Source organism: Trachemys scripta, chromosome 19 (genome assembly GCF_013100865.1).
Source record: "Trachemys scripta elegans isolate TJP31775 chromosome 19, CAS_Tse_1.0, whole genome shotgun sequence".
Classification (NCBI taxonomy): Eukaryota; Metazoa; Chordata; order Testudines; family Emydidae; genus Trachemys; species Trachemys scripta.
In genome coordinates, this window is record NC_048316.1 from 16,600,731 (window position 1) to 16,663,258 (window position 62,528).

Here is a 62,528-nt window from a genome sequence, read left to right on the forward strand (position 1 = left end):
TCCCCACCCGCAGAATGCATTAACCAGACTTCTCCCTGGGTCTGGCAGCCTGTCAGAGTTGATCCTCCTGGGGACAGTACCCATGCCATTTCCCAGCTATGCAGACATAGGGTCAGTCTGGGCCCTGGCCCCAAAAGGCGGAATTCACGGATGCTGAAATACCTGGAACACAATCACAGAGTGCACAGGTAGCAGCAGGTCCCAAGAGCTGAGGCCAGTGCCTATTAACACAGACCCTCTTTATTATTGGCAGCTAAAAAGGGATGTGTGGCCAGCATTGCATCTGTCAGGAACTCTGGGCCTACACTCCTTCACCTGAGGCTACCCAGCTCAGCCCTCGGGCCAGTTAATGAGCCCAGCTGGGCTGCCATAGCATCACCTGATTGGCCATCCCATCCTATAGGCTGCAAGGACCTATAGGGCTGCATTTAAGCTCAGCAGCAGTAGAAGGTACTGGCTACTTATTCCTGACCTTGTGATTGCTCCGGTGCCTGGGTCCTAGCCTTGCTTCCCGACTCTGGTTCTGATCCTCAGTGCTGTTTTTGGTTGCTGACTTCAGCTCTGACCGATATGCATGACTGCTCCATGACAGCACCAGCTGTCCCCCCTTCTCCTGCCCACCACCAAGTGTACTTGGAGCACCTCTATAATACAGCAAGTGCTATAGCCTCCAGCAGGCGCCCACGTCTCTCGACCGGGAACATGGAGATGTTTTCACTGATCTGAATGAACAGACATTGACTTCCCCAGGAACAAACCCTGACAGAAGGGCCAGGGGTCTAGAAGCCATGGCTGCAGCATGGGCTCTCGGGGCCTAGGCTTCCCAGCTTGGCAACCAGAAGCCCGGAGAGCCCCCCAGTTCCAGTGTGTGAGGAAAAAGGCTGAACAAACTGTTCTGTAACAGGCTTACCCTGAATTGCAAAGAAACCTGATTGACTTGGCCCACACCCAGGTGCTCTTTCCACATTATTTAAAACAAACAATGAAAGGGGGTAAAGATAATTTGCTCATAGCGCTCCTCCTGCAGCCGGAGCTTTCGAGGCTTCCAGGCCCCATGGTGGGGTGGACCTCGTTAGTCATCAGATCACCTGACCTGACGGACCCATAAGGCAGATCAGTTGGAACAATGCAAGTAAACTGGCATCCACAGAGAAATTTAATATCATCCAAGCGATGCATCAAAGAGCTTTAAATACGAGCGACACATTTAAAGCAGTGAACATAAACATCTGCCCATACTGGACATGGGCCTGGTAACAGTAACAGCTGGAACGTTGCCTGGTAAGCCTTGATCTACAGAGTAAGGCCCAGATCCTAACAGGGGAATTAGGAACCTAAATATCTTCAAGGGTCTGGGCCAACAATCTCCAGGCCCATCTAAACACTTAAGGCCCAATCCTGTAAAACCTTTTCCCACCAGGTATTCCTATTAACTTTAGTGGTGGCTGCTTGCTCGAGTCAAGATTTGCAGGGTCAAACCCTTCATTTCTCTAGGATGATCTCGCTGTTTAATGGGCAGCAGGTTTAAAACAAATAAAAGGAAGTTCTACACACAGCGCACAGTCAACCTGTGGAACTCCTTGCCTGAGGAGGTTGTGAAGGCTAGGACTATAACAGCCTTTAAAAGAGAACTGGATAAATTCATGGAGGTTAAGTCCATTAATGGCAATTAGCCAGGATGGGTAAGGAATGGTGTCCCTAGCCTCTGTTTGTCAGAGGGTGGAGATGGATGGCAGGAGAGAGATCACTTGATCATTACCTGTTAGGTTCACTCCCTCTGGGGCACCTGGCATTGGCCACTGTCGGTAGACAGGATACTGGGCTAGATGCACCTTTGGTCTGACCCAGTATAGCCATTCTTATGTTCTCGTGTTATGTTCTTATGTCTGGCCAAATCCCCATCTTTGGCTTTCAGTATTTCCTGAACCAGACACCCTCTACACAGAAATGATTCAGCCCCACAGTGCACAGACTGTGACCGCCTGAGAGCGGCAATCAGCACAGATCTCTAATCCAGTGCCAGGGCAGGAGTGCAATTGCCTTCGAGGGTTAAGGATTTCCTTCAGACTTCCTCTTTGGAAGTCATTTGGGGCTCTGCTTGCTGCTTAAGCCCCTGGAGACATGAAAAAAAGCCCATTTTGCCAAGAAAGTTCATACGTTTTGGCGCAAGCGAGAGCGATTTTGTTTTGATTTGGTTGGACTCCCTCCCCCCCTTTATGGTACATTCTTTAGCAGCATTAAGCAAGTGCTGATTCAGTCCTCAAAGAATGAAGTGTTATAACCCAGCTGGCACCGCTCCACTAGTCTCTACCTTCCCATGTGGTCCCTGTCCGCACATGTGTTGAGAGGAGGGGGAGGAGGGAAAGCTGCAGGGAGATCTGATGCTATGACAGTGAGGAGAAATCACCTGGATTTTCACCTGCATCCCTTGACTTGCCTTGACTTAGGCTAGGTCTACACTACCCACTTGAATCGGCGGATAGAAATCGATCTCTCGGGGATCGAATTATCGCATCTCGTCGGGACGCGACAATCGGTCCCCGAATCGACGCTCTTACTCCACCAGCGGAGGTGGGAGTAAGCGCCGTCGACGGGGAGCCGCGGAGGTCGATTTTGCCGCCGTCCTCACAGCGGGATAAGTCGGCTCCGATAGGTCGAATTCAGCTACGCTATTCGCGTAGCTGAATTTGCGTATCTTAAATTGACACCCCCCCCCCCCCGTAGTGAAGACCTGCCCTTAGCCAATGGTGGTTAACCCCTTCCCTGCCAGGAGATGGTGCACACAATGCGATTCGATAAACAAGGGATACTGGGAGTTGCTAACCAAAGGACAATCAAAGGTCTGCCCCAGGGCTTCACACAGAGAAGGGGTGTGTGTGTGTGTGTGTGTGTGTGTGTGTGTGTGAACACAGAAGGGGTGGGTGGGTGTGAACACAGAAGGGGTGTGTGTGTGTTTGGGCTTCACACAGAGAAGGGGTGCGACAGAGAGAGATAGAGAGAGGGTGGTTGTAATGTCTCTCTCACTTCAAAATGGATGTAGGTATAGAACTGAAAATACAATAAACATATCGCCAAAAACACGGGGCTGGCCCGCTTAGGGGACATCTGCCCAGCCACCAGCAATGAGTCTCAGATCCCAAACTGACACACTCGGGCTCATGCTACCGCACCAAAAACAGCTGTGTAGGGGGTGCAACTCTGGCTCTGAAGCCCACCCCAGTCCCTACACAGCAATTTTTAGCTCAGAGGTTTGCTATGCTGAGTTGGGTGGAATCTCAACAACTGGTCCGTGGACCAGCACCAGTCCCTGAGATCTCCCTGGTACAGTTTCGGAAGGCAGCAAACTTGTCTCTGGTATCAAAAAGGTTGAGAAACATTGGTGTAGATGTACTCCTAAAGGTTAAAAGTCTACTGCTGCTACTGGTTAATGAAGTTACTCTTTTAGCTCAGGGGTTCTCAACCTGGGGGTCGGGACCCCTCAGGGGGTCATGAGGTTATTACATGGGGGGTCGCGAGCTGTCAGCCTCCACCCCAACCCTGCTTCACCTCCAGCATTTATAATGGTATTAAATATATTTAAAAGTGTTTTTCATTTATAAGGGGGGGTCACACTCAGAGGCTTGCTGTGTGAAAGGGGTCACCAGGTCAAAACTTTGAGAACCACTGTTTTAGCTCAAGGCTGAGTTTGAGGAGCTGATGGGCCCCGTTCAGCCCCTCCTGATGACTCACGGTGCAGGCCATTACGTTTGGTTTTCCAACCATAGCAGCAGATAGTGCTATTGTAATGGTGCTCACAGGGCTTGTCGGACATGGACACCCATGAAAGGGTTAAGCTGTCGGAAGCAGCATCCTGCTCATCCCATCTGATCAGCCAATGAGAGTTTGTTTTGATGACGTAATGCAGAGGGTCTCAAACTACGGCCCATGGAACTCTGGGACAGCTGGCGGGCCACATGGTGCTGGTTTCCCGCTGCTTTTACGTGTGCTCAACCTGGAGGCCTGTAAGAGAAGCTGCGAACAAGGCAGAAGAACCAGCAAAGCTGCTTGTGTTAGGGATTGCTGCTAGGTACACTGGGAAACGGGAGCTGCCCGTAGGCGCTAGCAAGCTCAGTTAAGCCCCGTCGAGTTCATCTCTTAATTCTTAATAAACTCAGTTGTTGTTTTTCCAGCTCACCAAGTCTCGACTCTTTAATAACTCTTGTTCCAAAAGCAGCGAGGCAATGCTCCCCTTTCTGGCTAGCCAGAGGGCAAGAGGGGGGTTGGGACGGCGTCCCGTTAACGCAAGCCAGGATGGAACGTTGGGGATCAGTGGTGTCTGGCACTAGCATATGGAGCTAGGGAGTTGGCGAGATCGGAGGCAAGGGCAGTGACAAAGCGGGCATAGGAAGGGAGGGGATGTTAATAGGAAGCGGGGCCATGTATGTGAAGGGAACGGGGCCAGGGACGTGGCAGTGCAGCCAGAGAAGAAAAAGGGAATGAAGAAAATGCCACTGCAGAACCAGCTAGAAAAGGCCTAGGGGAGAGAAGACCTGAGCCGCTGCAACGTCCTCGGTTGCAGGAACTCTGCTTCTATCAGGATCCGGCCCCCCCAAATAATGAAAGCAGTAGAGGAAAAGGAGAATGGGAAATGCACCTGGGGCGGTGAGTTCAGCTTCGAGGAGTGTCTCTCACTGCACCGAGCGGACGAAGGGCTAAATGACTGCGGTCTGACCAATCATTTAGTTCAGTGTAAAATCTCTGGGCAAGATCCTGTTACAGTTACCCCTGTGTGAATCCAGGGAACCTCTAGGCAAGCCAGTGGAGTCATTCTGGATTTACACCTGCGTAACTGAGAGCAGAATCTGGCCCTTCCCCTGGAGTAAATTCTTGCCTCAAAGACAATGAGCCAGACCCCTGCTCCCTCTAGCCCCCTCCTCTCTGCCACCACTGCATGCTTGAGAGGAAGGTGCAAAACAATTGGTCATTGTCAAAAGGATTCAGGTTTTCGTCGAAAAACTGAACATGCAAAAAAGAGGGTTTTCAGTAATAGAAACTTCTTGTTTTTCACATTTCTGAGAAAAATTGGGATGCAAATGTTCATTTTTGGTTTTTTTTTTACAGGTGAAAAAATTCATTCCCCAACCAGACCTATGTATCTGTCTGCATTTCCAGCTGTCCACCATGGTGGTATCTCGCTATCAGTGTCTTGGTAACATGATGAATGGAGAGAGACAGAGAAAGCATTTGATCAGAAAAATGATTTGGGATAAAATTCTCTTTCTTTTACTATTTGTGATCCAGTATGGGAACATGCCTGACACCAGCATATTGACATGGGACTGGTACCCTGTTAAAGTGCATTCTGTCATATTCCATGGAGATGATCCTGGTGCCAGGGTACCCTCTGCTGGCACTGATGAGCTAAAGCACCTAGCACTGCGAGGATTCTTTTTATGCCCAGCAAAAGCAATGTTAGTGCTTTGCACTGCCGCAGAGCCTTTGTTTTGCAAGCAGTTCATTAATTGGTAAGCCCCACAACACTCCTGCAAGGTAGGTAAGCGTTATCATCCTATTTCACAGATGAATCAGCTAAGGCAGAGAGTATGTCAACACCGCATTGTAAACCTGGTGAGACCCGGGCTTGTGGACTCATTTCCAAGCCCACACTTGAGTGTCCACACTTCATTGTAAATCTCTGTTTACAATTGCTGGACCTGGGACTCACAGCTGTGCTTACATGTCCCTACTGCACTGCGCAGACCTTCTGAAGTGCTAGGAGCATATTCAATCTTGCATTCGGTCAGCCCCATAAACGGCTCCCTGGGGCATTAAACCCCACGAGAAAGGAGAATAATCATACAAATAAACATTTAAAAACGTAGGATCCTGGAGCACCAAGGAAAACACCTCCCTGGCAGCCTTCCCCTGTGAGAGGTACCTCTCTCCCTCCTGTTTTCAGGAAGCCTGTCACCTTTGTATCGACTTCACTTTGGAATGACAATTGGGATCCTTTGTCCCTTGTCCGGCCTTCTACATATGCTTTGTGATACGAGCTTCCTTGTCTCAATTTGCTGATTAAATATCCTGGATAGTGAGGGGGTTACTTGCCTGATTTATCATATTTATTACACCAGATTACACCCATTGTGAACCTCTCTAGCAGCTGCCCTTTCCTTTATGCTACCCAGTAACAGTCAAAGCTTCATTTAATGCCGACTCCCTCCCAGTAATAATGCTCGACTCAGGATTGTTTAAGGCAACACAATGCAAATGTAACAGCCATCTTCTTGGTCACTGAACTGGGGACCTCCAGAGCATGAGCTAAACAACTCGTCTAGTAGCAGACGCCATATTGTCTACGGACAAGACATGAGGTATTGAGCTGAGCTGAACTCTTCTGTTGTGTTAAACGAAGCAGGACCCCAAGAAGGGGATGTGATTGGACCATGTGAGTCTCCGTGCATTCTTCGGGGAGCTTCCCTACCTGACCCCATCACAGGGATGGGTAAACTGGCAACTCCAATCCGTACACCCCCATTTCCTGGAACTTGGGGGCGGGCTGTGTTATGTTCTTCCACCTACTTTCAGCCTGCATGATTTCGATTTTTGTTTAACAAAATGAGAAAGAATCAGGTCTACCGGAGACAGCCCAGTGTTTGCGCCTGGTCTGTAACATACTGCCTCACACAGTGACAACGCCCTCTGTCGACACACTCATAAAGGCACAGCACACCGAACACGAAAGCATAGCAGTTACGGGACTACATAACCAGGTGGGGATGGAAGCTGTCCAGATCTGAACCCCCCCAAAGCCAATCCTGACACTAAGGTTTGGGAGGTGGGTCAAACCCCAAACTGGAAGCAGGAGGCCTGTTTTCAGGGTCCAGTTCAGACATGGATGGAGCTGAATGACATCTCATGAGAAGAATTTGTGAGTGTTCCCCAAATTTAGCCTTCATTCGGCCCCCTAGGTTGATCTGTCTTAGCCTTAACTTGATTGGAGAACCGACTCCCCCAGCATGGAATAGAATAGCAACCACTGATCTCAGCAGAAGTTATTTGTGCCCTGTGGCTGGAGAATAGAGCCGTGGAATCCCAACTCTATGCCCTCTTCCCATCTCTAATCCATAGGCAAGAAGTAAGTATTGGTACGTTACAGAGTCACAGGGCCATAGAGTTTAAGGCCAGAAGGAACTATCAGATCATCTAGTCTGTCCGCCTGTATATCACAGGCCACCAACACCATCCCAGCACCCACGCACTGGACCCAACAACCAAAATCAAAACAAAGTATCACAGCCCACAGGAGACTAGACTGTTCTGTGCCACAGGCAGAGAACAAGAGGGACCCAAGTGCAGCAGTGCCCAAGGCCCCCAGAATGGCAGAAAATCGATCAAGTGAGATGTACCCAGATAATCCTGGCAAGAGACCTGCACCCACATGCTGTGGAGGAAGGTGAACCCTCCCCCCCAAGCTCCCTGCCAGTCTGACTTGGGGGGAAATTCCTACCTGACCCCACCTATGACAATCAGTTAGGTCGTGAGCGTATGAGCGAGAACCAGCCAGCCAAGCACCTGAGAGAGAGAACGCTCGGTGCCACCACAGAGCCCTGCCCCTCCCCGTCCAATGTCCCATCTCCAGCCATGGCCAATCCTGATGCTGCAGAGAAAGTAGATCAGAAAAAAAGAAACTCGGGATACATTGGGGAAGGGGGAAGGGAATCCCTTCCTGGCCCTTGCAGGTGGCCGGCTGCAACCTTGAAGTATGAGCTTTTAGGAACAAAAGACATAAGACAGTCCACTGTTTTCTCCTTTGTATACACAGCACTTACCAGACCAAATATCAGAACCTACCCTTACAATTTTGACCTGGAAGTGCTGAATTACTCCTACGCGAAAGAGAAAACCAGAGGTTAATAACAGAGAGAGCTTGGCGCTGGCATATTTTCGTTAACAGGATTAGTTTTAGGACCGAACATAATTATTACATGTCACATCATGCTTTTGTACGAAGAGTCTCTGAACTGTAACTGAGCGCTGGCTAATATGGAGCAGCAGGAGTGACTAGCGAGCTGATTATTTATCGTGTCTACCACGGTATCAGGATCTGAAGACATCTCACTGAAGTCAATGGGACTCTCCACACGCAAAGGGATCCGCGCTAGCAGAGCCCAACGCAGGACAGGGGATAAAGTCTGTGCTATTCGCTTTCCAGTAGTCACGCCATTTTGACCACCTCTCCCTAACTGGGTCAAAATAAAACGGTTCAGTCTGAAATTCCTCCTGTCTGATATTCGGGCAGAGGAGCCGGAGTGTAAAGAAAAGTCTTTGCGGGGAGGTTATTAATGGTGTTAGCTCGCTCTGCTCCTTCCCCACACGCACCTTCCTTTCCATCTCCTGCCCTTGGCAGGCTCTGCACAGAGACAAGTGAGCCATCTCTGAACACTTCTAATAAAAAAAGCTAAATTAAGAGAATGAGCTTTGCCCTTCTGTGGTTCCTGGTTAGCCTCAGAATGTGACATCCAGGCATTTCCAGGCAGCAAAAAATAAAGTTTCACAGTGAAGAGAAATTAAAATAGTCCGAGGCCGATAAACAAGTCCCTTGTTTCACTAACGTCCTCGGGGGATTCCATTATAGGTGTTCTTCCATGCAGCCACAGACAGAATTACAGCCCTTTTGGCTACTATCTCATAAGACAGATTCTAACAATGGATAGCAACGGGTGCTGACTTTTCTTTTCCCCGGTGGGTGCTCCGCCCCGAGGCTCCGCCCCCTTTCTGCCCTTTTCCCCAAGGCCTCGCCCTCGCTCTGCTTCTTCCCGCCCATGCTCCGTCTCCTCCCCTGAGGCCCCGCACCCACCCGCCCACTCACTAGGCTCCGCCCTCCCACCAGCCGCCGAACAGCTGATCCGTAGCCCCGCCAAACAGCTGTGGCTGATGAGTGGTGAGCACCCCCTATTTTTTTCCCCGGAGCGCCCATGGAGTCCGAGCCGGTGATGGATCGCACCAACCTCAGATACTTTGTTTGGTGTCTAGTCAGGGAAAGATTGGCTATATCAGACCGGGCCAGCGCCTTATGGAATGCGCCATGAATTTGCGTGTCATCTTGACGCAGAGGCCATGCTAATCTTCTCTGTATCATTCCATTTTTAGTCTATGTGGTGCTGAAGGTTGAGCAGGAAGTTCCTCCAGGCCAGATCGTGGTCTTCCTAACGTGACCATGCAGAAGACACCCCCTCGCTCCTTTGCACCGACTAGTCATATTGTGTGCAGTGGGGAGAGGCAGTCTGAAAGACCGCTACTCCCATGGGGTGGAGAGTGGGTGAGCAGCGGCAAGGTGTGGGCAGCACGGCGGTGGTTTCACCAGTGCATGAGGGGAAGCCATCTGTGTCAAGTGTAGGGCTAGTGCAGATTATTTCCAGACCAGAGCAAGGCCAGCATCAGGTTGTGATTGTCTGGGTTAGGATCTGCTTCCCAGTTTGCTCCTAGGGCAGCACACCTATGCCCTGACTCTTGCTCAGGGTTTACGGCCAAATCCTCTTTGAGCAGTGTCTTGTTGAAATCACCAAAACCACTCAGCATGAGGATGGCAAAACTGAGCCCTGAGGGACAAATCTGAGGCCCGTGGATGCTTTGAATCCTTATCAGGAATGACAATATACAAAAATAGGAGAAAACACTTCAATCTCCCTGGCCACACAATAGCAGATGTAAAGGTGGCCATCCTGCCGCAACAAAAACTTCAGGATCAGACTTCAAAGAGAAACTGCTGAGCTTCAGTTCATTTGCAAATTTGACACCATCAGCTCAGGATTAAACAAAGACGGTGAATGGCTAGCCAACTACAGAAGGAGTTTCTCCTCCCTTGGTGTTCACACCTCAACTGCTAGAAGAGGGCCTCATCCTCCTTGATTGAACTAACCTCGTGATCTCTAGACTGGTTCTTGCCTGCATATTTATACCTGCCTCTGGAAATTTCCACTACATGCATCTGACGAAGTGGGTATTCACCCACGAAAGCTGTGCTCCAACATGTCTGTTAGTCTATAAGGTGCCACAGGATTCTTTGTCGCTTTTTACAGATCCAGACTAACACGGCTACCCCTCTGATACTTGAATCTCCAGGACATTTAAAGAAATTCCAAGAACAGAACATTTGACAGTTAATAGGACAAGGCCCTTAAGAAATTTATGAGTTTGAAAACTTGGAGGAATGTAGGGTTGCTAAGGTTGCTATAAGCTCGGTGTAGTGCTGTACAACCAGGGCCCTATAGTGCCACCTGCTGGCTAAGCATGGTGCTGCAGGCACTCTCTGCCTCAATTTCCTCCTCCCAGGTGGGTCCCACACAGTGGCTGGAGTTGGTGCTGTAGCGTAGCCCTCCAGCCAAGTCAATCATTAAAACTTAACCCCTTCCAGGATAACAAAAGTCCAAACAAACAACAAATTCTTTCACCCCACTTGGCTCCTCTTCAGCCCACCTTCCGGGCTCTCTTTACAATTCTCCATGCTGGGAGGAAACCCTGACTCCCAGGCAAATTCCTTGGTGTCCTTCCAGGGACACCTACTTCAGGGCCTTCCGTTACAGCCCACCCAGCGTGATCCCTGGTGTTCTTCCTCCCCTACACTGACTTCTCTGCACTCAGGGCCGGCTCCAGGCACCAGGCAACCAAGCACATGCTTGGGGCGGCACCTGGTAAGGGGCGGCCAATCTTGGGGTGGCGGGGGGCAGCGTGGCGCAACGCGGCATTCCGCGGGGGGTGCTCCGGCGGCGCGGCGCTCGGCGGGGGGGCAGCGCGGGGCGTGGCGCTCGGGGGGGGTGTTCCGGCGGCGCGGCCGCGCTTTTTTTTGCTGCTTGGGGCAGCAAAAAAGTTACAGCCGGCCCTGTCTGCCCTTCTATGAGGCCCAGGTGTTTATCAGGCTGTCACCTGACCCCAATTAGTTCAGCCCCCTTAGGCTGGAAGGCAGTTAATTAGGGCACAGGTGGGGCTGATTGAACCCAAGCCTCCTGGCCCTTAAAGGAGCAGGCCACCCCGTAACACCAGGATTTTAAATACCTTGTACTGAACATCTAATACAGGATTATTTGTATTTATTGTATTTTATTGTATTTAACAATAAAATCCATGATGCCATCGCTGGGAAATTCAAAGCATAAAAGCAGGGACCACTGTTTGCATAGTGTCTACAGGGAAGGAACATGTGTGCTCCAGTTGCCGGCTCTGCGCCAGCTAACCAGTACTCTGTTGGCCTAGGTTTCGATAAGGACGTCCATCACCATGGTATCTGTGCCTGTGCTGACCCTTATCGAGGATGGCGTTCTATAAATCAATCAGCTCTGTTAGAACAGAAAAAAACAAAATAAACGTTTTCGGGTTAAAAAGACCAGATCTGCAGCGTTTTATTTTCCAGCTTCCAGGAAAGGGTTTAAAAACCAATGGAAAGTAAGAAGAGGTATTTCCAAACCTGGCTGACAGTTGTTTCAGGTGAAATGGTGCTGAAATGTGAGTTGCAATTGTGCATCTGCTTTTTAGCTTTGCCAGTCTGCCTGCAGAAGAGCTCTGTGGAGCTCGGAAGCTTGTCTCTTTTCCCAACAGAAACTGGTTCAGTAAAAGATATATTGCCTTCCCCACCTTGTCTCTCTACATTGATGCTGCAGTTTCCCCTCTCTTAGCCAATCAGAGCTCAGGTCTGCTGTTCGGTTACTGAACCATAACTTTATCCTTATTTCTCCGTTATGCGGTTCTCTGCATTATGATTGGCCGAGGAGTTGGGCATTTCACAAAAATTGTACTTTTCTTTCACAATAACCATCCAACATGCAAATCCCAGTATGCTGGCTGGCTGAGGGCCATTATTACCCACTTGGAGAGCGGTGATTTGCATAAACTGGCATGCTTATTTGCATGGGTTGCAGAAGGCGCTGATTCTGTAAGGCACTTACGCATCTGCTTCGCTTTAATTTGTGAGTAGTCCCGTTGACCTCAATAAGACGATTCTTGAGAAATTCAGAACATAAAAGCAGTGACCACCGTTTGTGTAGGGCCTACAAAAACAAGCAAAAAACCAAAGCCAGATGAGTGCCAGTGGCTGGGGTTGCATCAGCCGCAGCAATGAACTGAAAAACTGTCTACCTAGGATTCTATAAGGTCATCCATGTCCACTGGATAAGGGCCAAAAGAAGTTCCTAAGTAATACAGCCAAGTGAGTTTTATAAGGGCTTGATCCGGTATCCAATAAAGGCATTGACAAACCGCCCACAGATAGATAGATTAGAGCTTCAGAATAGTTCTTTCTCAATAACCACAAAGAGGTTATGCAAATTCCTTCTCCCCGATTGGCTACTACCCTCATAACTCCCCCCCCCCCGCCATCCCACCACATCCCTGCTATAATGTAGAATGTTATTGTTTAAAATGTATTTATTCGTGGAGGGAGGAAAGGGAACTAACTCTCCTCAAAAGTCCAGGAGCAACGTGGCAGAGACACTGCAAAGCATGGGGATAGGTGGGAAGCGACAAGGGGGGGAGGAGTGGGAGGATGAGGGGCCTGTTTCTATGGGTCTGCTGCAGGCGTCTGCATCACCCCCCGTGTAGCCAGGTTAGCATGGGCAGTGGTTCAGGCTAGCTGCCCAGGTATATACGTAGGAGGCCTGGAAAGGGGTTGTATGCAGTGATTAGCCTGAGCCGCCTCCCATGCTAACCTGGCTACATGGCTATTTTTAGCTCATTGGCTTGAGCAGAGCTAGTGTGTACCCACACTGGAATGCACACTCCCGGCTACAGTGTAGACATACCCACTGTGACAGATACGGCAATTTCCTCCAGTATAGATGGAGGACCTTTTTGTATTAAGGTCAGTGGTTTTCAATCAACCTTTTTCCATTTGCAGACCCCTACAAACTTTTGAATGGCGGTGCAGACCCCTTTGGAAATCTTAGACATAGTCTGTGGCCCCCTGATTGAAAACCACTGATGTAAGGTGATGTATTATTGTGGGCAGGGATTGTATATTACCTTTCTAGGGGGAGAAATGTGACAGATTTAAGACCTCAGAGTTCAAAAGACTATACTGAAAATGTGCCAGACAAATATGGACTTTGGGGAGAAAACGTGCTAATGGATTTCCTGGGGAATTCCTAGGGAGAAGTTAATGCAAATTCCCCAACGCCAGTTATGCAAAAAAACCAAACCCACAGCCCTTTGAAGCTATGCCCTGAGGAGAGGATCATTGCCTGCTGATTACCTCTTACACAAGGCTGAGATCAAAGGCCAGAAATGACTGATCTGCCCAGTCCTTGTTCTGATTCTGAATCTAACATGGATGAACTTATAACCATGAGGAAAACCCAATGGTGAGTTTTGAAGAATTAAAACCTACCAGAGCCTTAGGCTGGAGTTGCAGGGTGACTCTGGTAAGCTTTTTAGCATACATGTAGGTTCTTTAATTGTTTTAATATGTTTTCTCTGTAATGCTTTTACTTTAAGAATGAATGTGCTTGCTTAGAAGGAGGTGGAGGGTAACTTATAACTGCGGGCGATCCACTGGTCACAGCCCTTGAAGAGAAATCAAAGTATAGGCGCTGGCCTTTTAGGCAGTCTGGCTTGCTGGGGATATCACAGTGTAGGCAGAGTTCTGTGCAGCCTTCAAATCCACAGTCAGGAGCGTGTGAGACGTGGGTTTCCCCCCAAGAGAAGCGACGGCTGAAGAGATGGAGCCTAAAGTGGGTGCCCTCGGTGGAACCGTGGAGCGGGACTACAGCTGCAGCTGCTCTGAACTCTGACGCCCGTCAGGAGTAAGAATAGTTTAGTGGTTAGGGTGCCCTGCTCTACCACATATTTGTTGTGTGAGGTTGTGCAAGGCACCTGGTCACTCTGGGCCCCAGTTCCCTATCTGAGCAATGGGGATAATAGCACTGCCCTGCCTCACAGGGAAATGTGAGGAGAAATCCACTGATGATTGAGAGGTTCTCGGGTAATCTAGTGAGGACGGCTGTATGAGCACCTAGAATAGTGAAAAGAAGAACAGGAGTACTTGTGGCACCTTAGAGACTAACAAATTTATTAGAGCATAAGCTTTCGTGGACTACAGCCCACTTCTTCGGAAGGTGATTTGGGTACCGATATCTCCTTAGGCTGCTTTGCAAATCCCATCCTACAAGCAGCGCCACTGGCAAGTCTCAAGTTACTTTTATTATTTGTAACCTGGTAGTTATTAAGCTCTATGGGCCAGGCCCCCGTTGTGTTCGGTGCTGTACAAACCGATCATAAAGATGGTCCCTTCTCCAAAGAGCTTGTCACCTTCTCCCCATCCCTTTCCTTTTCCAAATTATAAGCACAACGAAAAATAGGTTCTAATGAAAACCCTGAGCTATCCTTCGCCATGACAGAAGCCGGGAACACAGAACTTTGGGCGTCCTGTTTCAGGTGAAACCCTGATTTTACTGGTAAACGGTCCTTTGAATATGGGCAACGATCCACCTGTTTCTTACTGAGCGGCAAAAGGATCAAGACCAGGCAGAGAAAAAACACAAAACCCAAAGCAATGTATTACCGGCACTCCAAAGAAATCCAGAAAAAAGGGCAGATATAAACCAACTCCATTGAAATCAATGGAGCTACAGCGAGCAGCTGAGGATCTGGTCCCAAATTCCTACTGATTTATGTGTTTAGTTCCTGGGGGAAAGGATTATTGTTTGTTCTTTGTATTGTGGTAGCACCTCAGAGCCCCAGTCATGAACCGAGGCCCCATGGTGGTAGGTGTTGTACAAACCCAGAACATAAAGATGGTCCCTGCCAAGGATAGCGGTGATTTAATCATGACAATAAAACAGCATCCCAGGAGGCCTTTCTGAGAGAGCCACAGAATGACAAGTGAAAAATGAATTGGCCTCCACCACTATTATGGAGCAATCCTACCTGTGTAGATTCTGACCCGTCCATCTGATTGGAGTTGCATATTAGGAACAAAGCAGCTGCCTCATGGATAAAAGGCGTAATTCCCTGCATGTTTCTGTTAGGGAACTCATATTTCTTCTGTCCTTCTTCTCCTCCTCCTTCTTCTTCTTTTCATAATTATCCTCATCCTCATTGTATTGCCTACAAGCCCTAATCATGCACCTGGATTAAACAAACACAGACAGTCTGTGCCCCAGAGAGGTTGTGGTCTAGCAGCATAATGCAGTATTGTGGCACACCTAACTGATGACTGTCCACACCCACTTCTATCGGAGAAGTCTCTGTAAGCACAGCCACAGGCCTTCTGAGATTAAATGACAATGCATATGATGGAGGCATGCAATAGCATAACTACTGCGGGGAGTTAACAGGCAGGGCAAGTTCTTCACTCTCCAAATTACTTTCCCAGGGCAGCCCAACCGCAGGAAAAACCAGTTTCTGGAAATCCACACCTTAGCATCATATGATTCTGGCGTCTAGTTGCATCAGCGCTCGCGACACACAAGGGGAAAAAGCCTTCATTTTCCAGCCCACAGCCCAGACACCACCAGGTTTGCCACATGGCCACATTGTAAAGGGGGAAACACTTCTCTAGTAGAGACCAATTGCAGTGTGCCATTTTCCTAAGGAAACCTAATGGCAATTATGTGGTAGAATGAATTCCTTGATAGCAATCTTGCTTGTGCTTGGCATCGAAGCATGAGATATCATACGGATGTTCACAATAAATTATCATAATAAATGAAACTACAGTGCTGGGTGCCATTACATATCTGATAGTTAGATAGATAGATAGATCTTCGCACTTCTCTAGCTCCTGTCATTCAAGGATTTCAAAGCACTTTACAAACATTAATGAATGAACTTCATAAGTCCCCACTGAGCATTGTACAGCATTATACAGTTGCGAAAACTGAGGGCAGAGAGGTGAAATATACTTGACCGAGGTCCCCATTGGGCGTGTAGCAGAGACAGACATGCAACCAGTTCTGATTGCTACCCCTGGGCTTTAACCACAAGATCATGCTCTTCTGTATAAGCGAGACAAACGCAAAAGGACTCCAGGTGAGTCCCAAATGATCCATATTCTTATCTAAACCTTAGCACAACCTTCAGATCTGGCTTGTCAGTCCCTAATTTGAACCCCTTTCTGTGCCTTTTCTGCCACCTTATACATGTTGCTGACATTTTTAGATTAAAATAAAAAAGGGTCTCAAGAGACAGTTGGTGACCCTTAGTCCGTGACTGGCGTCCTTATAGACTGTAGCCATCTGCCTAATTGTCTTGGGTTCCTATCGCTGGTCTATTGGGGGAACCAAACAAAAGTAAAACCCTCGCACTTCCCCAACCAAATCTAACAATAATACTCAGAGGGATGCAGCATGATATGGTGGACAGAGTACGGAATTGGGACTCAGGAGACCCGGTAGGTATGTATTATTCTGCCCATTTTACAGAGTGGGAAACTAAGTCAGATTAATAGTCAAATTCTGCTTTACACTAGTGTAAATCAACAGCAACTCATCTGAAGTCAACAGACTTACCCCAGGCTTGCACTAGTGAATCTGGTCCTAAGTGATTTGCTCAAGGTCATAGAGTGAATCAGTGGCAGAGCCAGAAATGGGAGTCAGGGATTCCTAGCCCATTAAAGATGAGCTGTAGCCACTTCCATTAAGCTAATTGGGATTTTTTTTTACATCAAATCTTTTAGTGCAGTTCCTGAGTGAACATCCCCTGTACCAGCTCCAAAGGAATGGGATTAAACTGGTGAATTATAGTTCTGTATTCTGCCTTCTGACCATTAAACCTCCAGAACTGGGAAGAATAAAATGTAAAGAGGGAGTGTTTTTCCAGTATTTAGAGCAAAGGCTTGGGAGATGAAATAGTCCTGTGTTCTCTTCCCTAATGTGACCCTGTTTGATCATAGATAGGGCCCTACCAAATTCACAGCCATGAAAAAGGTGTCACAGACTTTGAAATCTGGTCTGCCCCCATGAAATCTGGTCTTTTGTGTGCTTTTACCCTATACTACACTGATTTCATGGGGAGACCAGAGTTTCTCAAATTGGGGATCCTGCCCCAAAAGAGAGTTGCAGGGGGGGGTCACAAGGTTATTGTAGGGGGGATCGTGGTATTGCCACTCTTACTTCTGCACTGCCTTGAGAGCTGGGCGGCCGGAAAGTGGCAGCTGTTGGCCAGGTGCCCAGCTCTGAAGGCAGCGCCCCGCCAGCAGCCGTGCAGAAGTAAGGGTGGCAATATCATACGATACCACTCTTACTTCTGCGCTGCTGCCTTCAGAGCTGGGCGGCTAGAGAGTGGCAGCTGCTGACTGATGGCCCAGCTCTGCAGGTACCACAATCCCCCCTACAATAACCTTGCGATCCCCCCAGAACTCCTTTTTGGGTCAGGACCCCTCCAATTACAACACGGTGAAATTTCCGATTTAAATAGCTGAGATCATGAAATTTCCTATTTTTTAAATCCTATGACCATGAACTTGACCAAAATGGACCACGAATTTGGTAGGGCCCTAATCATAGACAACGCATCTAGATACTGAGTCCGAGAGAAGCGAGCTTGAGAAATTTTTCTTGGAAATAAGACACGAAACCAATTTGATGAGCTATTATTTTTTCAGTCATCCCTAAATGTGCTTCAGAGAAAACACTATCGGGATCTGACTTTTTAATTTAGTTTTAATTTCTTATTTACATGGTGATACAATGCAATGTGTCCTAGGCATTAACTCTAGAGGCTTAATTTTGCTGTCAGGTTTCACCAGTGGAAATCTAGAGTAAATCCAGTGATTTAAGCACAGTTTGTCCAGTGAGGTAAAGGAGACTGCAAAATGGCCCTCTGTGTTATGCACTTACCATAAGTCTCCAGTCACACTGGGCCAGAACAAAGCCTTTAAGTAATTAAACAAGCCAAGACAGCTCTAGCAATAAAAAGGGCAGCTACTAATTATTTGGAGCATAAGGGTGGGATCAGAAGGGCCTCAGAGACATTCTTATGGGATAGGATTGCATTTTATTCCTGCCCTGCCACACTACAAAGGCACCCTCCAATCCACTACAGCGTCCTCTCTGCTCTTCACTCTTAATTGGCAACTCTGGGCACGGTACATAAAGGAAATGGTAAAGCCAACAAAGGGAGGATAACAATCACTGAAGTTATTATTTCTTCGCAAAGGCTCTGACCTTTTAAAATCAGGACACAGCACTGTTCCTCCGCTCAAATTTCTTCTTCTCCTCATTTTAAACTAACCCACTGGAAGAGCAAATACAAAGAAGATGCCCTTATCATATACATTGGAAAGCATTTGTTATGTTTCCAGCCATTTCATCTTCTCAGGTGTCCTAAAATAAGTAGGGAATATGGTTTTGATGGGAGGCCTCCCTGAAAATTCCATGTGCCTCAGGAAGTGATAGCGGAGTGGGGATTCAGTGATTCTTTCTTTCCTCTAAACCAGTAATGTGCCACTTTACGATCCATACTGGGACCAGTAGAGGCAGCCTTCTGGGTGATATGTAAAATCAGATCCTGACCATTGACGATTCAATGGCACTTTTTTACAGGGTAAAGGTGTTAACACTAATGCCCTAATGTATTCCAGTTTGGATAATTATATTTTCTCTAGCTGAATTCCATGCTGTGCCAGTCAGGGTCCAGACACCCCAAGGGAAAGACAGGGGGAGTCTAGACCCGAAAGAGTAAGTAAGTGAATCAGCTGGTTGTATACAAAGTTATTGTGTATAAAATATGTAGAGTGAGGTCTTTTATGAAAGCTTGTAATGTTCTGAACTTGATGGTCATTATGAGATATGTATAAAGACTGTGGTTATGAATGTATTTATGTATATAAAATACCATGCTCATGACTGGTACTACAATTTCAAATACACCTCACAGCAGAGAGGAGCTTCTTCCAAAACGCGATACAAGTAACGATCCACGGTTCAATGCAGGAAAAGACAAATAATGGACCATTACAGCTAATATTGACCAGGTGAATGGTCTTGTATTTAAGGCCCTGGACTGAGACTCAAGAGACCTGGGTTCAGCTCCTGGATCCACCAGAGCCTTCCTGTCTGACTCTGGGCAACTCATTTAATCTCTCTCTGCCTCAGTCCCCAATCTGTAGAATGGGGATATTATTTCCTTTAGATCTATCCCATACAGGGGGTGATCCTGCAAACGGCTGAGCATTCTGGCCCCAATCCAGCAAAGCACTTAAGCATGTGCTTAACTTTATGCACAGCAATAGTCTCGGGGAAAGAGATTGCAGGATTGAAAACTCTTCAGGTGAGGGACTCTCTCTCACTGTATGTCTGCAAGCTTGAAAACTTGTCTCTCTCTCCAACAGAAGCTGGTCCAATAAAAGATATCACCTCACCCACCTTGTCTCTCTAATACCCTGGGACCAACATGGCTACAACAACACTGAACATAAGAACAGCCAGACTGGGTCAGACCAAGGGTCCATCTAGCCCAGTATCCTGTCTCCCAACAGTGACCAATCCCAGGTGCTTCAGAGGGAATGAACAGAACAGAGGGCAATCCTCAAGTAATCAATCCCCTGTCGTCCACTCCCAGATTATGGCAGTCAAAGGTTAGGGACATCCAGAGCATGGGGTTGCGTCCCTGACCATTTTGGCTAATAGCCGTTGATGGACCTATTCTCCATGAATATATCTAGTTCTTTTTTTAACCCAGTTATAGTTTTGTCCTTCACAACATCCCCTGGCAACAAGTTCCACAGGTTGACTGTGTGTTGTGTGAAATACTTCCTTTTGTTTGTTTTAAACCAGCTGCCTAGTCATTTCATTGGGTGACCCCTGGTTCTTGTGTTATGTGAAGAAGTAAATAACACTGCCTTATTCACTTCCTCCACATCATTCATGATTTTACAGCCCTCTATCATATCCCCCCTTAATCGTCTCTTTTCCAAGCTGAACAGTCCCAGTCTTTCAAATCTCTCCTCTAATAAGAAAGCTGTTCCATACCCTTAATCATTTTTGTTGCCCTTCTCAGCCACCTTTGCCAATTCGAATATATCTTTGTTTGAGATGGGGCGACCAGAACTGCCCGCAATATTCAAGGTGTGAGTGTCCCATGGATTTATATAGTGGCATTAGGATATTTTTCTGTTTCATTATCTACCCTTTTCCTAATGGTTCCTAACATGCCGCTGGCTTTTTTGATTGTGGCTTCACATTGAGCAGATGTTTTCAGAGAATTATCCACGATGCATATATGTATCTATAGCCCCTATTAGCAGAACAGGGCTCTAATTTCAGTTTGGGTCCATTGACAGGACTGGAATACAAATAAATAATAATAAACGAATACCAAGACGTAACAAATAGGCAGTTTTGCCATTAGCCTTAATTCATGCAGGAGGATTTCAGTGTAGCATTGTAGCCAGGGGAAGAACTGCTCCCCCCCCCATATTAATTGCATTAACCCCCCCCCCAGTCATCCTGTCCTAAAGATGGAGCTGTTCTCAAAGCTGGACTTTGCCTGCCTCCTTCTTTCACAGCTCTTTCCTTTTTCTTGTGCATACATGTGTTTCTGTTTTGTATTGTAGCCTGGCGGCTCATATTTACATTTTAAGTGCATCTGGTGGGTGGGCGCTAGGGGGAAAAAACCCTTTTCTTTAACAGGAAACAAAACAAAATTAATTAAGGCCTTTGAATTCTTTCTTTCTTTTTGTTGCACTCTTCATCCAAACCAGGTAGAGTTTTCAAATTCGATTCTGATCTCTTTGGGAGGAGAAGAAAGTTGGTTTTTTTAAAGGTAGTGTGTGTGTGGGGGGGAGCGGATAAAAAAAAAAAACTAAGAGGAGGGGGGTTGGGGTTGAATGAATAAAAAAAGGGAAGGAAGGCGGATCCACGTGGTTTAATCGGAGACAGACAGAGATCCCATTGTTCAAATTTTTTTTTTTTAAAGGCAGAGCAAAAGAAAAAGGGACGCTGGAGGAAAATCTAGAAGAGGAGAGCTGGAAAAAATTCCTAACCTGAATCCGAAATAAACCGGCAGAGCTACACGGGCAAAAAATCAAAATCAAAAACTGCTGGAAAGAGTTGGAGAACATTAAAGTTTTTTTCTTCTTGATTTGGAACAACAACAACAAATCCAACTCCCCGAACAGGTGTTTATGGATTTTATTTTTTGGGGGGGGGGCGCATCTTTTTGATTCTTTTCTTGAAAAGGCCTGGGAACGGATCCGGCTACTAGAAGATCAAGCTCTGAAACCTCTAGGATGGAGACATGAATTAGATTTTTGTGTCATTTCTGAGCGGGGGGAGGAAGGAGGGAGAGAGATAATTGAGTTTAATTTTTTTTAAATGAGGGGGAGGGGAGTTCAAAGACAAAAGCAGCAGCAGGTGAGAGGAAATTCCCCCCCCCACACACACACTTTGCGGGTGCCTCGAGGGGAGAGACAAAGTGGGGGTAAATTGTACTTTTAATAGACTTTAAAGCGCTTTGTAAGTATCCTAGTGATTCCGGCCGAGGGTCGATAACTCTCACCTATAATTTTTGGAACCGGCTTGGCTATGGGGGGGTTGTTTGCCAAGGTGTAAAACTATCGCTGGAGCTCATCACCCCTTTCTGGGGGTAGATGTAATGCCCTGATCTTTTCTAGATTGTACATTTTAAGTGGGGGAGAGGGGGTATTTTTCTCCCCCATTACATCTTGTCTGTGGGCCAGGTTGAATGCTGTCGGGGGGAGGGGAAGCAGAGACACATTTACCCCCTAAACTTTGGCAGGGGTGAGCCATTTCCATGCACATTTTTGTTTTCAAGGTGGCAAATTTTAATCCATCCGGGGGGGGGGGAAGGATTTTTCGGTGCGATTTTAGTGCATGGGGGGGGCAGTTTCTCTGCACGAGGCGTGGGGGGCTTGTTAGGGGTTTTGCTGTTGCTCGCTGGTGCATTTCAGGGCTGTATGCCCCCGGGGGCTGCCCCCCACTTTCCCGGCAGGCTGGAGCTCCGCCGCCCCGGGGACCCTGCCGCTGGGGTGGGGCCCGGCGGGCCGGATCGGGGCCCATGAGCGCGGTGTGTGTTTGTCCCTCTCTGCCCAGCCGGCGACATGCCCCGGAGGAAGGCGGCGGCGGGGCCCGGGTGGGAGGCCAGCTCCGGCAACGGGACGGCCCGCGCGGCCGGCAGGAAGCGGCCGGGCCCCGGGCCGAGGAAGCGGGGCCGGCCCGAGCGCGGGGCCGGCGGCGGCGAGGGCAGCAGCAGCGGCGGCGGCGGCGGCAGCAGCGATGAGGACGGGCCCCGGGAGCTGCTGCTGGCGGCGGCCGAGCTGGACGGGACCCCCGGCGGCAAGAGGGCGGCCAGGCCCGGGCCGGGCGGCGGCCGAGCGGGAGGCCAGGCCGTGATCATCAGCGAGCCCGAGCACAGCAAGGAGCGGATCGTGAGAGACGGGCCCCGGGGGGTGGGGGGCACCGGCCCCATAGGGCAAAGCCTGGGAGTCCCGGCCCCATAGGTCAAGGCCCCGGGGTGAGGGAGGGGAGCCCCCTCCTCGCCCCATAGGGCAAAGCCTGGGAGCCCCCTCCTCGCCCCATAGGTCAAGGCCCCCGGGGTGAGTGATGGGAGCCCCCACTGCCCCATAGGTCAAGGCCTAGAGGCCCACCCCATATAGGTCAAGGCCCCCGGGGTGAGTGATGGGAGCCCCCACTGCCCCATAGGTCAAGGCCTAGAGGCCCACCCCATATAGGTCAAGGCCCAGGGGTGAGGGATGGGAGCCCCCTCCTCGCCCCATAGGGTAAGGCCTTGGAGCCCCCTCCTCGCCCCATAGGGCAAGGCCCCGGGGTGAGGGATGGGAGCCCCCACTGCCCCATAGGTCAAGGCCTAGAGGCCCACCCCATATAGGTCAAAGCCTAGCGGTGTGGAAGGGGAGCCCCCTGGCCCCATAGGTCAAGGCCTAGAGGCCCACCCCATATAGGTCAAAGCCCGGGGTGAGGGATGGGAGCCACCCCCGCCCCCCCCAGTAACGAGGGGGAAAAGAGATGACAAATAGTCCTCATCTTTCTAACGGGGGGGTATAGTTGGGGCTAGGTGGACCCCTTACCTGTCCCCACCCTAGGGTAACCAGATAGCAAATGTGAAAAACCGGGACCAGGGGCGGGGGGAGGTATAGGCACCCATATAAGAAAAAGCCCCAAATATTGGGGCTCTCCCTATAAAATTGGGACATCTGGTTATTCTACCCCACCCTCAAAACCAAGTGTGGGCAGTATGTCCCCCTTTCCCTGTGAGCTGCTGCGGGATAAACCCCTCTTGTCATTCCCCTCTTAGTTTTTTGTGAAGGGGAAATATTATAAATAGTGGCTTTTCTTAAAATTGACCCAGCTAGGGTTGGGGGGAGGGGGGTATGTGATTATTTAATGCTTTTTAAAAAAAATAACGATCCATAGGTTAAATCCATTTAATCACATCAGCTGAAGATTTCCTCCAACCCAGTCCCTTTAACCCACAACAAAAGCCTTTTTAACTATCTCCTCCTTGCAGTTACTCTTGATATTTATCAAACATGTTCTCTCCCTCTTGGTTTGATTTTCTCCCCCCACCTCCCCCCATGGGGAATTTTAGCCCCTGTGTTGTAAGCACCCACCTTCCCACCTCATGTGGGTCAGTCCAGGGGTTGGCACTCTTGCTGAGAATGTAGGGGTACTTGCATTTTGGATGGGGTAACTTGCAGAGAGAATTTGAATGATGTGGGGAAGCTGTGTATCTCTTGCAAGCACACAAGCAAATTCCTCTCTTTCCCAAAGGTGGAGGAGAGACCAAGCCAACCTGCCTTTGAACATGAGCCCCTCCCTTGTTATGGCTACTTTGGATTTGAGGACAGAAGTTCAAACCTGTCCTGAAAATTAATCCCCCATTAGTGACCTAGATTAGGCCCCTTCTTGACTCAAATGAGCTCACCTTTTTTGGAGGTGTGGGGGCCTTCTCTCTCCTAAAAGAAAAGTGGGGAGAGAGGGGAATTCATGCACTGCGAAAAAAGCTGGCTGGGATCTTTTGAGCACCCAGGTTTTGCTTGGTTCCTTCTTTATTTGGGGAAAGGGAAGTCCTTTTTGGGTGGAAGGGAGGGAAGTCTGGATATTCCCCAGACCAACAGAAGAAAAATGGGTCTCTCAAATGTTCTATAGGAAGGATTTCAATGTCAAACTTACCTTGGTCACTAACAGAACTCTTCCCCCTAAACCCCCAGCCCTTTAGTTTTACTATCATGTGAGTGAATGTGCTTTGCTGGGAAGTGGGGTATGTGATCCGTTTATTACATGTGCAGGCAGACATTGATGTTAGAGAGGAAGAGGCTCTGCTCTTATCACGAAAGAGGAATCATGATCTTTATTTGAAAGACCGTCCCTCTCTGGTTGGGATGCCATTAGAGGAGCCCCGCTTCCTGAAAGAAATGTACTGGCATTGTAAGCGGGGAGCTTCCCCCGAATTCTTCAGCTAGAGAGAAAACATAATGCTACACTTATTTCCAGTGCTGTAGCCTTGTTGGTCCCAGGGTGTGAGACAAGGTGGGGTGAGGTAATATCTGTTATTGGACCACCTTCAGTGGGTGAAAAAGCCAAGCTTTGGAGCCCCATAGACGGATGGAGCTGGAAGGCTTGTCTCTTTTACCCACAAGCTGATCCAGTAACAGATGGGTAATAGGGAAGATCATGCCCATGCTCCCTGTCTGGTATTGGCCTTGCTCTCTGTCTGGGAAGTGTGTGGGGTAAGGTGCTGCATTAGGGGATGTTATTACAGGGCAAGGGGATTATTTGTTTGGAGAGAAACACTGTTAAGCGTTTTGAGGTTCCCGCCTTGTCTCTGGCAGTGGCAAATTAATCGGGGGGGTGGGGGAAGGAGAGGAGGCAGGCAGTGCACATGCCCAGTTGCTCCCAACCCTTTTTTCTTTTCCTCCCATCTCCCCAGGACGTGGGGGAAGCCCTGCTACTGTAGCAGGGGTCGGGCAGGCACTGCGCATGTGTGTGTTCGTGGTGTTTCCCCTCCCCAGGATGCAAGGGAAGCCCAACTCCCTTGTAAAGGCAGAAGCAGGAGAGAGGTTGTTGCGCATGCCCAGTGTGTTCTCTCCCTTCCCCCTCCTGCCTCACCAGCAGGTGGGGAAGCCCTGCTTGTATAATGGGACAGAGGCAGCAGAGAACTTGATTAGCATTGTTGCCAGCCACACTTCTTTTTTTTCTTTTGTCTGGGGCCGACCTGTTTGCAAAGAGAGAGGCAGGGAGCTGGAAAGTGCACAGAGCTGTTGTGGATCCCTAATTAAAATGGTCTGACTAATTAGAAAACTCCTGACTTTTGCAACCCCCCAAGCATCTGGAATAAGCTGAGCTGTTCTGCTGAAGCAAGCACTGATCTTAAGAAACATTTGTAATCGTCGCTCGCAAGAAACAGCATGTGAAAAACCACTGAAGTCATGACTCCTCCATGCTGCGTGGATTAGGCTGAGTGGCCTGTGTTATAGTGATCAGTTTTATAGAGCAGAATAAATAAGATGCAGTCCCTTTCCCCAAGAGTTTACAATCTAAGCTCTGGATTTTACCATCTGAACCATGCGGGTGGACCCTTGTGCCCACGTGCAGCTCCATTGAAGGCTGTGAGCATAAGAATCCACCTGTGCTGACCCAGATGCATGACTGAGACTTAAGGTTAAAAAAAAAAAAAAAAGAGCGAGAAAGACAAGGGGAAAGGGGATTGGCGCAACAAAATGGAGAGTAATTTGAATAATGTTAATGTGGTTACTTAGGCTTGTTATGAAAGCATCTTGGCAGCTAGTGTTTTAGTTACTGTACATTTTTGTTTGCAGTTATGAGCAGAATCTTCCTTACCCCTGGGATCTTGATGAAACAGCATGTCTCCCATGAGGCTGTTCAGTAAGCAAAACCTTAAAACACATGACTGACTTGTTACCATTGCTTCTGCAGCTGTGTTTAGCATCTTCATGATGTTGAATTTTCATTTTTATGGGGGGCGGGGAAGGGCCCCATGTTCTGGACTGACATCTGTGCAGGTGGCTGGTGCCAGCTACAATGTTAAAGACGTTGGTAATAGCAGAAGTGTCGGAGACGCCATGAACAGTCGGTCTGGGTTTTGTTTGCTTCCCTTCGACTGACCAGTTAAGCGTGGAAGTGTTTAAAGTATTTGTTGGTCTAGTAGATTTTCTCCTCGTAGAACAGAAGCCCAGTGCCAGACTGAAAGATTAGTACAGTGCAGACTATTTTAAACCTCCGAAGACCACCCAGGACAAAACTTCAGAAGAATATTCAAAACTGCCTCTAGTCTAAGCCTTTGGGTTGTCGTGAGGCATCTGTTTGAACTTCCAAACATGCAGGAAACCTGGGGCCTTGGACCTGCAGGTGCTCAGCGTCTCTGAAAATTTGGCCTAAAGTCTCCACAGATGCCATGATGCAAAGGCCAAACTTGGCCATTGAGGCTTTGATTTTCCCAGTGGTAATCCTGCTCTAACTTGTGGATAAAGCCAGCTTTCGGTGTTTGACTTGTGGGGAAGGGAGTAAGCAACGGGGAATGGTTTTACTTAAAACCAAGCTATGGAAAATGTTTTGCTCATTCCTTTTGAAGTAGAAGTTGCTTCTGCATTGTCAGGGCTTGGCGACTTCTTGTCTTGTATGTTAGGAGCCTTGGGAAGGGAGGGACCCATGCTACAAACACCTTCAGCCTGCTTTTCCAATGAGGTCTAAGCTTTGCTGTTGCACGCACGTGTAAGTCTGTGATCTTTGCCTGAGTTTATGGAATGTGTTGTAACAGTCCCTTTGCTCTGATCAAGCAAGTGATGTTAGTCATTTAGTGGGGATGCAAGCTCAATGCTGCGGTGAGATCACACAGCGCTGTAGTGTAACTTGTGCATTCAGGGGGTTCGTGAACTCTGGGATGAATCCACAACATAAGCCAGATTTATTTACTTGCCCTGTTTTGTAGCTGATTGCGATAATACACTCGCTAATGGACAAGCACCTTTAACACCCTTTCCTTGTCTAAAAGATGCAGCCTCTCAAGTGAGTCTGTTAAAAGGTTGAACATCAACCTTTCAAACATCTTTTTTTCCCTTAAGATACAATTCCAAAGTAATTTTACCCTGGAAATCCCATTTTGCTGATTTGAAGAAGGCTCCGTATTTCCCCCTCCTCCATCACATCCGTCTTAGCACAAATTACGTGACTAGGATCTAAGTAGGCAGCAAAGATCCAAAGAGTGGGCTTAGGTTAGCGTACAGGGAAGACTTCTTTTATTGCTAAGTAAATCTTTGGTATGGTCTTTTAACCTGGACAATACTGAACGTTCTGGGCTTGGCAGCTTCCCTCCAGGGAAATTTGACTCCACTTCCGATGGATCGAATAGCCTTAGCTTATTTTTGCAGCATTGATGTATTCTTCCCATAGCCATTGTACGGCATCTTGTCATCGTGCCTGTCCTCGCAAAAGAAAAAAAAAAATCCAGACCAAATATTATTAATCCGAACTTTATTAATCAAGATGACAGCAACAAGACGAAAGTCAAGGAAAGTGTGGGCCCCTTACTGAATGAGAGAGGCAACCTAGTGACAGAGGATGTGGAAAAAAGCTAATGTACTCAATGCTTTTTTTTGCCTCTGTCTTCACAAACAAGGTCAGCTCCCAGACTGCTGGACTGGGCAGCACAGTATGGGGAGAAGGTGACCAGCTCTCCATGGAGAAAGAAGTGGTTTGGGACTATTTAGAAAAACTGGATGAGCACAAATCCATGGGGCCGGATGCGCTGCATCTGAGGGTGCTAAAGGAGTTGGCGGATGTGATTGCAGAGCCATTGGCCATCCTCTTTAAAAACTCATGGCGATCAGGGGAGGTCCTGGATGACTGGAAAAAGGCTAATGTAGTGTCCATCTTTAAAAAGGGGAAGGAGGAGGATCCGGGGAACTACAGGCCAGTCAGCCTCACCTCAGTCCCTGGAAAAATCATGGAGCAGGTCCTCCAGGAATCAATTATGAAGCACTTAGAGGAGAGGAAAGTGATCAGGAACAGTCAGCATGGATTCAGCAAGAGCAAGTCATGCCTGACTAACCTAATTGCCTTCTCATCAGTTATGATGAGATAACTGGCTCTGTGGATGAGGGGAAAGCAGTGGATGTGTTATTCCTTGACTTCAGCAAAGCTTTTGATACGGTCTCCCACAGTATTCTTGCCAGCAAGTTAAAGAAGTATGGGCTGGATGAATGGACTGTAAGGTGGATAGAAAGCTGGCTAGATCGTCGAGCTCAACAGGTAGTGATCAATGACTCCATGTCTAGTTGGCAGCTGGTTTCAAGCGGAGTGCCCCAAGGGTCGGTCCTGGGGTCAGTTTTGTTTAATATCTTTATTAATGACCTGGAGGATGGTGTCGACTGCATTCTCAGCAAGTTTGCAGATGACACTAAACTGGGAGGCGTGGTAGATACACTGGAGGGTAGGGATCGGATACAGAGGGACCTAGACAAATTAGAGGATTGGGCCAAAAAAAAACCTGATGAGGTTCAACAAGGACAAGTGCAGAGTCCTGCACTTAGGCCGGAAGAATCCCGTGCACTGCTACAGACTAGGGACTGAATGGCTAGATAGCAGTTCTGAAGAAAAGGACCTAGGGGTCACAGTGGATGAGAAGCTGGATATGAGTCACCAGTGTGCACTTGTTGCCAAGAAGGCTAATGGCATTTTGGGCTGTATAAGTAGGGGCATTGCCAGCAGATTGAGGGACGTGATCATTCCCCTTTATTCGACATTGGTGAGGCCTCATCTGGAGTATTGTGTCCAGTTTTGGGCCCCACACTACAAGAAGGATGTGGAAAAATTGGAAAGAGTCCAACGGATGGCAACAAAAATGATTAGGGGTCTGGAGCACATGACTTATGAGGAGAGGCTGAGGGAACTGGGATTGTTTAGTCTCCAGAAGAGAAGAATGAGGGGGGATTTGATAGCTGCTTTCATCTACCTGAAGGGGGGTTCCAAAGAGGATGGAGCTCGGCTGTTCTCAGTGGTGGCAGATGACAGAACAAGGAGCAATGGTCTCAAGTTGCAGTGGGGGAGGTCTAGGTTGGATATTAGGAAACACTATTTCACTAGGAGGGTGGTGAAGCACTGGAATGCGTTCCCTAGGGAGGTGGTGGAGTCTCCTTCCTTGGAGGTTTTGTCAAGCCGGGCCTTAAAAGCCCTGGCTGAGATGATTTCCTTGGGAATTGGTCCTGCTTTGAGCAGGGGGTTGGACTAAGATGACCTCCTGAGGTCCCTTCCAACCCTGATATTCTATGATTCTCTGAAAACGTGTCCAGTTTCCCAAGACAATGTATCGGTCAGCTGTGAGAAGCATCTGTAATTACTGCAGTGTATTACATTTAAAATAACTCTTTTATTAGCATGATTCCCGTTGCCCTACTTCTAAAGTAGCTGCAATCAAGCTGCTGCTTGGTAGCAGTGTCTAGATTCTGATTGTGTGATGGAGCAGAATATCTTGGTATCTGAATAAATAAATAAATGGAGATAGGTATATCTCGTAGAGCTGGAAGGGACCCTGAAAGGTCATCGAGTCCAGCCCCCTGCCTTCACTAGCAGGACCAAGTACTGATTTTGCCCCAGATCCCTAAGTGGCCCCCTCAAGGATTGAACTCACAACCCTGGGTTTAGCAGGCCAATGCTCAAACCACTGAACTATCCCTCCCCTCTGAGTGATGTGCTAGCCACGTCGTTCAGTATCATACCGTATCTCCATCGTTCCCAGATGTGGTAGCGCATCAAATACGCAATTGATTTGAGTAGACGTCCTATGGGAAACAGCTGCTAGAAAACAAGTTTTTCTCCTTTTCTCTATTTCCTGATCCGTTAGGCAGACTAGGAAGTTGTTGGAGCAAAGTCAGTTTAACCTACAGAGGGGTTTGCCTCAGGAAGCAGTTCCTGTTTCTTAAGACAGATGCTTTGATGTAACATGTATCCAGGAAGCTTAGGCTCTCGAGTTCCTGCTGCAGAACTAAAATTCCTGGCCTATCAGTTAAAGGAAAAGGAGACAGAGAAAATGGGGGAGGGATAGCTCAGTGGTTTGAGCATTGGCCTGCTAAACCTAGGATTGTGAGTTCAATCCTTGAGGGGGCCACTTAGGGAACTGGAGTGAAAATCTGTCTGGGGATTGGTCCTGCTTTGAGCAGGGGCTTGGACTAGATGACCTCCTGAGGTCCCTTCCAATCCTGATATTCTATGATTCTGGGCATGATCTGAAATAGTCGGAGCATTTGAAAGGTTTGTGGTTCTAAGCGCTCTGATAAAGATCTTTACATAATTTAAATGGAGTTTAGGTGGCCTTCTTGTCAGATTCTTGTGCTGGTTCTCTTCCCTTTCACGGGTATCTGTATAAACTGAACTCTCCCTCCCCTACCAGCTGTTTGTAACAGAACTTATGCTGTAATGTTGGCTTTTAGCTGTGTACTTGGGAGCAAAACCAAATGGAAACATGATTTCCCCAGCCTTGTAAAAGTCAGAGGCCATCCTTTGAAGCGTTTTCTTGTGTGCCATGCTATTTTAGTTTCTAAGTTGCCAACCAAAGGTCAGAGTGGCTTCTTCTGCGGTTTTATATTATCAGTGATTTCAAACATAATGGCTGGGATGTTCAAAGGAGCCTTAAGGAGTTAAGCCCCCAGCTTCTATTGTATTTCAAGGCTGGTTAGGTGTCTTAAATACCTTAGCTCCTTTGAAAATCCCAACCAATCACTTAAATTTAAGCTCTAGAATCCTTGTTCCCACTCTTATTTTTTTTAAACCCTCTTAACGTGGGTAAGTTCAGCCCTGTGGAGTCGGGGATTCATTCGCCTTTGTGAGCAGCCCATGGACAGCATTGCAGGATGGATGATGCTGGCTTTTGTTTTCTGAGTTGTGTGCATGTTTGGTGCAGAAAGGGCTGGATTTTTCAGAGGTGCTGAGTACCCACCTCTTCCATAGACTGCAGCTGGAGACATGTAGGCCCCGTGCTTGAGAAAATCAGGCCCACAACTTTGAATCTGGCTATGCTATGTCAGCTGTAAAGGGTCAGATTTTTAAGAGTCTGGGAACTGGAGAGTCTCTGTTCCTCAAGGAACGTGAGGCTCTGAAAATACTCAGTTGGTTCTTTAGTTGCCGATTCGTTCAGAATAAGTGATCTGGCTAGAAAGCCTGCTTTCTTGCCTTTTGGGGCTGCCAGGAAGTGCTGTGGAGCGCGAACGGTGTTCCTGAGAGCAGGAGTGCTGTGTGGTGGTGCCTCAGAGTGGGGATGAGATGGCGGTGGGCTCTGAAGGGCGTCCCATCTTGACTAGTAGGATGATGGTCACAGTGGTAGGCCTCGCTTTGGGAGAAGAAGGGCTAAAGTGCAGTGGGCTGCTAGAATAAAGGGGGGGTGAAGGGAAAAGGTCCCTGACGTTAATGAAGGTTTGAACCCTGTGCAAGGTGTATTTGATTCAACTCTTTGAACAATTGAAATCTTCATTCTTAAGGAGATAATACAGAACAGGGTGTTAAATCTGCTGTATCCTAATGTCTCTAGCCATCACCTTTCTAATGGCCTTTCAGTTTTAGTTTTTCCTTTTTTTTTTTAAACTGTAGGCCAGTTTTATTGGCGTTTATCCTCTCTCAGTATTATGAATGTAGCTTGCAAATACCCCTACTGATCGGTAGTTGCTGCAATGCATTTGGTACTAATCTTCACCAGTTTTTGTAAAAGAAAAATCAGTCTAAGACTAAACAATAGGTATAATCGTGGTGCTCCACGCCACGATGATAGTGCGTGCAATAAAACACTCCGCGGTTGCCAGGCGCATCTAAATGAACAGTAGCAATACTAACAGACTGTTCGGTTTCGTGCCGCCTCCTCTCCCTGTATGCCGAAGTAATTGCAGAACACTTGCAGTTCCTGTTTCCCTTTCCTGTGTGCTGTGCTGATTGTTTCTGTTTACACCTGGCAGAAACTCGAAGGATCCAAGAGCAAGGGGCAGCTTCTGATCTTTGGAGCAACCAACTGGGACCTGATTGGCCGTAAAGAAGTGCCGAAGCAGCAAGGTAGGAGAAGCTAAGCGATTGATGCGGCTGAGTGGCCCCTTGTGGATAAAATGACAGTATTAATGATATATCTGCTCTGCAGTCAGGAGGTGTGATTGCGGCTGGTGTAAGCATAGCTGAACTGGCTTTGATCTGCAGCATCGCCTCCTGATTGCAGTGTAGACGTACCCTTTAGGTGACCAGCCTGATGTCTGTTGCTTGTGTCTTTTTCTACCGTCCCCATACCAAAAACAGTCAGTCACGCTCGGAACGGCTTTTCCATTGTCAGGACTAAGCCCTCTGAAAGGAGGAAGCTGCAGTCTTAAAACTGACATTCTTAGGATAGCCAAATGACCTGCAAAGGAATTAAAATGCCAAACCAGTATCCGTGAGAATTGTGGTTTGCAGAAAGGCATTGTCCAAGCTAGAATCTGCCTGTCGCCAAACTGTCGGCGTGCAATGAGATCGTTAATCACCAGCAGTAGACGTCATCACAGTGTTGCCTCATCTGAAAGGGGGCGCCATGAGCGGTATATTCCCCCATTGTACCATGCTGCGGGTATTTGTTCAGTGCTAGCTCAGAGGGAAGCATGCCACCGACATCCGTTCCTTGGAGATCTCCTGGTCCGATTTTCGACAAGCTCAACCATGTGGACTCTTAACAAGTGTCTCTGCCGAAGACACAGTGACCACAGCTTAACATCTGTGGGATCTGTGAGGATGGCGGCCTATGGTGTTCCCTGTAATTTTTCCCATCCATGTGTGGAATGAATTTTGTTATGTGCACCAACGTGGAGGTAATTGTGACGTGGTGGGGGTGGGACCGAGGGGTTCGGCGTGTGGGATGGGGCTCAGGGCTGGGGCAGAGGGTTGGGGTACAGGGATGTTAGGGCTCCAGCTGGAGGTGCAGGCTCTGGGGTGGGGCCAGGGATGAGGGGTTTGGGGTGCAGGAGGGTGCTCCAGGGCTACGGTGGAGAGAGAGGACTCCCCCCAGCTCTCTCCCTGTAGCAGCTCCGGGGCTGGGGCTGCAGGATAGGCGCTCCTCCCCCGGCCCCGCAGGTCCAGGTCGTGCCTGGGGGAGGTGGGCCCCAGCTATGGCAGGTTGGAGGCTTGGCTAGCTTGGGGCTGGGGAGGCGCGTCTCTCCCCTGGCCACGGCAGGTCCCCGAGCAGGTTCCCTGAGCACCTGCATGGCACTAAATAGGCTGCTGCGCCGCCACGCAGCTTACAGGGAACTTAGGCGACCTAGCATATTTCATGGACGCCAAACAGCTTTCACTTTGGCACTTGTTAGAAAGTTAGGATAAAGCTCCTGGAACACAGCTCTGCTTTAATGCACGTTCCCATCTTTTGCTTTCCACAACAGCATGTGGAGCAATGCTGAGTGGAAACTTTTGAAGTCCTAAAAGTTCAAGGGCCGGTCGAGGAGTGAGTGGGGCAGAGGGGGCCTATCTGAGTGGTGTGTCAGTGCCAACTATTCACAGAGAGGTTCGCTTCCCTTTTCTCCGGTCTGTGCAATGTGCCTATTCTCAGCCAGCAGCAAGTGGGCCTGATCCTACTACTGCAGTGGGTCTTAACCTTTACTGCAGCCTGCACCCCTTTGGGTCTCAAAATATGTTCTCGCACCCTTCTCAAAAATCGTTGAAGTAGGTCAGTTCTTTAAACCTAGATCTAGCATAACTGTCGAATGAGAGAGAATTTGTTTGTATATTACAGTAATCGTTAACAAATGTATAAGGTTAATGAATACATAGGTCTGATGAAACAAAGTAGTTGTACTTACATGCCTGTGCTTAATTTGTGGTTTTGATGAGTTGCCTTCTAAAAAAATCTGGCATATCTCGCACCTCCAGAAACCCCAGCAGGTGTGTGCACCCCAGGTTACGAGCCACTGTACTATTGGATACTGGGATCACTGTAGCTTGTAAAACTGTCAGGTGGACAGGCGCTCCTATTGACTCCAAAAATTCATATCCATGATCAGTATCTAGCCCGAGAGCTATTTGAAGCCAAATCTACGCCATCAGTGCTTTGCTGGGCAGCTCTCTGTTATTGTGGTTAGATGACTTAGAGGGCTCCGGTGGGGCTTCTTGCTTCTTTATGTGAAGTTATTGAATTTTAGGTGTCTGTATTTGCAGCATAGAAGATCCATGGCCACTTATTTGTGAAACACCATTTGATTTTTAACAGCCTCTGAATGTTGTCAGTATATAGCTGTGTGTATCGCTTATAGGCATGCCTTAGGAAAGGAGAACAAGTGATGAACAAGAGCTTAAAATATTTCTCGTACTTAGAGTTGTTTTAGGCGTGAAATGATAGGAACGCAACAAGAGCAAGGTGATTAGATGAAGAAACAGTGGCTGAGGACTTACCCTGATTTGACCATCTGGGGGAAAACTTGTTTTCTAAAATGTTACAAAAAATAGCTGGCGGGGGGGGGGGGGGAGAGAAATGTGTGCTTTCCTTAATTATAAAAGGTTTAGACTTAATTATGTAACCTTGTCGATATGTGGAAGAGGCCACACTTTCTATGAAAGACAATGCCAGGGTCCATCTATGTGCTGATGGCCTGATTTCCAAAGTTGTTTAGCACTTCTGAATATCAGACCAGGCATTCGTTGAAATAGTCTCTTCAAATTCTTGTGGAATTGGGTTCTCAGTATCACGTGAGACTGAAGGACAAAGACACCTTCTCCACTGACCTTGAGAACTCGTAGCCTGTCTGTTATCAGAGGCTGCCCCCTTGTCTATACTCAGACAGCTGCTCTTTGTTGGGCCTCTCTCTTAAAGGCAAACTGCACCTATTGTGTTCAGCCCAGGAGTCTCAATGTTCAAAGTAAAAAGCATTTCTTGCTCTGGGAAATGAGGAAATGTGTGGATTTTTTAAAATCTGTAATTAGTTAGCGTTTCTGAACTGAAGACAGCCGCTAGCCTAGGACTTGAGAGACTGGAGTTTGAGTCCCTGCTGCGCCACAGACTACCTATGACACCTTAGACAAGTCACTTAATCTCTCCGGGCCTCAGTTCTGTGTCTGTACAATGGAGATGAAAGCCCTGCCCTTCCTTATGTGGGGGTTGGGTTGTGAGGATAAATGCATTAAACATTAGGATGCACTCAGATGCTGTGATAACAGGGGCCATAAAGTGCCCCAGAATAGCTAGATCAGAGGTGGGCAAACTACGGCCCGTTGGCCACATTGGGCCTGCAGGACCGTCCTGCTGCTCTGAGCAGCATGGTAAGAGGGCGCAGAGGTTGGATAGGAGATTCGGGGGGGCGGTCAGGGGACAGGGAGGATGGGGCGGAGGTTCTGGGCGGGGGCGGTCAGGAGATGGGTAACGGAGGGTTGGATAGGCGTGGGAGTCCCGGGGGGCCTGTCAGGGTGGGGGTGTGGATAGGGGTCAGGGCAGTCAAGGGACAGGGAGCAGGGGGGAGTTGGATAGGGGGTAGGGTCCTGGGGGGTCCCGGGAGGGGGCGGTCAGGGGACAAGGAGCTGAGGTGGGGGGTTGGATGGGTTGGGAGTTCTGAGGGGGGCAGTCAGGGGGTAGGAAGTGGGAGGGGGCAGATATGGGGTGGGGGCCCGGCTGTTTGGGGAGACACAGGCTTCCCTACCCGGCCCTCCATACAGTTTTGGAACCCCAATGTGGCCCTTAGGCCAAAAACTTTGCCCACCCCTGAGGTAGATCCTGGGGATGTTCAGTGATGCTGACGGCGTGGAGAGCTGTCTGTGGGTTAGACTTTCCAACAATGGCTTGCCAAACCATGAGAACTCTGCTATTCAAACAAACGACTGATTTTTCTGACTGCTAAACGAACATGAAAATGGGTTTATAGTCTTTGGAGTATGGGGATCTGCAAAGCAAAGGTCACATGACCGCACCTTTCAGCAAGGTGGCTGCCTCCAGTAGGCTCAAAAATGACAATTGTTGCTAATCATTTATAATATTAATAATACCTCGCTTTTATCTAGCGCGTCTCATCCCTGTACCTCACAGTCCTTTACAAAGGAGGTCGGGATCATTATCCCCATTTTACAGATGGGGAAACCGAGGCATGGAGAGGGGGACGTGACCTGCCCAATGCCACCCAGCAGGTCAATGGAAGAGTCAGGAATAAGATCTGGGTTCTCCTGAGTCCCAGTCCAGTGTGTCCACAGTGTAACTTCTCCCGCCATTGATTCCTGGTAACAAGTGATTCTGACCTTGTGGAGTCAGACTGTTGGACTGAGGAAAATCAGCATCACTTTCTGTTGTTGTTTATATCATGGTAGTGCCTAGTGGATCCAACCAAGATCACAGCCCCATTTTGCTAGGTGCTGTACAGACACCTAGTACGAGACGTCTCTGCCCTGAAGAGCTTACAGTCTAAATGGAGGAGACAGACAAAGGATGGAAAGGGAAATAGGGGCAGAGGGAGATGAAGCAACACTTGTCCAAAGACACACAGCACATCAGCGGCAGAGCTAGCAATGGAACCCAGATCCTCTTCGGTCCTAGCCTAACGCTTCTCCATCTAGACCATGCTGCCTTGGTTATAAATCTTTGGTTATCATTTTGACCACTGTACTGTCTCTAGAGCCTCCAAATTGAGTCTGGTTGAGATGTTCAAAGTCAGTTAGGGCAGGGTTTCTCAATCTGTGTGTCGGGACCCAAAATCGGGTCGCCAAAATGCTTCACAGGGTCGCTTGGCAGCTCCTTTAGCTCCTGTCCCATGAGGGTGGCTGGGCTTGCCTCCTTGCTCCAGGCAGCACAACCCCTGGGGTCCAAGCGCTACTCAAGTTTGGCCCAGCTGTCGTGATGATGGAATCTGGATAGGCCAAATTGGAGTGAGTGGCACTGCAACCCCTGAGCCGGGTCACAAGGGGGCCAAACCTGAGTGGCGCTGCAACTCCAGAGGTTGCAACACCCGGAGCAGAGAGCCAAGTCAAGCCAGCCCCACGGCACAGGAGCCACCACTATGGGGTGAGTGCCAGGCAGTACCCAACTCCCTGTGGGGGCAGGATCTGACAAAAACCACCCCAGGGCCTACACCTCCAGACTATTTACTCAGTTGAGATAGACTATAACCATTTACAAATGGGTCTTGAGCTCAAAAAAGTTGAGAACCCCTAAGTTAGGGGATTTAGGCACACAGCTCCCACCAAATTTAACGGGAGTTGCGTAGTTAAATACACTAGTTGGCTCTGTGAATTTCGAGTGCAGCAATTAACAGACTTCCTCCATCCCAGCTAGTCAGGACAGTTAGTGCAATTCAGTAGACACTGACAGATGTAAGCCATACCAGAGGGAATTAAAAACCACAGTTACACCGCATTCCAGCAGATACACCCTTTTTAAATGGTGTGAAATAGACCAGTCCTGCTTGATTTCTGTCATCCGAGATAAGCACGTACAAACCAGTCCTGTTGTTTCTCCTCTCCACGTTTGTAACACACTGGCCGTTGCTGCATATGTCTAGTTTCACTACCCCTGTGGTAAACGGCATCTTGAAATAGAGATGATTCCTCAAATAATTAAAATGGGGAAAAGTGCTTACCTCAGTAATCTGTCAGTCATTCAACTTCTTCTTTGCGTTAATCCAGTCCGCTCGGAGTCCTCTTCCTCCAAAGTGCTCTGTTCAGTGGCATGTCCTCTATCAAGCCACGTGCTAACCTGTTCCCTTACGGCATCCCACCCCTTTTCCTTGTCGGCCTCTGTCTTTTTTCCTTCAATCTTGATCTGTTGGAGTCTAATAACCACATGTTATTAGGAATGCACTTTACCTGACCAAACCATCTGAGCTTGCATTCCCTCATTTTTTCATTGCTGAGTGTTACTTTGAGCACGTCTCTACCATGCACATTCCTCCCGGGGTCTTTCTTGCTTACACCACGTATCCATCTTAGCTTCTTGTGGAACAGATGGTTTGCTCATGTTTCTTCTGTTGTGTAATACTTTTAAAACTGGATGGACCACCGTTTTTAAGGCTTTCCCTTTAATCTTCCTGTCACATATGACACCACTTCTCTCTCTCCATTTGAGCTGTGGTTTATTATCTACCTCTAATTTTGTCCTCCGTTTTCCCATTTTCCCAGAAGCTGGAACCCAGATACTTGAAACTTTGCATTTTTGAGATTGTCTGCCCATCTGGTTTCAAGGATAATTCTTCAGTGTTCATATTATTGAAATCACATACCATGTATTCTGCTTTTCCTCTCTTAATTTTGAGCCCCTGTCTCTCCAGCACATCTCTGTATTCATCAATATCCTCTTCTGTGCAGTGAAGAGAGAGATCGTTTAGAATATCATCTGCAAACAAGGTGAACCAAGGTGCCTCTTTCTGTGTTCTTTCTGCGGGTATCCAGGACAAGTATAGACAGCAGCAGGAGCATTCAACGTTTATAGCTAAAACAAACAGACATACTAATTGGTAGCTGCCATTATTGCAAACTGCCAGCCTCTAACTAACTCCTCTGTGGTATTCAGTCCCATTTCACACACAGACTGCAGAGTTTGTGACTAGGAAGCCCAACAACAAACTGCAAGTTCTGCCGTGCTTTGCACACTTACAATGCTTTCAGCTAATGAATTAAGCCTCATAATACCCCTGTGATGTGGTGGAAGTGTTTAAAAAAAAAAATACAATGACAAAGCATTTAAAAGTGCATGGAATTGCTTGGAGCCCACTTATTGTAAATCTAAATAATACTGTCGTAACTACAGTGCTCTGTGGTGGTAGATCATTGGCAAAGAAGGCTAAAGGCATAAAGGAAGATGGATCGAACAAAGAAGATCTAATATGCATAGTGGAGTGTGTCCATCAGAACTCCGTCTGTAGGCAGTGCACTTCATCAGTTGGAGGCTCTCATTCCTGATGCCGAATGCCTCCGCTGTCATTGAAGTCAGTGGGTGCTGGATACGTCGCAGGATTTAACCCTTTGTCCAATTTTACGCATAAGGAACAATCTGGAGGTATCCAGCAGGGTGCCGTGAAGTTAAACTCACTGATGCTTGCAAAGTACTTTGAGATCCCCGGATAGAGATGCTGTATTACAGCCCCGTTATACTTATGGGGAAAATTAAGTCATGAAGGATCAATTGACTCCTGAAGTCATTTAAGTCACTCAGTATTTTCAAGCCTCATTTTGTGGTCTGGTCAAAGCCACCTAAGTAGGATGCCGGTAATTGGAACAGTGACTTTAATTGGCTCACTGAGGTCCCCCATTCTTTCTCTAGCTCTCTCGCTTTGTCACGGTGCCTGTAATTGGTGGGATGGCTTTGTTGGGTGGTTTTTGGTCTAATTAACCTCTCAATAGAAATCAGCAGTGTTAATATGACTCTGAAAGGTCACAAATCTCCTGTGGTCCTTTCCCTCTTCCTGTCTCATGTTGACAACCAAGAATATCCTGTAGCATGACAGAACAGTGAGGTGAACATAAGATGTCAGTGATCAACTGAAAACTATTTTGGATTTCTGTAATAGCAGTTACATAAAATATATAACCACAAATCAGCTGAATGAGGTGAGTTGCAGGAACTACATAGGACAACCTTAATTTTGGATAAACTCGGGGACAAAACTGAATCCACAAACCTGTCCCTATTTAAATGGGTTTTCTGTGTGGACAGTGACTTAAGAGATGATTTTAGTGCACTTGCTGCTGACTTCATGTTATAACATAATTATTTGTAAGACTTGTCTGTATTCCGCTTTCTCTACAGTGGCTTACCGTAACCTGGGCCAGAACTTGTGGGGGCCTCACAGGTATGGGTGTCTCTCAGGGATTCAGGTACGGACTGTGGTTTCGGGACCATGTGCAGCTCATAGTCTGCTCATCACCACAGAGGGGAAGCTCTGGAGCTGGGGTGAGTAGTAGGCATAAACAGTGTGTATCAGTAGCCCTTAGATCATGACTCAAGTAAAGAGATGGCTGGCATAAAGGAAGGCAGTGGTCTCTGCCCAGCTCTGAATTGCAGCAGACTCCTAAGCTTATCAGCTGTCTGTATCAGAAGTGCTGAAAACTTGGTTCCCGAAACAGCCTGGCTTTTGCCCTAGTTGAAACAGTTCAGATCTTTGACCGCTAGTGGGTGACTTGCCCCTTGCTGTATCTTTGTGAATCTCAAGGAGACTAGTTCAGATGCACTATGCACCAGAATGGCGGTTCTCCACCTTTTCCGTATCACGGCTCCCACGCTACGACTGGCAAAGCTTGAAGGCAGCCATAAGGAAAGGGAGCATGGCCACGACCCGTTGAGACCTGTTGCTCTCCCCAGGTTAGGAACGTGTACACTAGGCAAGCTCTGCTTGGGAAGGATGGGGGAGTCGATCAAGTTCAAAGGGTGGTTTCTCCTAGTGTGAGGTCTGGTCACAACTGAGAAGGGGCACAGTGCAATGAGCAGGAAAAGGGATCTGAGTCTCTGTAGTATGGTGGTCACCGGGTCATGAGTGTTTGTGTGCACGCTTCTCTCTAGGTCGTAACGAGAAAGGGCAGCTGGGGCATGGAGATACCAAGCGCGTGGAGGCTCCCAAACTCATTGAAGTTCTCAGCAGCGAGGTGATCGCATCAGCAGCTTGTGGGCGGAACCACACGCTCGCTCTGACAGGTATGGGAGGCTACTGGGAAGGAGGAATTGGGCTTGGGCTATCGATCTCCCTACAGGACACTGCAAAATACTGGGGCATATAGGGAACTGGTGCATCAAATACTGATCCTCAGAAAAACGCACAATGCACCTGGGAATGAGAGAGAGAACCTCGGGCTAGGTGGCGATGGAAGATGGAGTCTTTCGGTGCTATCCTGGCCCCATTGAAGGTAATGCATGTTTTTGTTTCAATGGGGCTGGGATTTCACCCTTACTCTTTTGCTCCCGAGGCTAACAGAAGCTGATAGGGTCTTGGAAGCAGCACATTCAGCCCCTGGTGGGTAGCGAATGCCTTGGCTTGTGAAGATATGCAAAGGGAGTCCTTGGCCGAGAGCTCTGTTGCAGGGCCTTGTAGTCGAAGGGACCTTAAAGAATATGAAGGTTATTGAAGATGGTCTCAGTCTTACTCCACTTCTGAAACTTCCAGCACTGGACACGAAGGGAAAAAGCAAATTTAGGTTTATCTGCATGACGCTGCAGTCGGGACTATGGGCGTGTGAATTGTAGAGGGCTCTAAGGGCCCCTTGTAGAGCCTGCTGGCACAAACTAAAAGATAACTAGTGCGCATTAATGTTTCAAATGGGACTACGCTAGTGCCTTTTAGTTCATGCCAGCAGTGTCTCCATGGGGCAGTTAGAGTGAGCCATATGAGAGTGCTCTACATTTCATACCACTGTATAATGTAAACAAGCCCTTTGTCTTGCTATTTAGACCATAAGCCATGGCCGCCTATGCATAGTCCTCTCCAGGAGATGACTGTCTCGATAGCAGTGCTACAAAATGGTGATTATGCCACCTTGTTGCTAATTTTTCTTACTGCAATACATTCCTTCTCTGGGCTGGTCTGTACTACAAAGTTCTGTCTGCTTAACTACATTGCTGAAGGCTGAGAGAAATTTCACGCCCTGTGTGATGTAATGAAGCCAACTTTAGCCCTGGTGTAGATGCGGCTAGGTCAACAGAGTTCTTCCGTCAGCCTCGCTACTGCCTCAGAGAGGTGGATTTGCTACAGTGACCGAAGAGCCCCTTCCGTCGCTGGCGTCAGTGTGTGTGTGTGTTGCTGTAGCCTTTCTAGTGGAGACATACCCTGAGATTCTGGATTGCTTAAAGCTTGTCTATGTGGGGGCCTGGCCTTCACTTAAAAGTTAGTCTGACATGGGTCAGGGCTGTGAAAAATCCATACCCGTGTCCAGAATTTGGTGACCCGACCCCCACGGTAGATGCAGCTGTGTTGATGGAAGAATGTTTCTGTAGATATGTTTGGGGAGGTTGTGTTCCTACACTGATGGAGGTGGGCGGGGGGGGTGGGGTGGGGGAAACCTCTTGTGGCAGTGTAGGCTGTGTCTACACTACAGGGTTAGGGCAGCACTATGCTACAGAAGCACCCGGGAAAGTTAATCCAAATGAACTAAAACTGTGAATTTAAAGTGGATTTGTTAAACTGCATTAAACTGCTGTGTGGAGGCTCTTATTCAAAATGAAAGTGGCCTTAGAAGGGAATGAAGATAAACCAAATTAAGGCCATGTTAATTCCAAATAAGAGTGTCCACCCGGGTTTAATACGATTTAGCTAATCCACATTAAAATTCACACCTTTAATGAATTTGAAATAACTTTCTTGAGTGTCCCTCTGTAGACAACTCTAATGTTTAAGTTATAGCACTTGGGGCAATATGCTTTAATTTAGCATGGTGCATTGCAATGATCGTCTCAAGTCCTGTATTAATGGTTTTCCAGCAACTCTGCATTAACATGGAGGTTTAAACTTCTCCCTTCACTGCCACCCCTCCTCCTTCCCCCTGCATTTGTTTCCCTCTTGTTCCAGAGAGTGGCTCTGTATTTGCATTTGGAGAGAATAAGATGGGACAGCTTGGTCTCGGCAATCAGACGGATGCAGTTCCAAGTCCCACTCAGGTACTTCTAATGCCCTTCTTTGGGTTTCCTCTGTCTGTCAACGGGTTCCTTAATTTCTCATGTCCTGCCTACTGCACTGGTGACCATTTTGGGGCCATATTGATCCTTAAAACCAAATTGCTTGGACTTGGTTCCAATAAGAGGAGTGAAGGTTGGGGGGAGACATGGAATCTTCATCCAGAACAAAAATTTCTGCTGTATATTTTCTTCTGTTTGTTATTTACGGACTTGGAAAATAAATAGCATCACATCATGTATTTTATCAGAGGGGTAGCCATGTTAGTCTGAATCTGTAAAAAGCAACAGAGGGTCCTGTGGCACCTTTAAGACTAACAGAAGTATTGGGAGCATAAGCTTTCGTGGGTAAGAACCTCACTTCTTCAGATGCAAGAAGTGAGGTTCTTACCCACGAAAGCTTATGCTCCCAATACTTCTGTTAGTCTTAAAGGTGCCACAGGACCCTCTGTTGCTTTTTACATCATGTATTTTGTCTATTTGCTGGACAAGTGGAAAAGCCCTATCCAAACTCAAGATTATACAATATTACCTGAGTCCGTTTAAATCTGATGTCAGACTGATAGCTGGCTAACATGGTTTACCTGGCCCATGTGGATGGTCCAAACAGCTTTAAAGCCTCTCTACGTTGTCTAGAACATAAATTTTAAAACCAGAAGAGGCCGGTGTGATCATCTAGATCGGGGTGGGCAAATTTTTTGGTCCGAGGGCCACATCCGGGAATAGAAATTGTATGGTGGGCCATGAATGGTCACAAAATTGGGGTTGGGGTGCGGGAGGGGGTGAGGGCTCTGGTTGGGGGGGGGTGGGCTCTGGGGTGGAGCCAGAAATGAGGAGTTCAGGGTGTGGGAGGGGGCTCCGGGCTGGGGCAGGGGGTTGGGGTTGGGAAGGGGTGCAGGCTCTGGGGTGGGGCTGGGGATGAGGGGTTTGGGGTGCAGGAGGGTGCTCCAAGCTGGGATTGAGGGGTTTGGAGGCCAGGAGCGGGATCAGGGGTTGGGGCGCGGGGAGAGGCTTGAGGTGCAGGCTCTCAGTGCTGTTTACTTCAAGCAGCTCCTGGAAGCAGGGGCATGTCCCTTCTCTAGCTCCTACGCGGAAGCGCGGCCAGGCGGTTCTGCACACTGCCCTGTCTGCAGGCAGCGCCCCTGCAGCTCCCAGTGGAGCGAGGCCATTGGAGTGCATAGGAGCCGAGCAGGGGCCGTAGTTTGCCCCACCCCTGATCTAGATCCTCCCGTAACTTTTAAGTGTGGTTTTAAAGTGTTGTTTTCCCCTCAATGGCCAGGCAATCCAGTGTTCAAACAGCTCAGCTACTAGATTGGTCCCTGGTGTGGCTGGGGGCTGAAAGCATCCCATGTGAGTTCTTGGACCTCCAGAAGTTGAATTTTTGGTAGACAGGCTCTCAAATTTTCATATCACAAAGTCAAAACAATGGTCAGACTGGTTGCCTGTGGAGATTACCTGTTTTTTAGCCATCCCATTCTTGTCTTGGAAAACAAAATGGATCAGGGAGGAGAGTTTTCACACCTTGGATTGGAGATTAAACAGAGCCCGCCTCTGCCTTATAATCACTGGGATCCATTCTCTTATGGGTCTGGGCTGAAGACGCAAGAGCCAAAGGGTGGCAAAATATTGCCCCAGTGCATGAAGTAAGTGAAGAGAACGTCTAGCTGAGGGCAGAGTAGAAGTTTAGCCGAGGAGCTGTCCTAAGAAATACTTATGAATGTCTACACAGGAGCTGGCGGTGCAGTTTCCAGCTCGAGTAGATATAACCTACTCTAACAGTGATGGAGCTGGCGTGCTAAAATACAAGTGTAGCCCCCGTCGTGCAACCTAGCCACCTGAGAATGTATCTAGCAGCTCAGATGGGATTGTACTCGAGGTGGCTGGTCTCTCCCACCAGCTGGCTGCACATCTGGTTTTAGCATGCTGGTTTGATCAGCGCTAGCGTGGGATGTCTCCTCAAGCCAGAACTTACACCCCCCAGCTCCAATGTAGACACCCTCAGTTCCTATTTTCTCCTTCTCCCTTCATATTTTTGTGGGTTACTTAGTGAATTGACCATTTCCCAAACCTCCTTTTCCTCTTCCCCAATATCGGGGCAGTTATTTAAACGACAGGCCAGGTTTCTTCGGTTAGGTTTGCACAATTTTGCATGTAAATTAGTACCCACTAAACATAGCCCCTTGGTGGATGCAAACGTACTGCTTAACTGTACATGCAAATACCTGATTTGCCTAGGTAATTTGGGCCTGGTATTTGCACACGTGTCGGAAAAGAACTGTGCGCTCCTTGAAAGCCTAGCCATATATTTGCTCTGGGAGTCTGGCAGTGCTCACCGGCAGCCTAGAAGGGGCACTTGGGTCACTCTGTTTCATCTGTTGCCAAATGCTACTGTTGTCTCCTTCCTTTGTAGATAATGTACAACGGCCAACCTATTACCAAAATGGCCTGTGGGGCTGAATTCAGCATGATAATGGACTGCAAAGGAAACCTCTATTCCTTTGGGTGCCCTGAATATGGACAGCTGGGTATGATTTATTTTTTAAAGGACTATCTAGTTTTAATGACCGCAGACTTCAAATCCAGCCTGAGACCGCCACCAAGCTTTTTGTAGACTGGCATATTGGTATAATCTAAACAATAATGGGGGGGGCACATCTTATCTCAGTCCCCTTCCAGAGGGGATGGTGGCCTTGTGTTTAAAGCCTATGATCTGGCTTCTCTTCTCTCTGCTCTGTTTGTATGACATTGGTCAATATGCCTCTCCTTTCTATGCCTCAGTTTCCCCAGGTATACAGAGAGTACTTCTAGACTGCCTCACATGTGGGTGGTGAGGCTTAATTTGCCAATATTCGTAAAGTGCTTTTGAGATCTTCTGATTGAAAGGGAGAGAGCAGTGTGAGGCGGCGGCGTTACAATCAAACAAAAGCTGTTGCCCCTGGAGTGTCCATAACACCCCCGCCCCCCATTTGGAATGCTAGACTGTGTAGCCTGTCAGTGCCGCAGAAATGACAATCTGCCACTGTGCATCCAGGCAGCGTGTTCCATTATGCATGAGCTGTACTTTATCTGGTTAATGTCTAGTAGCTGTGATCTACAGAGCAGGGAATGCGCTTGCTTTCCTGTGGGAGAGGCTTTGATGCAGCCACGGGGTGCCTCTTCTCGGAGGGTGGTGAGGATTTCCTGAGCAGGCTGGAAGGGTCTTGGAGAGTATGTCTGCACTGCAAGAAAAGACCCGTGCCTGGCCCAGGTTAGCTGACTCCGGCTTCCGGGGTTATAAAATTGCAGTGTAGACACTCAGGCTGGAGGGTGGGGGAAAGTCTTAGAGCCCGGGCTCCAGCCCGGGCCCAAATGTCTACACTACAATGTTTAGCCCCAAGTCAGTTGGGCTCTGGGACTTGGTGCCGTGGGTTTTTTATCGCAGAATAGACATACCGTGACGTGCCGGAGGTGCTGTTTCCTGACGAAATGGGGAATGACATTAAATTGCCTGTAGGGGAAATCAGGTGGAAATCCTTCATAAATGGGAAAAGCTCCAGGAGTAGCTGCAAAGAATTCCTCCTCCTTTGCCCTTAATGAGAGGGGAAGCTCTTTGGGGAGGATCTGTCTCTTTGTTCTGTGTTTGTACTGTGCCTAGCCCAGTGGGGACCCGGGCCACGCTAGGGCTCCTAGGTGCTATTGAAGTACACATAATAATGGCTGTGTATAGTTAGAAGTATTCCACACCGCCTGCTTCAGCAGGAGTATAAAGTTAGCAAAGAAACCGTTACCCTGATGCATGTAGTAATTTAGAGTGGTGCTCCTATCCCATGGGTCATGGGATATCTGTTCAAGAGGGTTCCTGCTGAGTTACTGGGTGGCGTGGGCCAGGGTAGCTGGCCACGCAGAGTTCCTTTTCACATCTCTCTCTGCCCTACAACAGGACACAATTCCGATGGGAAGTTCATCGCCCGTGCTCAGAGGATAGAGTACGACTGTGAGCTGGTGCCCCGTCGCGTTGCCATCTTCATCGAAAAGACAAAAGATGGGCAGATCCTTCCTGTCCCTAACGTGGTCGTGCGAGATGTGGCCTGCGGTGCTAACCACACGGTAAGGCGGGGATTTCATTTGGCAGTCTGAAGCACTGCCCGCAGCAGTGCTCCGCAAAGAAACCAATTCCCTATCTAGCATTGCTCAGCGGCAGTCATTGGGATTCTGCTGGGGGCTGACAGAAATTGATTTGAGTCCCCCTCAATTTGCTGTACGTTCCACATGCAGTTAATTCACTCCTGGTGACTGGCAGTTACGTCGTCTCTTTACAAATGACTTTGATTCGTGCTGGATTCTCAGTAATAGCGACAGAGCTGCACTGAACAGATCTGCTCCAGTGCCAAGAATTTTCCGAGTTCCAGGAGTTTTGGATTCGGAATCTTGGTTTGTCCCATCTCTAGCCAGAAGTTATACTAGACCTAGTTGAAAACTTTCCCGCATGTTTATCCTCTGAGGCGTTAAAGCCTTCGGTGCTCTCTCTCCGCTTCTTTCCATCAGCTATAACTAAGGGTATACCGACGCTTGGGCCAGGGGTCTGATTCCCGGCTTGAGGAGACGTACTCACGCTAGCTGTGATTGAGCTGGTGAATTAAAAATAGGGTCGCTGCGGGAGTGTGGGCGGCGGGACAACTGGCTGCCCTGAGTAATGTGCCTGTGCCGATCCGAGACCACATACTCCGGGGTGCTAGCGCATTCTTCTGCTTGTCCTGCTGCAGCTACGCTCTGCTTTTGGTGTGCTAGCTAGGAGCTGCGGAGGGGGAGATTCCAAGTGCAGACGTACCCCAAAAGTATGTTGATTCCAGCATTAAGGCTGTAATCCCGTGTCTGTGGACCATTTGCCAGATTTAAACCCTGGTGTAAAGGTTTGTTCACAACTTTGTCTCAATGCATGTTGAAACTTCTCTAGGGACAGTTGGAGTCAGACACCTTTTCTTAGAATAGGTAATTCACGCAGTGGAAGGACGGGAAACGTGCTGTCCGCTGACACAAATCTGTAATACAGGCCGTCGTTTGCACAAACCTTCTGTCTCTCCCTGCCCTGCTTAGGTTTTGAGTCCAGTCTTGGCGTAATCAGATTATGACTTTAGTTTGCGTGGGAGGTGCCCTAATCCAATTTGAGTACTTTGATTCCTTAACATTTAGGGGTTTGAAATGTGTAATAATAGATGAAAAATAAACCCCCTCCAAACCTGAAAATCCACTCGGTAATAGCTTGCTGAGAGACAGACAGACCTGTTAAGCAAATAATGGAGGGAAAGATGAATGTGTACCCACAGGATGCCTGAAGTATAAATGTCTTTTCCAGTTATTGTTACTGAGATGTTTTATCTGACTGAAGCTGCCATGTGACTTAACTCCTCTAGTACTGGAGGCCACATCATGGGTGGCAGCTAATTTCTAATTGTTGTGTAAATGCACCAGGCAAAGTCTTGGTATTTTACTGCCCATTGTTGAGTAGCTCTGTGTAGAGCAGCACAAAAGCTCTGAGCGGGAATCCTGGGGGAGGTGGCGGGGTCCTCATCTTGTTTGCTCTTTCTCCAGTTTAATCAATATCGGAGTATGAAATTGACAGAATTACCCAGCTGTCTAGACACCTAGCCCTTTTTGCTTCTGGCTTTATTACTGGAGGGGAGGAGTGGGAAGACATGTGACTTAACAACAATTAAGATAAGAGTGGGAAAATGGAATAGTTGGCAGAGACAATAGTGGAATGTCCTTGTATTACGTGCATCATCTCAATGGTTTCAGCCCCTGCAGCATAGAATTGGCCATGGGTTATCTTTATGCCTCTGACACAGCTGCATTTGGTCGTCTGCCAAGATCTGTAGAGCAGAACCAGTAATCCATTCTGCAAATAGCTGCATGGTGGGGAGACGTCTTCCTGTGTCTAAACCCAAGTCCATGTCACCATGTGTCCCTTTGCAGCTTGTTTTAGACTCCCAGAAGCGTGTATTCTCCTGGGGCTTTGGTGGGTACGGCCGGCTGGGCCATGCCGAGCAGAAGGACGAGATGGTGCCACGGCTGGTCAAGCTCTTTGACTTCCCGGGCCGTGGGGCGGCTCAGATCTACGCCGGCTACACCTGCTCCTTTGCTGTCAGCGAAACAGGTCAGTTGCCCCGTCTTTCTTTGCAGATGGGTCTTGGCACAAAGCCATCATTCCGCACAACGTCTGTTTTGTGAGAGCCACGCTCCAATAGACAGCCTTTGTCTCCATTCAGAGAGAGCTCACTTATGAATCTTCCCAGTATCTTTCAAATAAACCCTGGAGTGATCGACCAGCATGTGTTACGTCGTCTCTGCAGATCCCTTTCATAGCGTCCGTGCATGTGCGTTTCAAACGGATTTCTGTGTCCGAGAATATCTCAGAGCCTGATGTTGGTTTGTTTGCTCTGTTTTTCAGGTGGTCTGTTTTTCTGGGGAGCCACAAACACCTCCCGTGAGTCAACCATGTACCCCAAAGCAGTGCAGGACCTCTGTGGCTGGAAAATCCGCAGCTTGGCCTGTGGGTAAGTGACCGCTTCTGCTCCCAGAACTGGGGAGGTGGGAACCGTTGCCCACAGCTTGCCTGAATGACATCGTAGAAGTAGTGCTGTTAGCTGGCAGATCTAAGTACAGAAGGGACTGATAGTAGGAGCAGTGAATCTGGCCCCATGAAATGGCTCCTACTGACTAGTTATATTTACATACACCGAGATCTGATTCGATTATCCGGGCCTGGGGTCCAGCTCTGCTTGGTGGATCCAGGCAGTGGTGTTGAGTTGGTTTGCTTTTTGACCCTGTGGTAGGAGGAAAGCTGCTGGATACATAGGGTGGGTATTCTTAATAGCACTAGAGAAGGAAGGGAGGCCTGAGTCCTGGTTAAAGCAAGGGCGGAGGGAAATGGCCCATAATAAATGACTGGGTGCAAATCTCTCCTCCTAGAAAGGTTTGTTGCCTTGTCCTGTGCTGGGAGGGAGCAAACATCTTTGTTTAGATTCATGATGGAGAGTGGAGAACCCATCATGGGATGTCTGACCTTCCAGTTCCCGCTGTGGGGTTGGGATGATGGGTTGCGTGGTGGGGTTGCGTGATTTGCTGCAGTCAGCCGGGCGTGGGGGAGAAACTGTCGAATCTTTAAGAGACCAGGTGGATGAGGGAGTGTCTTTCATTGGGCCATCTTCTGTTGGTGAGAGAGACCAGCCGTGGAGCTTACACAGAGCTTGTCTCTCTCACCAACAGAAGTTGGCTCTATAAAGATATGAGCTCCCCACCTGGTCTCTCTGATATCCTGGGACCGCTCCAATGCGGCATACAAATCTTTAAAACCTCTTTAATGATCACTTGATTTGATCAGAGTGTTCTAAAATCTCAACCATTCTCCAGCACTGATTGTAGCACTCCACTGTGTGTGTGTGTGTGTGGGGGGGAGATGAGGGGGTGCTATTCAGTGTTTCTAGGTTGCTTAGAGGATGCTTCTGCTTGTATTAATGGGAGATTTGTGAACAGTTTGAGCATTTGGCTAGAGGTCCATGAGAAATAGAATAATTTTATCTCCTCCTCACCTTTTTAAAACCTTCTTTCTCCAGGAATCCTTCCTCCTTGGTCTCCTATCCTCTTCACCCTCTCCCTTATCTGGCCTGTTGTCTCATGCCACACCTATCTTTGTCTTGTCTCTCTTTGACTGCAAGCTCTTCAGAGTGGGGAACTTCAGGATCTGTTTGAAAAGTCCCCCCGTAAATCAACTGTAACTAATTTTACTATGCTGCAATGAAGAAACCTAACGCATGACCTCCAAGGGCTCTGCAAACTTGTAGAGTAAATCTTTACACTAGGACTTAAAGATTTCTTTCCTCACTCTCTCGACCCAGGCATTCCCCTGCATGTTCTGTCGCTAAAAGGCAAGCAATTTCTGATACGTGGGCATTCATTCAAATGAACATTGATCTCTGACTTGCCTGATTGCCGTTTGACTAGGAGCATTGTATTAGTGGACATGGAAAGGGAATCCCTTTAAGACCTAATGTTTGTTCAACCTCTCCTTGATTTTCTGTTAAAGGTTTTTATCTTGAGTATGTTACAGGGCTTCTCCCGACAAATTTATTGGTGGCTTCAGAGTGCGGCCATCAACTCTTGCTGGTGGCGGCTCTGACAAACCCGGCTCTCTATCCCTGCCTCCCGTGCCCTTCAGTGAGAGCCCGCCCCAGGGAAGGCGGGTCAGGAACTCTCTCATGCCCCAGCCACATGGGAGCCGGGGAGCTGCCCTGGGGACTGAATGCCCTGGCAAGAGCCACCTCCAGCGCTGTGCACACCGGCCCCATACATCTCGAGAGGTGCTGCCCAGAGCCTCCGAGGAGGCTGCAGGGTGCCGATCCCCGCTAGCAGTGCCAGCGCAAACGCCAAGGCAGCGCTTCTCGCTGCCCCTGGTTATGGCTAGTCAGGAGCAATAGCTGGGCGCTGCAGGGAGGGGGCGCTGCTTTGCCCCCGATCTCTGCCAATGCTTTGGAGCCACACAAAAATCCGCCGGTGGCCGCATTTGAGACATGCTGCTTTAGGGAATGACTGATTATGGGGATCTATTTAGGGGCAGGCCTCTGACTTGAGTGAGGATCCACCCACCCACCCAGGCAGCAGGATCAGGCCTTGCAGCAGTTCGGAAAGCAGCAGGACCAGGGTTTGCACCTGAGCAAGAAAGCATCCAAAAATACTTGGGGAAATTCTCTGGTGGTACCAAGCGGCCAGTTGGCCCGGGCAATGTAACTAGCTGGCGGGGCTGCTGGGGGCGGGCGCGAAGGCAGATCGTGTAGCAGTAACAGCCTGTGTACCTGTTTCAGGAAGAGCAGTATTATAGTGGCTGCAGATGAGAGCACAATCAGCTGGGGCCCATCTCCGACCTTCGGTGAACTGGTAAGAAGGCAGCTGGGGACTTGCACCGAAACCCTAGCCAGGCTGGTCCGGTACCAGAGAAGATAAGATTGCAAGCAGAGAGATGGGTGAAAAACAGCTTTGCAAGTGGACGGTTGTAATCCTGTGATCACTAAATCAGTGGGGTGTTATATTTTTTAATGATCACTGTCCCTGCTTAATTTAGTTATTGAAGGGAATTTTTTTTTCCTGTTGCACGTGTTGAAAGGTTAGCTTGGAAGATGCAATAATAGGTAATTTACACAGAGATGAAGTGTTACACAGAAACGCACCTTTCTACTCACTCCTACACACACAACTACGCAGAGTTTTCTCCCAGAGAAAATTACCAAAACATTCCTAAGTGAATTTTTCTGGAAACAGGGAGCTTGTATCGGAGGGAAGGGGAGAAGAGGGTGGATGTATGGATGCACTTAACTCATAAACCTAAGTGAGTTCTGTATTTTGGTGAGAACTGGCTTCCCACGTAGCTGGAAACATTCAGTGTTGCCTTGTGCCTAACAACCTCTACAAGGCAATTGGCTTCACCCTAATGCACCTTCTTGTGTCTAATTATCCAATGTTTTATCTCACCACAAGTGTAACAGCTCTTCCATCTCCTTCCTTAAGAGCTATTCGAGTGCTGGGGTAATGTGACATAACTATCTAATATGCCCCATTTTCCCAGGGAAATCGTAGCTTTAGTTGAGGACATCTGTACATTTTTATGATGATCTCAAACTCTTTTGATATGACACACTGAATTATACAGTCCCAGTCTGTGTCTCCCCAGATTACTAAAGTATTTGACTACTTCTGCTATGCCGGGGTGGCCAAATTGCAACTCGGGAGCCACCTGCGGCTCTTTTACCATTAAAGTGCGGCTCACGGAGCCCCCATGTTCTTCACCTGCCAGACTGGGAGTGGGGGAAGCTCAGGACCTCTGCCTTGTGGAAGGGGCTTCTGCCCAGTGGGGAGGGGGGCGTCTTGGGCCGTCAGCCCTGCGGGGTGCACCTGCCAGAGCTCGGGGCTTCAGCAAGAATCCCAACTCCCGGCAGCTGTGCCGCCGCTCACAAGCTTCTGACGAGTGTCGTATGTGGCTCGTGCTATACTTTTGTATGGTGACTTATATCCGCCTCCTTGGTTCTAATTCTCAGTGTCCCGAGTGATTGGGGTGGGGCTGGAGCTAGCGCTAGCCTGCCTGTGGCTCTGGATTTCTCTGTGCCTGCATTTCGGTGTTTTGAATTTTCCGTGGTTTCCAAGGTGCAGCCACCGTATTGACTTTTTTGTTTCATACTGATTTAGATACTCAGATCTTTTTTTTTTTTTTTTTTTTTCCTTTCCCTTGACCTATCAATTAGCAAAGTCCCATTGCTCGTCACATTTGACTGTTACTCTTAGAAGTTTGGAAAACGAAGTTTCTTTGGCCTGCCTACCCCTCTTCCAAATGAAGCTGAAGATAGCCTGTTGGTGAGGTGTCCTTTCCCTTCCTCATGCCCCAGCATCAGTACCCCACACACATGCTGGCAGTCCCGCTTTGGGGAGAACATTTTGTTTTCCTCTGCGGAACCATTTTTGTAGGACCAACAAAAAACCCCAAGGATTTTACAAAATACAAACTAGAAGCCAGAGCCTTTTTCCTCTCGGTCTTAGGGAAATCTTTTTTGTAATTGCTAGTTCTTCCTGTCTCTCTGCTGCCCTTGCAGGCAGTTAAACCTGCCCAGGAGAGCCACTCACCTCTGTACCTTTGGTTATTCCATGGGGCTGCTTCAGAAGCCACTGCAAGCCAAGGGAATAGGTTAAATAGCACAATCTTGGACAATGGTTAGATTGTGGTTCACCCTCTGATCTTACAAGTTCCCTTCTGCATTTCTCTTCACAGGGCTATGGAGACCATAAACCCAAGTCCTCTACTGCAGCCCAAGAGGTGAAAACCCTAGATGGAATTTATCCAGAGCAGGTAAGAGCAGACCCAGCAAATGAAAATACAAGCTGTTAGCACAGCAGGCTGGATTGCACCCATTTCACGTCTCGTGCTTCCGAAAATCATCGCCCTATTCGTAATCCCATTCCTCATAATAGTCTGTCTTGATGCTTTAAAGCGTGGCAGCCAGATCCCTGTTTATCCTCAGGATACTGGGTAATGGGATTGTCGTATGCAAAATACACCAGCAATTGGAGACGGAGAGAAGCGTGGGGGAGCCTGTTTTCCATAGATAATGGAAAGACGTCTGCACCATTGCTGCTCTCAGAGAGGACTGCACAAGTAGAAACCTGGCTCAGACAGGTTATTTCTGGGGTGGGTATGTGCCATGCTTATGCACATCAAGTGGGGAGGAGGGTTGTGAAATGGAGTAAAATCCCCCTAGGTGTAGGGTAGATGCTAATCCTGTTAATGTTTATTAATCGGTTCATCTTTAATCAGCACAGAAATTGACCGGACTCCCTACCCTATCCCTTATGGGGATGCCTGAGCAGGGAGATGGTGTCCATCAGACGTGTTGCTGTGGTGCCCAGGATAGAGGCAATGAATGTGGTGTGTCTGCAAACCTCTCATGAGGAGTTAGAGGATAATAATAATAATAATATAATTAATGGAGGTATCCCATCTCCTAGAACTGGAAGGGACCTTGAAAGGTCTTCGAGTCCAGCCCCCTGCCTTCACTAGCAGGACCAAGTACTGATTTTGCCCCAGATCCCCAAGTGGCCCCCTCAAGGAGCGTACGCCCGTAGGGATGGGGCGTAGTTTAAATCAAGACTGGATGTTGTTCTAGACGAGATGCTCTAGGAACTATTTTGGGGAAGGTGGTCAGACTAGATGATCACAATGGTCTCTTCAGGCTTTGGCATCTATGAATTGTGCGCTCTGCTAGTCCTTGCACACTGTTCCTCCGAAGGTGAGTTGTAAGAAGCCATTGATCATAAAAAGACTTGTGATTTCCCTAACTCTTACATAGCGATTTTCATCAGTAGAACTCCGTGTGCCTTACAGTCTGGTCAGTATCATCACCTCCGTTTTATACCTGGGGAAACTGAGGCACAGTCAGACGGCCGAGCCGGGACTAGAACCCAGGTCTCCTGAGTCGCAGGCCAGTGCTCTACCCACTAGACCTCCCGACACAGCAGTTTGTTAGCAATGAAATCCAGTATAACCTTTAGGGTGGCAAATGCTTTGTTCTGTCTACTCAGGTGGCGATGGGCTATGCCCATTCTTTGGTGATAGCCAGGGACGAAAGCGAAGTGGAGAAAGAGAAGCTAAAGAAGCTGCCCGAATACAACCCACGCACCCTCTGATAAGGCCAGGGCCCCGCGCCCCTGCCATGGCAGCTGTCCTTTCCAATGTGCACTGGGACCGAAAGAGATTGCAGACCGGCATCGAGACCTGACCGAAGCTTTTTGTTAGACTTTCCGAGGTTCAATTTTATAAGCGATTCGCAGTTTTAACTACCTGTTACTGTATCATTTCCAAAGTGTTCGGTTCTTTTAAACATTTGACATTTGCTCCTGGCTCACGAGCTCCCATTCCGATGAAAATGGCAGGACCTTTTGGCATATAAACCCCAAGTACTTTGTTTGGTGAGCAGCGGAACAGCCGCTGACGCGTAAGAATGGCCACATGGCTCTTGTTGCATTGAATTGAGGAGAATCCCAGCTGCCACTAAGAGCTTGGGGGAAGATTTGGAGAGGCACAAATGGCACGTGAGCACCCAATTCCCATTGCCTTTCAATGGAAGTTTAGATCCCTAATAACCCTGTGTGCCTCTGAAAATCTACCCTGAGAGTCTATGGGGCCATCTCTTTGGTGAAGTCAACTGCTGAGATCTCTCTCCAGAGGCAAATTTACATTCTCATCTCTCTAGTTTTAATGTGCTGGTCCCTGTTCTGGGTGAGGAGCGCCCCAAGGAGCGGGTATGCAGCTGTGTAACCCCTTGGTAGTTTAAGCTGCAGGACTCTGGCTGCCACCTATTTCATGGCTGTTTCATAAGCATTGACCTTTTTGTGCGATTTTAAATTGTTTCCATTCAGATTAAAAACCTCCATCGAGACAAAATCTAGGCCAACGCGTTCAAATAGCCCCTGGTGCCTCGGTAGACGGGTACCCCAAAATCTGACACACTTCGGGGCTCGTTTTTCAGCAGAACCGAGCACTCACCGCTCCAGTTGAAAACAGGATCGGCAGGTGCTCACCCACTCTGAAAAATGAGGCCCTAGGTGTATGTCAAGTCGGGCATCAAAACTTGCGGTCACTTATGAAAAGGCTGGCACCAAACGGTGCTCCTGAGTGTTCGTTGTAAATGAGGTTGATTCCAAGGGTAGTTGTGTTTGTGTGAGGTTTTCATCGCAATTTGCCCAGCTGACGTTTTCTTTGAGAGTCTGAAGTCTTCAGAGATGGGCCTAAATGAAAACCCAGGATCCAAACACGGCTGAATTTGTTGGGGATGGGAGGGTTCGATCAGAACGTTGTAGCCCAGGCCTCTCCCTTTGGTCGGTGAGATATGGACCTTGATCAAACCAGTCTTATTTGCCTGCTTAATAAATACTATATCTAAGAAGTCCCACTGCAGTCAGTGGGCTGCGCTGAGCGCATAGCTGAGCATGTGTGTAAGTCTTTGGAGGATCAGGGCCTCAGACAGTAGGAGGGTTGGAATTAGTCAGAAAACAACCCCTCAACACTGACGTTTCAATAAATGTCTTTTCCCCTAAAAACTTGCGTTTTTTGACCAGATCCCTGCAGGCATTCGCTTGGGGATCCTTTGTCTTCCTGCCCTTGGTAATTACTGCCTCCTGCTGACCCACAAACCCTGTCTATACAGTCACATCCGATTCCTCCAAACTGGGTGTTGGAGCAGGTGCTGGGCCAGACTCTGCTGGTGAAAACGGGCAGCACTTCCACCAGCAGGGACTTGGCCCTCGACTTGACTCTTGCGCAGCTGTTGAACCAAATTGGTTTTACTGGCGGAGAGATGCAAAGAGCTCCCAGCCCTGGACGGTTCGGAGGTTTATTATTTTTCGATTGCGATCAGATACCCGCCAAACGTTTCTTCCGTTCCAGTACTCTGCTCTGTGCTGGAGAAACAAAGGTGCCTTTTAACAGAGCGCTCTGCTCTGTCTCCACACAGACATGAGCGTGGCTTTTCCTTTCTCGTTACCCTAGCAAGTTGCACTGATCTCTAGAGGCAACGTTTGCTGGCATCCTGTTACACTGCAGTTCTGGGATTCTTGCAGTACTTGCTGCAAAAAACTTTTTATTGTGTTAGAGTAAAAAATTCCTCGAACATGGAGAGCAGCTGGGTGGAGAAGTTCTGCAATTGATTCTTTGCTGTGCTAGTTTAATAATGTCAGTCAGCCTTTCCCGTTTACAGTATTGAGTAAAGCCAGTGGCCTCAATCTTAACGATCTTCCCACCCTCCTCTGGCCAGGTATCTAGGGCCCATTTGAAAACCCATTGAATTTAATAGAAGTTTTTTCTATTGACTTCTGTGATTGAAAAGTGGGATTTCCCTTGTCAAACCACAGGTGTGGCCACCTGCAGTGTCTGCACCTGGTTAATTTTGCATGGCGCAGCATTGAGTGTTTAATGAAACTGAACTGAACTCCTGTTTAGCCAGGTGCCTACGTGTGCCGTTGTTATAAATCACCTTTGAGCAGTACGGCCGCAATTTTTCCAAAAGATCCGACTAATTTTGAGTGTCTGTTTATGGGAGGGTAATTTTAGCCACGTGGAATTTCTTTTGCTTTGTTTTTTCTCCGCAGATGCACTAGGCACCCGGAGCTCCCATTTGAAATCAGTTGTTGTCATGGGAACTCAAGGCCTCTGCCAGTGGGCCCCCCAGTGTCTTAAATTGAACCTCTTAAATTAGTCAGCCTGAAAGTAAGAGAGATTTGTCCTGAGAATTGAAATCCAGGCCAGAGGTTCGGCTACAATCAAACTCACCTGAGCCTTTTCACCCAAAACCTTTTCACCGAGCTACAGCTGCGGCCTGTCTGTGTCTCTTCTCTCTGTAATGCCAGGCTCCAGAACAAAAATCTCCCTTCAGGCTGTGTCCTTGGCTCGCACACTAGCCCATTAACAGATGCAGGACGTGGGCGGACAGAGGTTTGACTTGCCCGTGACCTGTTCCCAAGACATTGGGCTGCAGCACTGGAAACCTTCACTCTTGCTGACCCTTTCTGGGGTTGGGAATTTGCATGCCAGAGGGCCGTGTGCTAACAGTTGCCAACTCTCTATCTGACCTAGGATTATGCTGAGTTTCAGCTATAATTTTTCCTTAGATTTTTTTTTTAAGTAATCCATTTATTCTCAAACTAGAAAAATTCTCCAGGAAGATGGTTTTGAGAAAACGGCAAAATCTATAATTCACCTTCACCCCAAAATTTTTCAAACCAAAAGGGGCTGAACCTCCCAAGGTAGGCAGAGTCCTGCCTGTGGTAGTTAGAAATTAAACATTATTCACGCTCCTCATTAACTTCTTCCCCAGCTGCCGCCTTCTTGCTCTTACCTTGGGAGAGTGAAGGAGAGTCTGAGAAAAAGGATCTTGGAGCAGTTTTTGATTTTAGACGATCTGAAAGGTTCCTGGGTTAGTGCTGTAATTGTATTTTCATGTTTTTTTATATTTCTTGGAGTAAATGTTTAAATAAACAATGTCATTGTGTACACCCTTTGGTTTACAGGCCTCTGTTGATAGCCTGGAAGTGAGCATGCGCCCCTCAGTGAATTTACTTGTGAAAAAGGTGCCATGCTGACAGGAAACCCTTCAAAGTTAATCTTCCTTGCTTGCACCCCTCTCGCAACTTAGAACAGTGGCTCTCAAACTTGTTTGATCATGCCCCCCCTTCTTTGTGTCTGTGTTTGTGTAGGCCCCTCCCTCTCCTGCTACACAAATACATACACCGTTCTATGTGCACAGCGTCATCTGAGGAGCTGACTGTCTGTAGGAATCAGCGTTGCTAATTATTCACTGCTGTGGGTAAAATGTGTGCAGTAAGGGGTCCCCCACCCCCCGCCAAGCTTCTCACACCCCCTTGGAATACATTCTGTACCCCCCACCCTGAGAGGGGCTCATCTGCTAGTTTGAGAACCTTTGACCTAGAGGAACCACTTCCAATCAGAGCTCGGTCTCCTTAGCCCAATCAATCCCTGGCCTCTGCTGAAACTAACAAGATGCCAACCGCCAAAATGTTTGCGTTATTCCTGCGCTCTAGAAACTCAGCTGTGACCACCAACTCGTTCCACCTAGGCCACCAAACTGCAGTTCGATCGTGCGCCAAACGGCGTCTGTAGAGGGCAGGGAAAGCAATGCCTGTGTTGTAGAAGTGCTTAGGGGCCCCCATCATGGACAGGGCCCCCTGGTGCTAGGCGCTGTATAAACAGAACAAAAAGGCAGTCCCTACCCCAAAGAGCTGACAGTCCTAAGCCTCTTGGGCTTCCCGTCATTGTGATGTAAAAAGGTTCTGCGTTACAGGGTGATCAATCGGGCAGGCTTATGGGAGTTTTCTGTTCTCCCTGCTCTCAACCCCACTTCCAAACACTGTCGTCTTGGTTCAGCTGCAGCTCGATAGAGGTCTCTCTTAAAACGATGGTTTGTCTAGTCGGAGCTGGGAGAGGGTTGTGATCCTACATCTGACCAGGGAATTTCAAGAGCAATAGTCGTTCTTCTCAAAGAAGTGACCACAGAAGGGCAGGGCAAGGTTCCACAGCTGTGTCCCCCACAGCAGCTGGCTCCGTTTACAAGTAAAAACACAGGGGAGAAGGTTTTCCTAGTTGCCACTGCTGCAAACTCCTCCAGGGTTCTGAGGTGTAAGCTGGGTTCTTTCCTCTCCCGAACAGTGACCTACAGTTGTTGATGGTAGCATAGAGTCTAGGTCCCTCTCCCAGGGTTGACCTGGCTCTGCAGGGGTAACGATTAAAAAGCCGTGTCACTGTGCTTTGGGCACAATAGTCCTTGTACCTCGGCTGAGTCATGCTTGGGATAGCATCTGCTGAGTAAGAAGTGGCCGTGGAGTATTGCCAGCTGTTCCTACCATCACAGCACTTGAAGATTTCTTCCCCGATGCCTTAAACTGATGCCTGAAGCATTGTATTACCACCCAAACTGCTCCTTTCATGATAGCTCTTTCCTTACTTTATTCCCTCACCCTTTTTCTTCAGCTCCCCAGAATGAATGTCTTGTTCCAGTTGGCACATTGCGTGGATGGTGAGAGGAGACTGCCCTCTTACATAGAGAAACCAAGGGGTTAAAAAAAATGGTGCACCTCTAAAACCAAAGGCCTCTAGGAACCCTTCGGAGCAATACCGAAAATCTGCTTGGTACAGAAGTCTCTTGGGGGCCGTTACCGCTTGCAGTCCGCTCAAGAGAACGGGTTTATTAGATCAGAAAGTCTCTCGTCTCTAGGATCCTGTGTTTTTACTGCTTCACCCAATTAAACATGTTAAAGCACCTCAGTGTTAAGACTCCATGTTAGAAAGCTGTTTAAATTGTCAAGACAATATGAGTTAACCCTTTCACCGCCTCTCCCCTGGTACTCTGCGGGATTATGAACCGTAGAGGGTTGTTAGCCATGTCTTGTAATTTCCTAATCTCAGAAAGAGGCTTAATATACAAAATGTATCGGGGATATAAACTACCAGGGGCAAGGAAGGAATTTCCCCCTTGCATAGGTTCTGTTTTAGTTGTCCACTGCAGGGTGTCCTGCTCTTCCTGTGACCCATTTAATACTGACCAGTAGAGTTGCCAACTTTCTAATCACAAAACCGAACACCTTTGTCCTGCCCCTGCCCTGCTCCTGGGGCCCAACCCCTTCTGAGGACCTACCCTCCACCCCCTCCCTCTGCCCCCCCCCCCCCCCGTTGCTCGCTCTCCCCCACCCTCACTTGCAGGGGGTTGGGGTTTGGGCTCTGTGGTGGAGCCAGAAATGAGGTTCTGGGAGTGGGCTCAGGGCTGGGAGGTTGGGGTATGGGAGGGGATATGGGCTCTGGCTGGGGGTGCAATCTCTGGGGTGGGGATGAGGGGTTGGGGTGCGGGAGGGGGCTCGGCTGGGGCAGGGACTTGGGGTGTGGGAGAAGCTGCAGGTGTGGGCTCCAGGAGGGGTTTCAGGGCTGGGACGGGGGTTAGGGTGTAGGTGGGGGTTCAGGCCAGGGTGTAGGTGAGGGTTCAGGCTCCAGTCAGGCGGCGCTTACCTCGGGCGCTTGACGGCGCAGCTGGGCTAAGTCAGGCTCCCAGAGCCGGCCGGTACCTTTGCCTCCTAGGTGCAGAGGCAGCCAGGCGGCTCTGCACAGTGCATGCTACCCATGTCCGCAGGCACCGCCCCTGCAGCTCCTATTGGCCACGGTTCCCGGCCAATGGGAGCTGTGTGCTGGGGGCAGCTTGGGGAGCCTCCCTATCGCACCTGCGCCTAGCGGCCACAGGGACATGCCAACTGCTTCTGGGAGCCACGCGGAGCCAAGGCAGGCAGGGAGCCTGCCTTAGCCCCGCTGCGGTGCTGACTGGAGCTGCCAGGGTCCCTTTTCAACCAGGCGTCCCGGTTGAAAACTGGTCGTCTGGCAACCCTACCGGCCAGTGTCCCAGACAGAACGCTGGACTATCCCATCCTGGCAGCTCCTATGATCGTGTTCCTACCACACGGGAAGTGTGCTAGGCGTTCTGTGAACCAATCCGGCACGGTTCCAGCCCAAAGAGCTGATTTTTAGAGATGGGCAGTAGCAACAGTCAAGACTGAGGGAGGATGAAGGTTACAAGAACATTATGTGGCTATGTAAACTGGATGTGCACATGTTGGAGCATGTCTGTGTGTGTGTATGTGGGGGGGAGGCATGGGAGGAGAGAACTGGAGAGGCTGGGTTGGGGGAGGTGAGGGATGGGCAATGTGAAGGTGGTGGTGACCAGCAGCATGAATGTAGGTAGTGGGGTGAGCCAAGGCGGGGAAGTAAAATCACTTGAGGAGCAGTGGAATGGATTAAAGCAAATGGCAGGTGGGTCCCTAGTGTTGGCCCCAGGCTGCAGTCAGGGGGTTGGATCCCTCGGGGAAGGGAAAAGGTGAGCGGGAATGCAAATGCTCCTCTGATACTCGGCAGCAGCTGTATCAGGGGTGTGGGGCAGGGGGATGCAATCACACACCCAGTAATGCATATCAAGCTACTTTGGTCCAGTGGCAGACAGGAATGGAGAGCAGCCAGTCATGGAGTGGACTGTTGTAGGAGGTGTCCGTGGAGGAGGGCAGGTGATGGGAGCAGGGGCAGCTCTATGTATTTTGCTGCCCCAAGCACGACAGTCAGGTGGCTTTTGGTGGCGTGCCTGCAGGAGGTCCGCTGGTAACGCGGATTCGGCGACATGCCTGCAGGAGGTCCGCTGGTCCCGCGGCTTCAACGTACTCGCTACCGAAGCCGCGGGACCGGCGGACCTCCCACAGGCATGCCGCTGAACGCAGCCTGACTGCCGCCCTCACAGCGACCAGCAGGCCGCGGCTTGCCGCCCCAGGCACGCGCTTGGTGCGCTGGTGCCTGGAGCCACCTCTGGATGGGAGCGGGAGCAGATTTCCAGATTGACGCAGAGAGGGAGGGCAGGCGTGCTAGTTCCTGGCTGCAGTGGGACGTCGCCAATATTCTGGGCATTCTGCCTTTCTAGGGCTGGCCTGTTCTGCTGCCCCTAACGACCAGGAGGAATAAGGAAACTGGACATAATCCCCCATTTGCATCTTCTGCTTTAACCAAAGGACAAAAGTCCATGCTGGATCAGCCAGTAGAGGGCAGTAGCACCTCACCAAGAACATCCTAGCACAGTCTACTGGTGGATGGGTTCTCTTCCAAGCCATGTGAAGTTGGTAAGTCAGGAATGCAATAGGCCCAGTTCTCTTCTCCCACGGCTGTAAGTCAGGATTGACCCTACTGGAAATCAAAGGGGCTGAATCTGCGTGAAAACCGACGGAGAAGCAATGGGCCCAATGCACTTACTCTTTAGATCTGCACCGGCGTGTAGAAGACGAAGCTTTTGGAAGAGTTTATCCAAAGTGGATCTTGCACTGCCGTTCGGACTGCGACGGCATTGGATAGCTCTTAAATTAAATAGCTCGTTCGGACGCACGCTGGCTCCCAAACAGCTGTG

At 48.6% G+C, this 62,528-nt stretch overlaps 1 protein-coding gene and 1 non-coding gene across 4 annotated transcripts; one reads left to right on the forward strand and one right to left on the reverse strand.

Moving 5' to 3' along the window:
- Nucleotides 1-9,049: 9,049 nt before the first annotated feature.
- On the reverse strand, nt 9,050-9,158 carry LOC117868117. Its single transcript, XR_004643569.1, has one exon. It is a non-coding gene; the product is annotated as a U6 spliceosomal RNA (small nuclear RNA).
- An 11,355-nt stretch (nt 9,159-20,513) lies between these two features.
- Nucleotides 20,514-56,390, forward strand: RCC2 (regulator of chromosome condensation 2). Of its 3 annotated transcripts, none has more exons than XM_034753035.1 (14): nt 20,514-20,671; nt 20,887-21,088; nt 22,023-22,357; nt 31,904-31,997; nt 39,673-39,816; nt 40,423-40,554; nt 42,419-42,507; nt 44,933-45,047; nt 46,442-46,608; nt 48,475-48,655; nt 48,950-49,055; nt 51,360-51,432; nt 53,312-53,389; nt 54,619-56,390. In XM_034753035.1, exons 3-14 carry the CDS (start codon nt 22,031-22,033, stop codon nt 54,721-54,723), a joined length of 1,611 nt encoding a protein of 536 aa, XP_034608926.1. In that variant the 5' UTR covers nt 20,514-20,671; nt 20,887-21,088; nt 22,023-22,030; the 3' UTR covers nt 54,724-56,390. The 3 variants fall into 3 exon arrangements, with proteins under 3 accessions (XP_034608926.1, XP_034608928.1, XP_034608927.1); XM_034753036.1 differs by lacking the exon at nt 20,514-20,671 and adding an exon at nt 20,713-20,733; XM_034753037.1 differs by lacking the exon at nt 51,360-51,432.
- Nucleotides 56,391-62,528: the final 6,138 nt, after the last annotated feature.

Bases quoted from the DNA above. Each gene is read 5' to 3' on its own strand.
- RCC2 (XM_034753035.1), top strand. From the start codon at position 22,031: ATGCCCCGGAGGAAGGCGGCGGCGGGGCCCGGGTGGGAGGCCAGCTCC. The intron at 31,998-39,672 runs GTAGGAGAAGCT...CTTTCTCTACAG, and splicing joins AGAAGTGCCGAAGCAGCAAG to TGGCTTACCGTAACCTGGGC. The intron at 51,433-53,311 runs GTAAGAAGGCAG...TTCTCTTCACAG, and splicing joins CTCCGACCTTCGGTGAACTG to GGCTATGGAGACCATAAACC.